Below are 69352 nucleotides of genomic sequence, written 5' to 3' on the forward strand. Positions count from 1 at the left end.
TAGCAGAGGATGGACTTGCAGTGGTAGAGATCATAGGTCTTGCCCTTGGTGATGCTCTAGAATGGGATGGTTAGCACTTGGAGTTTGAGGGTCGCACTCCTATTGAGGGTGCAGAGGGAGCAGCTTTCCGTGTCATCAGGGATATCATGAGCAGATTTCCTAGTGAGCTTGCAGTAGCTCTAGCTGGCACCTTTCCTAGGGATGATCCTCGTGATGCTATTTGGGTTCAGCCTCAGGGAAGTGCCTTGGTCAGAGGTCTAGCTGAGGGATAGGCTAGCGACAACCATGTTATGAGTGCTATGTTCGCCGCCATCAGCGCGTATGAGGGTCTTGAGAGTACCTACTAGACTTTGACTAGCTTACGTAGTCATGATAAGCTCAAGGTAAGAAAGCAGAAGAAGAAGCAGGCATGTGCTATAGCTAGTTTGCAGAAGCAGTTGGCTGATATGAGCTTACAGCAGGACTAGGCAGTAGAGAGAGGTGATAGAGCTATGCAGCGGGCGCATACGTTGACTCAGGCCAACAACAATACAGATCGCATGATTGGACAGTTGGTTTAGGAAAGGAATGAAGCCTAGAATGAGAGGGACCTTCTGCTGCAGAGGGTCGATGAGCTAGAGGAGTACAATGTCAACCTACACGAGGAGTTTCACGTGCTCTACAATGGGGTTGGCCCATATGCTCCTCTAGACGCCGCTGGTATGGACATCGACGACAACGACGAGGACGAGCCTATAGTTTCACCTAGGGGCGATGGTGACATCTCCGACCCCGACGACGGCCCCAAGGAGTAGGCTAGTTGCCTTGCGCTAGTGTTTAGGTCCTGTCGCGATGACCTTTCTTTTGTTGGCATGTAACCTAATGTATCTTGCTTCGAACTTATGAGACTTGGCATATGATTGGAACTTGGCTAGTAATGCAATTTCTGAACACATAAAAATCCAGTGTATGTATGCTGGCAATTTGGTTGTATGGACGTGATGTTTGCTTTTGAAGTAATTTAATTAGTGATGTTGTTTTAATTGGGATGCGATTATTGTGCCTCTATTTTATTGTATGAATTTATTCTCTCCAGTAAATTCAGTACGGCATAATTTTTCCTTCACTCACAATTATTACAGCTTCACTCAATCATTATTTGTTGCTGAAATATGCAGGTGACAAATACTCACCGTACCACTTATGAGGCCACTGAGACCGGTACTAATGGTGCTGGGACGGGTGGTGGTGGTGGAAACCACGGCAACAACAATGAGCCCCCCCATGAACCGCATTTGCCACCTCCTCCCCCGCTCACCCCAGAGGTGTTCCTCGCACAGTTGCTCGGGAGTCAGCGCAACACGGAACAGTCCCAAAAGAACATGGAGGATTTTCTACATACTATCACCAACAATGTTCAGCGCAATAACAATCAGGGTGGTGGCATTGGGGTGAATCAGTATAGCAGCTTTAAAGATTTTATGGACACCAGGCCGCCAATATTCAAGGAAGCAACAAAACCACTCGATGCTGAAGAATGGATCAACACTATGGAAGATAAATTCCATGTACTAAGGATGACTGAGGTATTGAAGACTGAGTATGCTGCACATCAGTTGCAAGGACCGGTGGGAATGTGGTGGAAGCACCATCGCACCACCTTCCCTCCAAATGTTCAGATTACGTGGAGAGAGTTCGCTGAGGCCTTCTGTGGAGTTTATATTCCACCTAGGCTGACCGAGATAAAGTTGGGAGAGTTCTTGGCATTGAATCAGGGACCAAGACTGTGACACAATATTTGCATGCTTTTAATAACTTGTGTCATTATGCTCCCAACATGGTTGACACTGATGCTAAGAGAATCACCAGTTTCAAGAGAGGACTCAATCCAAAGATGATGAAGCATGTGGGTACCAACACCCGTGCTAGATTCAATGACTTCATCAGTGATTGTCTAAAGCAGGAAAAGAACAACAACGTCAGCACCATAGCCAAGACTCGCAAGAGAGCCCTAGAAGGTGGTCCATCCCAAGCAAGAGCACCTACAGGAGGTCGTCCTCCCTATTGTCCATCTGCACCTAGCGCTAGGTTCAGGCCACCACAGCAGAGAGGTCAGAATTTTAGGGGACCACAGAAGCCTTACAAGATGGCAGTATAGTCTAACAAGGCAGCCGCAACTACGGTACAGGGCAATTCCAAGGGAGTTGTGGGATCTGCTGGTACAGTAAGGGGATCCTGCTACAATTGTGATCAACCCAGCCACTTCTCAAGGTTCTGTCCATATCCGCCCAAGAAGAAGCAGCAGACCTATCCTACTCGGGTGCATAGTATGACTGTGGATGAGATTCCTGAGAGAGAGCCCGTAACCGCTGGTAAGTTTCCTATCAACCAAAACCCTGCAGTTGTTCTATTTGATTCTGGATCATCGCATTCTTTTATGAGTCAAGCATTTGCATGGAAATATGAACAACTATGCATAGAATTGGGTTATGGTTACCGTATAAGTTCAGCAGGGGCTGATGTTTTGACCAATCGGATGGTTCGAGGGGCAACCCTTGAATTAGGTAGCAGAAAGTTTCGAGTGAACTTGATAGTTATGCCTGGACTAGTTCTAGATGTCATTATAGGGATGAATTGGATGAAGGATTGGGGAGCAGTTATAGATACCGGAAGTCGGGTACTTACCCTTAAGGATCCCCTGGGTGAGGGTACTTTCCAAGTACCATTGCCTCAGAGAACAGACCTTATAAGTGTGACATGTGCTACTGAAGTTATTCATATTCATCAGATTCTGGTAGTGTGTGAGTTTCTGGATGTATTCCCGGATGAGCTACCTGGTCTTCCGCTAGATAGGGATATTGAGTTTGGAATTGAGTTAATCCCCGGAACAGCTCCGATTTCAAGGAGACCCTATCAGATGCCTCCAGATGAATTAGTTGAGCTGAAGAAGCAACTAGAAGAGTTATCAAAAAGGGATTTATCCGGCCAAGCAAGTCTGAATGGGGATGTCCCGCCTTGTTTGTGAAGAAGAAGAAAGAGGGCACGTTGAGAATGTGTGTGGATTACATGCCACTTAACGTTGTAACCATTAAGAATAAGTATCACTTGCCTCATATTGATGTTTTGTTTGACCAATTAGCCAAGGCTAAGGTATTCTCAAAGATAGATTTGAGATCCGGTTATCATCAGATCAAGATTAGGCCACAAGATATACCGAAAACCGTATTTTCCACCAGATACGGTTTGTATGTGTATCTTGTCATGTCCTTTGGCTTGACAAATGCTCCTGCATACTTTATGTTTTTGATGAATACAGTTTTCATGCCAGAATTGGATAAGTTCATGGTTGTGTTCATTGATGACATTTTGGTGTACTCCGAGAACGAGAAGGATAATGAAGAGCATCTAAGAATTATCTTGACCAGACTTAGAGATCATAAGTTGTATGCTAAGTTTAGCAAATGCGAATTCTGGTTGAAGAAAGTTCCTTTCCTGGGTCACATTCTGTCAAAAATGGAGTTTTAATCGACCCAAGTAAGGTGCAAGAGGTTATGGATTGGAAGGCACCAACCACAGTTCCTAAGATTAGAAGTTTCTTAGGATTAGCCGGTTACTATCGTCGTTTTATACCGGACTTCTCGAAGATTGCCAAGCCGATGACAAGTCTGCTACAAAAAAGATCACAAGTTCGTGTGGACAGAGGAGTGTGAAGCAGCTTTCCACACCTTGTGGAAACTATTGACCACTGCTCCTGTTCTAGCACAACCGGACATTGAGAAACTATTTGATGTGTTTTGCGACGCATCAAAAACTGGATTGGGCTATGTTCTTATGCAAGAAGGAAGAGTCATTGCTTATGCCTCACGTCAATTGAGAAAGCACGAGGTCAACTATCTGACACATGATCTTGAACTTGTTGTAGTTGTGCATGCCCTAAAAATTTGGAGACATTATCTACTTGGTAATGTGTGCAATATTTTCACAGATCGCAAGAGTCCCAAGTACATCTTTACCCAACCCGAGCTGAATATGAGACAGCGAAGATGGTTGGAATTGATCAAAGATTACAACTTGAATGTGCAATATCATCCTGGAAAGGCCAATGTAGTGGCAGATGCTTTGAGCAGAAAGTCACATTGCTTGAATGTGCAGCCATTACTTGAAGATGGGTTCGATCTGATGCATCCTGCTGTGTTACATAGTATTCAGATTAGTTGCTCTTTGGAGAGTAAGATAATAGAAGGCCAGAAAATAGATAAGGGAATATTCCACATCAAAGAGAAAATAAAAGAAAAGCCATCTAAGCACTTTAAAGTGGATGAACAGGGCGTGTTATGGTTTGACAACCATCTTGTGGCTCTCAAGGATCAAGAGCTTAGGAATAAATTCATGAATGAAACTCACCTTTCTAAGCTATCTATCCATCTAGGAAGTAGTAAGATGTATCAAGAACTAAGACCTCGTTATTGGTGGACCAAGATAAAGAAAGAAGTTACAGCTTATGTTACCAGATGTGACACGTGTTGTAGAGTGAAAGCTATTCATATGAAACCTGTCAGTTTGTTGCAACCTTTGTTCGTACCTAGTTGGAAGTGGGATGATATAAGTATGGATTTTATCTTGGGTTTGCCCACTACTCAAAAGGGACATAATTCGATTTGGGTGATTGTGGATCATCTTACCAAGACCGCTCATTTCTTACCTGTCAAGACAACTTATCGACCACCTCAATATGCCGAGAAGTATATTGCAGAAATTGTGAGGTTGCATGGTATACCAAAGACTATATTATCTGATAGAGGGCCACAGTTCATGGCTCACTTTTGGGAACATTTGCACAAAGGCTTCGGAACTAGTTTGATTCGTAGTATCGCTTATTATCCTTAGACAGATGGTCAGACTGAATGAGTGAATGCTGTTCTAGAGGATATGTTAAGAGCATGTGTGTTGTCTTCTAGGGGTTCATGGGAGTCATGGTTACCATTAGCTGAGTTTGCTTACAATAATAGTTATCAAGAAAGCATCAAGATGGCTCCATTCGAAGCTTTGTATGGCAGAAAATGTAGAACACCACTGAATTGGGTCGAGCCAGGAGAAAGAAGGTATTATGGCATTGACTTTGTAGAAGAGGTCGAGAAGAAAGTTCATATTATCCAACAAAATATGAAGGCGGCCCAATCACGTCAGAAAAGTTATGCAGACAAAAGAAGGAGACCCCTTATGTTTGAAGTTGGTGACTATGTTTATCTGAAGGTCACGCCAATGAAGAAGAAACGGTTTGGAGTCCGAAGAAAGTTTGCCGCTAGATACATAGGGTCATACAAGATCTTGGAAAGAAGAGGTCCAGTAGCTTATAAGTTAGAGTTACCTGAGACAATGAGTACCGTCTTCTCAGTTTTCCACGTATCACATCTCAAGAAGTGTTTGCGTGTTCCGGAGGAAAAAATAGAACCTCGGGGTATCCAACTCAAATCAGATTTGGTGTATCATGAGCAAGCGGTCTGTTTGTTAGACACTAAAGAATATGCTACTCGGAATAGTGTGGTGAAAACATACAAGATACAGTGGAATCACCATGATGAGGGAGATGCAACTTGAGAAATGGGAGAATATCTACAAAAAGCTTATGAAGATTTTTATAACAAATGGTTCATAACCCAAATCTCAGGATGAGATTTTTATAAGAGGGGAGGGCTGTAACACCCTGGTGTTATACAAGCATTTAGGCACTTCAAATCATGCATATTGTGCATCATCAAGCATCCTAAGTATCCATGCCTAATCATGTAAATAATAACTGAAACCATGCTTCGAAACATATGAAACATGCTCGTGAAACATGAATGTTGCATACACTTGTTTAGAGTTATTTTGCCCTAATTATGCTTGCTATGTTAGTAAAACGTGTTTGGCTATAATTGTAAATCATCTAAAATTATTTAGCACCATTTTTTGGAGCAAAGTTTGTATTCAAACTTTTGACAAAATATGCATTTGAAATTTTTATTGAAAATGGTCAAAAATCCTCCCTATTTAGCTTTTACTTCCCAATTCAAAATCTATGCAAAATTTTTAGTTGGTCCCTAAAGCAAAGTTGTAGAGGATTAAGTTCTAAGCAACTTTTATTTTTGGGCCATTTTCAAAAGAAGTCATTTTCTTGCTCAAAAGGGTATTTGAAAACTGATATTTGAAAATTTATTGAAAATAGAATTTGAAAAATTGTTTCTCTCCTTTAATAGGTCGTCGCCTCACTTCTGGCCCACCAGCCGAAGCCGCCCCAACGATCCACCCTGCGCTGCGCCTTCGCCTCGGCCTAGCCCACCTTGCGCGCTGGCTTCCTTCTTCCCCCACGCGCGTGTACGCGTCCGATCGCGTCAAGCACGCCGCGCCGCGTGGCGAGCGCATGCCGGCGACGCCGGCCGGGTGGCGTCCCATGGCCCCCGCAAGCAAGCGTGCCTTGCTGTTTTCAAGCCACCGTAGCTCCGCTTCTCACAGCACTCCTCATTTCCTCTCCCGCGCTGCGTCTCTACCTCGCCCCGCACTGAGCTCTGCTCGCGCCGCCATCGCCACCGCAGCCCCACCGGCAAAATTGGTCACCGATGGTCCACCATTGCCCGCAATCGAGCACACGTCGCTCCGCCTCGCTCCCCGGCACCTGGTGCTCGGTGCAGGGACACCATTTGAGCAAGGTATAGCGGCCTTGCGTGTTTTCGCCGCCGTCGGTCATGGCGGCGCCGCGCTTGACCTCGCCGTGGAAGGGCTTCTTCCGTCCCTTCTCCATCCCCTTGGGTAACCCACTTGGGTTCACCATCTTCTTGCAGACCCAGTGCTCATGCCTGTTTGCCCGGTCGTGGTCGGCAACGGCCGCCGGCCCGCTTGCAGCGGCCGCACCGCCGTGGCGTCTGGAACGCCGGCGTGGCGTGGCGTCTCGCCTCGGCCGAGCTGGGCCAAGTCGGCCTTGGGCCAGAGCCCCAAGCCAGGCCAGAGCCCTTCCCCTCCGCTCGTTTGCGCAGGCCGAAAGCGATCGTGGGCCAGTCGTTCCCATGGGCCGGCCCAGTAGTAATAGGAAAAATTGTTTTCGGTTTTTCTTTTATTATTTGAGAAGAGAAATACTTTAGAAAATGTTTGTGTACTCATTTTGGCTCCAAATTTGTTGAAACAAATTTTGTTGTGTTGCTTGTCACTAGATCTACATGATAAAATTATTGCATGTCATTTTTTAGATACTTTTCTGTAGAGCTTTAATTAATTCTTGATATTGCTGATATCTTGTAAAATGTGTAGTAAAACCTATATGTATCAGAAAAATATGCTTCCAAGTTTGTTACTCTTCTTGTGTAATGTACTTCCTAGGAAAAATATATGCCATGCATGTCCTATAGAAAAATTGTGAGGTGTAGTTCAAGTGCCTTTAATGGCTGATTTTTGTTATTTTTGCTAGAGAGCAAAATTTGTATAAAATATGCATGTGATAATTTTTGTACAGTGGTTATTTACTGTATGGAACATAGGAAAAATATTACATCTGTTGTTTGACACTTTTCATAATACAAAGTATTTTCATGTTCATAATTATGCCATAGCTTGTTATTTTTGTGTAGGCTACTCCACTTATTCAAATGTCATAAAAATTTAATGGTAGACTACTTAGGGTAGTACTGTGCTATGGTAATTTTCTAAGATTGTTCTAAACTATAAAAATAGATGTTGCTATTCAAACCTATTATTAATTAGGGTTTAATCAAATGTTGCTTTATGTATAATTAAAACATTAGTGAAGCTTTGGTGTATCTTTGAAGCATTTAATGAGATGTGTTGACTTAGCATATTAGTAGTAGAAGAGAATGCAGTAGATGACATGTGCTTGTAGTACATGTTCTTGGATGATGTTGACTACCTTGCATTCAAGCATATCCATTGTGTTCATTTCATCCGATGCACTTTTTGCATAAGCACTTACGCACATGCATCATACAGGATCGCAAACCGAGAGCCCAGTCGTCATACCCGAGGAGCTCGAGGTGCAGCCACTGGAAGTGACCGAAGCAGACGAGGAGGACGTTGAGGAACTTCCGGAGTGCCCCGATCACCGCCCGAGCTCCTTCGAGAGAGGCAAGCCCCGGAGCATTTTTCTCCCCGATTTGCAATTATTAATTAAATGCTTTACTTTAATTGATGCATTACGTTCAAGAGTTGTTTGCAACCGTTGCTGCATTATACCTCGTCTACCTTTGTTATATTATATCCTTGTTACCCTGGTATCCATAGTCGAGTCAATGCTTAGCTCGCTTAGACCGGTAGAAGTCGGGTGATTTCCTGTCACCTGTGAGCTATAGGTGGTTACTTGGATCTGCTTGGATAACTATGTAGTCATGGTATAACTAAGTGTTAAATGAAGTTGAGACTGGACGGAGACTTACAGAGTTTTGGACTGTAGTGCTTTCCGTCTGTGTCGATTAAGGACCGACCGTTGTTGGGCCTCGAGTCATGTTGAACGCATGCCTTACATTTACCTGGCCGAATAAAGTACCTTTCGACCGTAAAGCTAGGAGATTATTCGGGCCGAGTAGATTGCCCGCAGCGCACTGTGCCGGAGCAGGTGTGGTAGGACACAGGGGCGCGATGATAAGACCAAAGGGCAGTCGGTCGGCCCCCGGGTACATATGGTTCCTAGCAAACTCGAGATTTTCCTGGATAGTTGACTCGGTGACCGATACCTCACTTTAGCGGGTGAGTGAGGTTTGTATAAGGAATAAATCACCAGCTGGTTAGGAATCGATTCGAATCGCCATCGCTCCTGGATAGTGAGCACTTGACTTGAGTGACTTCATCGTAGTAATGTTGATGGAACACTTGGACAGTTATAAGGAATATGACATTATAGAAGTTGTTAATGATCATTGGTTATCATTATTTGCTTAATCACATGCTTGCTCTAGTATAGGTGCAAATGTAGTCGACAGGTTAATAATAATTAACTTGACAATAATGCTTTTGAAAATGTTCTTAAAATGCTAAAAATGCTTCTTTTTGCAAATGAGTCAGCTACCCTACTATAAAGCCCTTCATAATCCTTGGTGTCACTTATTTTCGGTTATGTCGGGTAAGTCTAGCTGAGTACCTTCTCGTACTCAGGGTTTTATTCTCACTTGTTGCAGATGGACAGATGTATTACGGCTACTGTATCAACTGCCTTTATCCTGCGATGGGTGATGCTTAGGACCATGGGCATGGTCACTCCTTACGTTTCGTCTGATGCTTTTGTTGGAGATGATCATTAGCTAGCACTGTATTTGAACTCTGTGTGAGTGTGTATGGTTTTGAACAAATGGCTTCCGCTACTTCTATTTGAACTCATTTTGTAATAACTATGTTTAAACTCTGATGTATCTGAGATGCGAACTTTTATGTAATATGTGATGGTGACCGCTAAACTTATTACGATCTTGGCTGGTATGTGAGTTGGTTTGGAATCATTCGTGATTTCACAGACTACCGGGTTATACGGGCTTAAGTTTGCTAAATCGTCTGTTCTGGCGGATGATTTTCTTACTTAATTTCATATAATTGGTCGGTTCTGTTACAATATATTTCTAGGATTTTCACGGAATATTCAGAAACCTAAAGACATTCTTTGTGGTTTAAAAATCTTATTGGGTATTATTGGAATTTTTTAAACTAAAAGAGGATGAAACGACTTTGAAAACCACTTCTAACCAGAGTAGGGAGATAATTTATACAGTTTTGAAAGTCGATGGGATAAGATATCTAGTTTTGGAGTTTGACGATCACGATGATAAAAGGACTTTTTCGCATGTACTCCTTGTGCCCATTCCTTCGACAGGCCAATTTTATCCAATGCGTTGTGGTTTGCCCATTGTTGACAACCAAACTTGACATCTTTTTATAGCTTGAGCGTTCTAGTATGCTTAGGAAATTTATTTGGCCAGATTAATTAAATTCAAAAGCTTAATTCGGCTTAGTTATCAAATTTGGTTGTGATTGGTAAAGCTCTCATGATTTTTAAAATGATCAGTCGGCTAGCCAATATTGTTAATGGCCTGATTAATCTATTAGAAATTAACGACCACAGGTTTTAGGCATACTGATATGTTTAATTAACAAATGAAGCCGGTTAAATTTAATGTTAATCTTGGCTGGTGATTAGCAAAGCAAAGGGGAGATGAAGCAGGTTTAGTTTTAACCATGGCTGACATGTCAAGGCATTAATTGCTCCCTAATTGTTTAATATTGTCCAAGTGCAATAAACGGCAGCTACGTGTGCATGCATAGGAGCAACAAGCGCATACTGGTCATTTATACTCAAATGCAAGCAATACAGTAACGCGTGCATGCAGCGGTAGTCCAGCCGTCCAGGAAATGTGCGTCCTGAGGAAACGGGCAACAAGAAAACTGCGTCATCAGGAAACGGACAACAAGAAAGCTGTCGCGGGGATCGGATCAAGCACCAGATAACATTTTGCATGGAAATGCGGTGCGCGGCTCGTCGCTCGTTCAGGTGGATCACGACGGACAGGGTCAGGGCGTATATTCTGGTCATATGAAGGCGAGATGCAGCAACCGGTGCATGCGCAAGAATCCAGGAGACATGCAGGTGCAGGGACGGTGGCTAGTGATGACCGAGCACGTCCTGCGCATGGCGGGCGGACGCACTGTGCATGCCGTGCACCACGGAGATTCTGAGGAACTGAGCGGACAGAGGAAGGAGTCCACAGACTCGTGCGTGGAGATCAAAGTCTAGATCACCCTATATATATGTAGGGTTAAGGCCGGTAGAGGGGGATCCAACATCGTCCAAAAACAAATTATCACTATTCTATTCATTTATTTTCTTCGTCTACTTTTCGCATCTAGGTTAGTAGCTATATTTTGCTAGTTTCCCGCAAACAAGCCGCACGCTCCAGCGAATCGGAGTATCCTTTGCTGTTCTTGCCTGTGAAGCAGCCGGTTCTTCGCCGTAATCGAAAATCTCTTTACTAGTTTGCTCGAAAACTAGTCGTGGCGCTTCTACGAAAGTGAAGCAAATAGTCATTGGCGACTTCGCGTGTTGATTTTCGGCGTCAAACACCCATGCCTTCGACAAGCTAATTTTATCCTATGCATTCTGGTGGCCCATCAATTAATCTCAACAATCTGCCGTTTCCTTCTCTCCCAAAGGCAACACCTGCCGGCAAGCTTCCGGCGCGCATTTTCAACCCCAGACAGCCCCACGAGCGCCCCCAAAGAAGAGAGAGTCTTCCACCACACGAAGCCAAGTTCCGGGGACGAGTAAAGTGCCAACCACAGGCAGACAGAAAAAACTCATTCGGCGCCCGGTGGTCCGGCCGCCCTGCTTAGTTTTGTCGCTCCAAACGCTAGCCGAATTCATCCCTGACAAGCCTCGCAGACCACGGTGCTTCATCTGTTACTACTCCAAACGTCGCCATCCATGGGGTAGCTAGCTAGGAGCTTCTCACTCGCATGCTCGAGGTCCGTTGGGGCTTGCAAGAGAATCGAGCAGTTTGGTGAGGGAATGAGGGCGCTCACCTAACGACTTGCTCACGTTGATGCAGTACTCGTCAGTGGTATAAATACCTCAGTACTTGGCCTCTAACGCATGGCATCGCCTAGCTAGCTGACTAGCTGTTCCGTGACGAGTGGTAGCTAGCGTAGTAGGTACAGCCGCTTGCGCTCGAGAGCGAGCGAGCAGCATGGCCGGGGGCGGGTTCGCCGTGGCCGCCGGCCCGTCCGTCGACTACGGCGGGCGGGTGACGTTCTCCATCGTGGTGACCTGCCTCATGGCGGCCTCCGGCGGCCTCATCTTCGGCTACGACATCGGCATCTCGGGGGGCGTGACGGCGATGGAGTCGTTCCTGTCGCGCTTCTTCCCGGGGGTGCTGCGCCGGATGGCCGCGGCGCGCCGGGACGAGTACTGCCTCTACGACAGCCACGTCCTCACGGCGTTCACCTCGTCGCTGTACCTGGCCGGGCTGGCCGCCTCGCTCGTCGCCAGCCGCGTCACCCGGGCGATCGGCAGGCAGGCCGTCATGCTCGCGGGCGGGGCGCTCTTCTTCGCCGGCGCCGCCGTCAACGCCGCCGCTGTCAACATCGCCATGCTCATCGTCGGACGCATGCTGCTGGGCTTCGGCATCGGCTTTACCAACCAGGTGTTGCATGCCGGCAGGCACTCCATTCTTTTCTTTGTTAATAACACACAAATGACATAAGTACTAGTATTACACTAGATGACAGTTCAGCTTGTGCAGCCACTATCCGGGGCTGATTAACAAAACTACTACGAGTACTTCGTTAGTACTAGTATATATACTCCCTCCATCCACACACACACTATTTCTCCTGCACTATATTGTCAATTGCTACAAAATCAACATCGCCTCGAAATTCATTTGAATTTGAATCTATCGATCAACTCTTGTACTTTTTAAATTTAAAAAATATGACATAATTTGACTATTTTTGGATAAACAAACAATACAAAATTTAAGTTTTACAAGTAAAATTATGTCTTCGCAGCATGATGATATTTCAGGAGCAATCATCTTTCTAGCTACCTAGTCCGGAACTTGCAAAGAAATCAAATATTGTCATTCGCCAAAAAAAAAAAAATCAAATATTGTCAAATAGTCTTGTAGCAGGCAGCAGCTGTTATGCCCTTAAACTACAAAACTTAGTTCCCTTCCATGGTCTTAAACTGACCCTGTAACTTAGGTTCCTTTTTTTAGTTAAAAATTTGATAGGAGTACTTGGTTCCAATAATAATAAGCAAACTTTTTTAGATGATAGGCGACTTTTTGGCAGAGCATGTGTAGACGATGACACACAACCATAAGAGCCACTAGCACACCATTTGCATTTCGTTACACTGCTGAAATAGGATGGCCAAATAAAACCCATACACTTGCCCTTAATTAGTGTGCATTGTCAAACCAATACTCTTGCCCTAATAAAGTGGACTTTGTATTATCTTGATGATGTGCGTTGTTACGTTGTTGTCAACTTATATAGATGGATAGATAACCTACCCTACTCTAAAGCGGAGCCTACTTTATCGAGTACTCCCTCCATACTTAAAAATGAAGTCGTTTTGGACAGCGACATGGTCTCCAAAGCATAACTTTGACTACTTATTTTTTATAAAGATATTTATTAAAAAGTGATATATGTAAATTTTTTTGAAAGTATTTTTCAAGACAAATCTATACATATGGTTTTCATATTTCCAAACTCAACAACTTAAAAGTTATTTATGATTTATATTCCTAATGTTTGACCCAAGCCTTTTCCAAAACGACTTCATTTTTTAGAATGGACGAGGGAGTAGGGAGTATCCCCAATCAAACTCATGGTCCACAGCTCCAGTTGTGGTTATGTAATTATGTACTAGTCCCCAGCTGCCTATAAGATATTAGTAGTACGTACAAGTAGTTAGCGTTCTTCTTGACCGGAATTCAAATAGAAAAGTAAACATGTTGTTGCACACAAATGGTAAAAAAATTTGTCCCATTGTGGTTTTGACTTTTGACATGGTAAGTATTTATTTTTAGAACTGAAGTGATGCGAGTATATATATTTAGTATGTTTCGCAATAAAGGCTAGCTAAAGTGACTCGGGTAAAATGAATTCCTGCACAAGACATGAAGTGAGAGGTGCTGTCCACCTCCACCAAAGAAGAGTAGTTGGCGACAGACAAAAGAAGCAATTGACACTGTAGCACGAGGAGATGGGAAAGGTTGTTGCAACGTTCCGTCCTGCTTCGTTTGCTCATGCACTGTCCCTCGAGGTAGCTAGGGCTAGTGGTTGGTTTTGAGCCAGCACACGTCGCTCTCAGGCCCCGCGGCCTGCATTGCACCTCATGCAGGCATCCGGCTTTCTTGGAGTAGTTGGCTGTCCAGCTGGTTGACTTCAGACGCAATCGCAGGACCCATGTTATTAATCTTTTGCAAGTACTGTGTGTGAATTGTGATGATGCATCATGATGACACGTGCGTGACAAACGTACGGTGCTCACGTACGGTGTGTTACGACGCGCTAATGTTGCGTGACAACTGACAAATGCATGGCTGGCAGGCGGCGCCTGTGTACCTGGCGGAGACGGCGCCACCCAAGTGGCGGGGCGCCTTCACGACGGGGTTCCAGCTCTTCCTCAGCTTCGGCAACCTGGCGGCGAACCTGGTGAACTACGGCACCTCGCGTATCCCGACGTGGGGGTGGCGCCTGTCGCTGGGCCTGGCCGCGGCGCCCGCCGCCAGTCATCCTGGCGGGGGCGCTGCTCATCCCGGACACGCCCAGCAGCCTCCTGTTGCGCGGGCGCCCCGTGGAGGAGGCCCGTGCCGCACTCCGCCGCGTCAGGGGCAGCAAGGCGGACGTGGACGCGGAGCTGGAGGACGTGGCCCGAGCCGTGGAGGCCGCGCGGGGCCACGAGGAAGGCGCGTTCCGGCGGATCCTCAGGCGGGAGCACCGGCACCACCTGGCGATGGCCGTGGCTGTGCCGCTGTTCCAGCAGCTCACGGGGGTCATCGTCATCGCCTTCTTCTCGCCCGTGCTGTTCCAGACGGCCGGGTTCGGCAGCGACGCCGCGCTCATGGGCGCCGTCATCCTCGGCGCCGTCAACCTGGGCTCCACGCTCCTGTCCACCGTCACGGTCGACCGGTACGGCCGCCGGCCGCTACTCCTCACCGGCGGGTTCGTCATGATCATCTGCCAGGTCGCGGTCGCGTGGATCATGGGGTCCCAGATCGGGGCCCACGGCGAGTCCGCCATGGCCAGGCCCTACTCCCTGGCCGTGCTGGCGCTGACGTGCGTCTTCTCGGCGGCGTTCGGGTGGTCGTGGGGCCCGCTCTCCTGGGTGATCCCCGGCGAGATATTCCCCGTGGAGATCCGGTCCGCGGGGCAGGGCATCAGCGTGGCCGTCAACCTGGGCGGCACGTTCCTGCTCACGCAGACGTTCCTCTCCATGCTGTGCACGCTCAAGTACGCCACTTTCATCTACTACGCCGCCTGGGTCGCCGTCATGACCGCCTTCGTCGTGGCATTCCTGCCAGAGACCAAGGGGGTGCCGCTCGAGGCCATGGGCGCCATCTGGGAGCGCCACTGGTACTGGAGACGGTTCGTGCAGCCGCCGCCTGGCCAAGACGGCCGCCGAGGACCCCTGATGAGTGACAGAGTGGCGCTTCGGTTGTGGACGTAACACGCTTCCTCGGACGTTCTGTTTGTGAATGTGAATGGCTTCAGTTTGTCTGTTCTGTTCGTTTGTCTGAGCAAGAGCTGTGTGTGGACTAAAACTGAAACAGAAATGCTATATAACACACGTGTGTTTTAAGCACTAAAAAACACATAGATTTTTAGTCTACTGTATCGTTGCCTGCGTTCGTCTACCAAGCCGTGGTCGTGTCAGGTCTGCGTCCTAGTCTTGTCGGAGAAGCTTGCTGGTCCCTAGCGCGAGGCAGGTGGTGATAACGGCGGGCAAGCCGGTGGTTGTGTCATGTCTGCGTCCCAGTCTTGTCGGAGCAGATAACGGTGGTGCAGCTTCCTGGTCCCGAGCGCAAGGCAGGTGGTGATGACCTTGTCCTCTTGTCCTTGCATAAAAAAATTGTTTAGTGTGATATGTGGATTTGTAGATCTGTGATCTTATGATTGTCAGGCAGATGGAAGTTGTTGGATCTTAATTCTATGGTGTAAAAAAAATTATGTGTTGAAACTGTATAAGACACATAGTTGTTGGGTAGATAGACTCAACCGAAACTAGTGCGTATTCTTGTCCGTGTTTCCCGTGATACGTCTTCTTGTCCGTGTTTCCCGTGATACGTCATGCAAGATTTGAATATAATAAGAGGGCTGCTATTATTTCATAGTAATATAAAGTAACAATAACTGCAACAACAAAGACTCCGTGGCCCAATGGATAAGGCGCTGGTCTACGGAACCAGAGATTCTGGGTTCGATCCCCAGCGGAGTCGTTCGTGTTTTTTGAATTATATTTCACCCTTATTTTGACTTATACGGAGTATATACTGTTTCATTTATACTTAACATCACCCTTATTTTTGACATGTACACTCCTTATTTTTGACTTATACTTATACTTTTATACTATTTTACCCTTAAAATCACTGGGATGTCGGTTCTTGTTTTTTTGACTTACTATTTCACCCTTATTTTGAGTTATATACTATTTCACCCTTAGCATCAACTGGGGTGTTTACATTTTTTAGGCGTGGCGTGAAGCAGCTATAGAAAAACAACTCTGGATATTTAATCTTCGTTTCCAAGGGTTTTGTTACCAAATGATACAAAATCTGGTCCACAATTTGCAAACAAATGTTTAAGAGTGCAGATAGAAGACGAGTATGGACCTTTTGCGTCAAACATCAGCACAAGCAAAACATCCTATGATGCCATAAGCCCAGAAATGAGTCCAAAATAATTATTGCATAAGTTCCAGTTCGGGTGTACTAATAACATAATAATGTAGCAAGAATCAAAGTTGAGAGATCACACACCAGCGTATCAGATGACACGAGTGACCGAGTCAGATTCTGCTGACTCTACATTATATTAGACTAACGAGTACCCAACATAAATTATGATCCCCCACACGATTGGAGAACCAAGAGGTCAAGAAATGCACTCTCTGCAAGCTTCAGTGACGAGGGGAGCTGTAGCCAGTCCGGAACAATCAGATCAGGGCGATGCTGCTCTCGCCACCAGGGGGCTTGCGGATGCCGCCAAGGTATTCTCGGGGAGCTGGCGTTCCATCAGCAAAGATGTCACTGCCGCTCATCTCCTTCAGCTTCGCAGAGCTCAGAGACTTCTCAGCTGAGGCAGGGACGTCCTCCTTGAAGATGTTGTTACCTGTCAGCTCCTGGAACTTCTGGTTGTGGATTTTCTTTGCTGTCTTCACTACGGGCTCTTCACTGAATGAGATGTTGCTTGGACCTCCGGCAGGCTGCAGCATAAGTTTGCATAGAGTCAGAGGGGAAGATATTCATTCATGCTAACATGAAGAAAAACATATAACTTTTGTTCAAAGGGGTAAATACGATGGTTTCCCAAGAATATCAAGTCATATGAGAACGACATCAAGTAAAACATGAGGGATTGTTCTATGCACTGCTGTTAGCCTAGCTAGTGTATTTCATATGAAAGGCTTACAAACACATTCTTCGTAACATAAACACCAAAATTTTCCTTTTCATATTATCCTATAGAATTATGGTACAAATAACTATTAAGCATATCAAATTAGGACATTATCATGCTAGAGGAGAAGATTCAAGCAACAGTCTAAAAGCCCAGCTTTGAATTCTTGAATTCTAGGACAGACATTTTACCATAGACAGATTTGATTGTTAGTATAAAAAGCACCAGCATGCACTGGTATGCTAACTTAGTATTCAGCAAGTAGGTATGCAAAAGCACAGTACCCTATTCATGCAAACACATCAAATAGGGATCACTAGTTATACAGTACAAATAGCTAGCAACTCAAATATTTGTATCATTTGAACATAAAACAAATAAAATCCATACAAATAATTGTGCAAAAATGGAATACTAGCCTGCCAATGTTCAGCCATGTACAAACCATATTAAGTTGGAGCTGAAATCTGTTTCCATGACATATTCCATGACATGAAGAGCCAAATTTCCTACATTATGCTTATGCCTTTGGCTGGGTAGGGCATAGCCAAGAACTAAATGAAATATGCATCAAAACATCAGTAGGAAGGTCATCTTCTAATGTCACTTACATTAGATACTTTAACTGATGTGTGGACGCTTCGCTGGGGAAGTGAAAAGTCGACATTTCCTTGTAGCTCCATGTTACGAGCAGCCAATGGCCTGGCAGGAATCTCAGGAGGTGGACCAAAGATGTCACTGCCACTAAGCTCCTTGGTCTTGGCTTCAGAAAGCTGCTTATTTATTTTAGCATCAGCATCTTCCAGGGTACCACTAAGCTCTCGCTGCTTAGCCACCTCAGGTATCGACGATGGCTTCTTCGGTGAAACACTTCCATCGGCGCTAAATGAAATCTGGCTTATTCCAGTCACAGTTTGCTGTCATGAAAAGTCGACTCACATAGTAAGAAAACAATTCTTCTGTCAAATAGAATCAATCAATGCAAAATAATTAGAGATACAAAATCTATAGTCAAGCATAAAGTTACATAAACCTAAACTTAGCACAACGTGAGAAATATAAGTTCTGGAAGATGCAGTTCCTTTGAAATATCAGTTATAGTGCATTTCCTTAACAGAAATATATGCATCAACTTGGCATTCCATCCACATAAACATATAACATGTACTGGGATGGATCAGCACAGTAATGCTAAGGAGGGGAGAATAGGTTTCAGTAGAAGGATCTGAATAAGACCAGTACCTGGTACATCCTCAAGGAAGTCTTGTTAGAAGGATTTGAAGCCTCTGAATCACCATTTTCACTCTTCTCAGCGAAAATCCCACTCCCACTCATTTCTTTCAACTTTGAGCCAGAGCAAAATTTCCTTTCACTACAATAGGTCAACACGAAGGTTAGTGTTCACTGTTCAATATATTTTATCTCTCTGAAGAAACGGCCAGATAAATTTGGAAGCAATGCTGAAAATTACATAGACTAGAACATTCCCAGCAGTTTGTCTACCATCGTCCAATGCAGACACTGAATCACAGAACTGTCAGGTACACATTTTCATGTAAAACACGAATTTCTAAAAGAAACATGCACAAGGTTTGTCACTAGTTGCCTGAAATTTTGCAACACCCTCCAGTGTAAAACAGAAGTGTCGATACTTTCTAAAGAAACATGTTAAACAGGCAGTGACACCGCTACAGCCTACATCAAGGAGTCGGTGCACACAGCCTGCCATCACATCAACAATCTGGAAATGTCCACATTTCAAATTGGGCACTTGTGTTCTGCATCCTTGAAATCCCTTTCAGTCAGTACTAAAAAGAGTCTAGCGCCATCTACAATACACTACTGATACCATGACGTTGGACACTAGCAGTGTCACACACTTGCACCGTACCCCACCAGCACGGCCCAGCCTTCACATGAACCAACCGCCTGCAAGCGACTGCTCTCCAGCTACCACCATGGGAAGGTGTCACAAGCATTGAAACATGCAGCTGCCTCTCCTCGCTAAACCCCATCCACTGTAGAATGGCCTTCACGCCAAAACCAGAGCAACCAGGCTTGCTATGTTTGAATTGAGACATCGGCTAGATCGGCAGGAGCACACATCCGAACAGAGCACGCACGCACGCACACGTAGATACGCATCGCTAGATCAGATCGGAATCGGATTAATAACTAAAGTAGAATGCAGTAAACGACACAGATCGAGCGGATCAACACGGAATGCGGAAGGGGATGCCCCAGATCTCACCTCTTGCTCAGATCCTCGACCTCCTGCTCGGTGACCGGCGCGCCGAACATCGCCGGCGTAATCCCCGCGGCCGGCTGCTCACACATCATCACCCCCCAAGTCAGCCGCATAGCGCGGAAACAGATGAACAATCAATTCACAACACACCAACGCGGGTAGGGTATCAATAGGCAACGACAAACCTTTAGGCTGGGGCGGGAGGACGCGGCCGGCGAGGCGGATGCGTCAGGGCCCGTGGCCGACCAGGAGAGAAGGTCGGCCGTGTTGGTGTGCGGCTTCCGAACCGGCACCGCCCTCTCCATTGCTCTCCTTCCTTCCTACCGAGCGGCGGCAGCTACGAGATCGAGGATGCTTTCGCTCGGCCACTACCGCCTGCCTGCTCAGCTCGGCACGCTTCCCTCTCGCGATTTCTTCAGGGAGCGAAATGACACCTCACGATACCTCTCGTTTCGAAATTTTTTGCCGGTGACACCGCTGCCTGCCACTGGTTTGTACTGGTACCCATCCATGCCTGTTCCCCTCACGAAACAGTGACGCTGAACCGACTGACATGTGGGACCACTTGGTACTAGAGCCACCTGTCGGTGTGTCTTGGTTCCTAGGAGTAGGTTCGACTGGGGTCTTGTTTAGATTGCAATTTTTTTTAACCTAATAAATAGTATTATTTTTGTCTTATTTGGTAAATATTGTCCAATCATGAATCAACTAGGCTCAAAAGATTCATCTCGTGATTTCCAACTAAACTATGTAATTAGTTATTTTTTTTACTTACATTTAATACTCCATGCAAGCGGCTAAAAATTAATGTGATAGAGAGAGTGAAAAAACTTGGAACTTTGATGGGATCTAAACAAGGCCCGGGAAGGCGTCGGGCGGGGAGCAGTGGATCCCTTATCCGTGTGTTCGAAAGGTTTTAGCGTTTCTTTGGAGTCGTGGTCGATGATGAGTGGGTGTGATGGGACGAATAGATTCGGATGCTAATGCAGAGGATCCTGTCCGAGCGGGGTGCCGGTGGGCACGTTAGGCTCGCCGCTCCAGAACCAGACGGTGCGCTGCGGGCTGCGGCCATGCGCTCTCGCTTCGTACGGAAGCTACGCTCAACCATTGACAGCTTGGGCCCACGTGGGGCCAGGCTGTTAGCACAACACCTAGGAGCATTTTCAAAAGCCTGTTCTTAATTCACAAGAGTTGAGATTTTGTTTGAAAAAAAAATTCCAGCCTTGGATCTCTAAACATAGATATCATCTATTATGTATTACTCGTTAGCCAAAGATAGAAAGCGAAGATAATTATCTACAATGCGTACAAGATATAGAAAAAATGATCAAGGGTATAAAGATATAGAAAACTATTTTTACTTAAGTGACTCTGTAAATGATGATTTAGAGAGTAATTTTAGAAATACTCTCGGAGATGCTCTAAGGTTGTGTAAGAGCAACTCCAGGAGTCTCTTTATATGCCTTCTAATTAACAAAAATAGAGATTTTGATGATAAAATACCCTCCAACAACTCCAAATAAAAATATTGTCATCCTATATTCTGGATTTCTTGTTAGCCAAAGATAGAGAGCGGAATTGGCTCTGCATAGTTCGTACAAGATATAGAAAAGTTATTGGAGGGTAGAAAGATATACAGAGCGGTTTTATCCAAATGCCTCTGGAAACGAAGATTCAGAGAACGGTTTCATATTTGTTGAATATGAAAGCATGTCATGCTAGCCGTTCCCACCTTCATGTGCTCTACTCATCATTTGGCCATTGTCTTGAATTCATCATAAAGAAATATAGTGAAATTTCATATAGTAACTAGATATTAACATATAATTATGATCAACATATATAATTATTTATGAATCTGGCGTGAGCTAGATCATGCGGGTGTGAGCTAGATCATGATAAATGGCTCACCATCACAACTAGTACAGTTCATCGTCACGATTCACGGAACAAATTCAAACATAAATAGCTCATCAAATATAACCGGTTCATTGTCACAAATAATACTAAACATATCTAATTCATCAACTTCATATCATTTAATTATAGGCTCATCAAACTAACTACATAACTTAATTAGCCACCAGTCTCACTAGTGATCCATAAGGTAATTCATTCATCACATGCCATTGCTTTACCCTTCCAATGACCTGAAGGCACCTTGCCACTAGATCAAGCGACTAGCTTGCAGTGCCCTGGCATCTAGCGACTCCGAGCCCCCCCCCCCCCCCCCCCCCACCGCCGCCGCCATCGTCCACCGCCTCTACCACAGCTGTTTCACCTCCTTTCCCCCTCCGGCATATCGTCGGAGGCCGGGGAAAGTGGGGATCCATCGTTTTTTAATAAGTTTTTTTTTTCAATAGATCGAATCTTTAAGGTTAAGGTCTCTCCATGTCAAGTTTTTTGGTTTTGGAGATTTATTTCCTCCTCTTCCTCTCCGGCGACGGCAAGAGGGCATGGTGAAATCGTTTTCTCCATGACGGCTCTATTGAAGATAAGGGCTGACAACTACGACGTCAGCATCCTCACTGGTATGACAATATGAAAACTTTTATTTTCGGACGGCGACATCAAGGCGAAGATGGTGTTGTCGCTATGGATTAATTTTCTCCGGTCTCTTCTCCCTTTTATTGTGGTTAGATCTGGCCACGATGAAGGACTAGGGAGAATAAGTTTTAGATCGATCTTCCTCATTCTCGGTGGCAGAAAGAAGAAGAAGGAAGACACCAGAAAGAAGAAATTTCTCAACTCCGCCTACATGAATGTTGGACGTCGTTCGTTTGACATCAGGTCTTTTGCCGAGTGTTTGTCTGTGCGGCCATCCATACTGTGAAGCGTCATAAGGGTTTGGTTCTGAGATCTAGAGTTATTCACAGCGTGGGTATAATTTAGAAAAAAATCAGTTTCTAGATATTTGTGTAATTCAGAATACTTGTAACGTGTTTATGTACATAGCTATTATCTAATATAATTCATCTCTCGCAGGAAAAAAGACACCTCGCCACTGCACATGAGCAAGTTAGGCACAAAACGGGGACGAGGAGGCCGCCGAGTAGCACTACTTGCATGTCGACAACTGTCCGAGCTCCTATATCGCCGCCACCATTTGTTGGGACTGGAAAGGGCGTTCTCGATGTGGTAGCAATAGTGCATCTCATGCTCCGCCACTATATGATGTGGCCATCCTTCTTTTGTTGCTGATGTTCCCAACAGCTAATTATACTCGTTATAGATTGGATCCATCTATAGTGTAAAATAGGATATTGATTCATTAGAGTCCTAATAGACCCACCATTTCTAGCAAAACCATAGCCACTGCCGTCAATTTTTCTCACTTTCTTTCTATTTTGTCCTCTAATTTAGAGTTCGTTCATAAAATAGACATAACTTTCGCATACAAACTCCGTTCCCCCTACAATTTTCAGGTTCAGGGACCCAAAATTATTGGGTTCGGTTTTCCCTGGTGATGCCTAATGGAGACTCGAAATAAATTATTTTGAATAAAAACTCATGCATTTTATTAATAAATTGTTTTTGTAAGTTATTAAGTTTGTTCTTAGTTCAGTTATAGAATTTTGTGTTATTTGTTGCCTCTTTTTTATACATTTGAATATTTAGTATATATCATGCATGTGTTTCAAAAATTCCTTATTGCTTTTGTTGTATTGTCGGTGAGCTACAGGTTTCAGGTTTCAGGATCCACCAGGTTTGGAGGTGAATTTTCACCTAAGGCCTCGTTTAGATTGCGAAAAAAATGAAGTCGATGAATAGTACCACTTTCGTCTTATTTGGTAAATATTGTCCAATCGTGGACCAACTAGGCTCAAAAGATTCATCTCGTGATTTTTAACTAAACTATGTAATTAGTTATTTTTTTACATATATTTAATACTCTATGCAAGCGGTTAAAAATTGATGTGATGGAGAGAGAGTGAAAAAATTTGGAATTTGGATGGCATCTAAACAAGACCTAAATCGATGTTCGGTGCAGTTTCAAATTTTAAATTTGGGTTTCAGGTCTAGGTCCACGAAGACTCCACTCGACTTGAATCCTTGTTGCCATCCCTACCGAAAACATTAGATGCGCTACATTCTATCAATTTTGTTGATGTGGCATGACACATCACCACGAAAGTGGGGAAGAGAGGCGGTCTTGCACTCCACGTTGAAAACCTCGTTGTGATGATACTTGTTCGCTTGATCGTATTAACCATGCTTATCAGCCATGATATAGTATTTTTCTCTCACAATAAAACAACATCAGCCGGCTTATAAGCCACAGAAACGATCAAGCGAACATGGTGATAAATATCAGGTGTATATGTGTACACCCATATCCCTTAACTAGGAGGCGTTTGGTATAACTCTGCTTCACTAGGTAAAGGAGTTTTTTTAGCTTTGGCTAAAAAGCAGCTCCACTTGCGAGTCGAAGCTATTTTAGAAAAATATTTATAAAATAGCTTCTTGATAAAAATGATGAAAATGTCTAAAATACATTTTTATTTATTTTTCTCATTTCTATTTATTTTGGGTTTTTTTTGAGAATTTCCTGTGTGCCATTAAAAAAATCGCAATACCCTGTATGCTTCTGAAAAAGTTCAGCGGTCTTCAGCGTCACTGCTCCAACTTTTTTGTGCCCTCCATGCCACTGTCGTCAATTTTGGCTCTAACTCCGTCAAACTGCATGTGTGAAAAGTCGAAAATACCCTTAAGTCTAAATATGTCATTAATTTTTTTGAGCATCTTAACGACTTTAAATGAAAAAACTCAAAAATAGAAAGCTGTAGATCTCATCGAGATCTATAATTTTCATATAAAAATTATTTTCATTTAATTTCACAAAAAATATGATTTGATATGATTAATATATCTTAGAAAAATCATATTTGTTTTTTTGCGAAATTAAATGAAAATAATTTTCATATAAAAATTATAGATCTTGATGAGATCTACAACTTTCTAGTTTTGAGTTTTTTCATTTGAAGTCGTTAAGATGCTCAAAAAATTAATAACATATTTAGACTTAAGGGTATTTTTGATTTTTCACCCTGCTGTTTGACGGGTTAAAGCCCAAACTGACAGATAGTGGTATAGGATGGCACAAAAAAAATTAGAACAATGACGCTGAATACCACTGAATTTTTCCGGACGGTCATTGCGATTTTTTTTTGACACGAGTTTTTTTTTTTCGGTTAGAGGTGAAGTTCGTCCGTATCCGTATCTCTTTCTGCGTCACCCTTTTAATTTCCTCGGCTCGCCGTATCCTTTTTTTTCATCGCGTCCGATCCCGCCGCCGCGAATCCACTACCCGACGCCGCCACCCACGCGCCAGCGCCACGGCTCCCCCGGCCCCTCCGCCCGTCCGCGATCCGACGCCGCCACCCGCGTCCCCGCACCGCCGCGCCCCCGGCCCGCGCCACCACGCCCCCGGTAGAATCTCTACCAAACGCCCCCTAGATCCGCCTCTGGTCGTCGGAGAAGCAAATCCCATCCCATCCATGGCGTCGGCGTCGGAGCAGATCCCATCGCCACCCACCTACAGGTTCCGGCCTACGAAGCGCGAGCTCGTCGAGTTCTACCTCCTCCCGCGCGCCCGTGGCCAGGACCCATTCCCCGGCGTCATCTTCGAGGACGACGCGGCGGGGAGCACGCTGCCCTGGGACCTCTTCGAGCGCCACGGCGTGGGGAGCGAGGATGAGGCCTACTTCATCGTGCGCGGCAGCGAAGCCAAGAAACCCGGCGCCCGCCAGGACCGCGGCTGCGATGGCGGCGTCGGGACGTGGAAGATGCAGAGCAGCCTCGAGAAGTGCCTGCGCGTCCGCGGCAAGAGGATCAAAATCCACGTCAGCAACCTCAACCTGCACATGGGCAAAGGCAAGAACAGCGGCAGCGTGGGGTGGGTGATGCACGAGTACACCATCGCCGCGCCGCCCTGCCCGTCGCCCGTCAAGATCTGCCACATTGCCTTCAGCGGCCACGGCCGGAAGCGCATGCGCGTGCCGGATGGCCAATAAGTCCGGCAGAGCCCTCTTCTTGGCAGCAGCGACTTTCAGGGCTTCCCGTCCGCAGTGTCAGAGCAGCACACCGGGTTGGAGGCGCAGGTGCCGACAACAGAGCAGCAGGACACCGTGGCGCCGCAGTTGATGGTCCAACAATCTACCATGCCGATGGTGCAGCAGCTGTCTGAAGGAGAACTGGAGTTCTGGAGCTCGATAGGGGTTGATGTGCAGAGCAATAACAGTTTTGAGCAGGAGCACTCCACAGGGGTCCAGAGCAGCTGTGTGGTGTCCAACAACGGTGCCATGGCAACAGGGGTCCCGAGCAGCTGGGTGGTGCCCAACACCGGGGCCATGGCAACAGGGGTGCAGAGTAGCTGGGTGGCAGGAGACCTTGATGATTTCTGCAGGTCATTACTGGCTAATGTGCGGACCAACTGTGCGGCGCCGAGCTTCGGCAACATGGCCACCGGAGCGCTGGGCGGTGGCTGCTCGTTGATCTGTAAGTAGAAGAAGAGTACTTTCTGGTCAAGAACTAACTCAGGAATCAGTTCGGAGCCAAGGTGCATGAAGCAATTTTCTAGTCTCTGGTCAAGAAGCTGTTCGGAGATATGCTCGGGGGCTGTGCTAGGAGGCTGCACCACATTTTTTTTTTTTTAGTTAGGACTAGGATGTAAGGGTGTGTTTAGTTCACGAAATTTAGAAATTTGACTACGGTAGTACTTTTGTTTTTATTTGATAATTAGTGTTCAATCATGGACTAATTAGGCTCAAAACGTTCATCTCGTGATTTGCAATTAAACTGTGCAATTAGTTTTTTTTTTGTCTATATTTAATGCTTCATGCACGTATCGTAAGATTCGATGTGATGGATACTGTAGCATTTTTTGGGAAACCTTTTGAAAACTAAACACAGCCTAAAGCAGATTGCACTCTGCAGTGTCTTAGGCCTTGTTTAGTTGGCGAAATTTTATGGGAAATGGTACTGTAGCACTTTCGTTGTTATTTGATAATTAGTGTTCAATCATAGTCTAATTAGGCTTAAAAGATTCGTCACGTGAATTTCGTCTAAACTGTGTAATTAGTTTTATTTTTTATTTATATTTAATGCTTTGTGCATGCGTCCAAAGATTCGATGTGACGAAAAATTTTGTAAAATTTTACAAAATTTTGGAAACTAAACAGGCACTTATGAAGTTTATTATTTAGTAGTGGAAGGCCACCCACTAATGTAACCATTACTCATTTTGTAGCCCTATCCTTCTATCATTTTTTTAGCCAAGGAGCATGGGGCAACAGTCGCTATTATTTTGTAGCCACCCACTCATGTAACCATTATAGTACCTAAATCTATGGGTCCATATATGTAATGTTAAGTTCTTCCCTATAATCTTCAGTTCATAATTGCCCAGGAGTTTGTAGTAACTTTTAGAATGGCTTGAATTACAAATGAATAACGCCTTGTTCGGCTGGGGCAGGCTGGCTGGCTGGGCTGGCCAGGCTCCTCACATGGACACTGTTCTAATGAACCAGCCAGCAGTACTTCTCTCTCACATAAACGAACCAGCAACGATACGAATCAGCCAACCGAACAGACTGTAAGAGTCCATAGCAGTAGTGGTCTGCTACTCTATTTGCTAAAGCTTATTCATACCAAGGATCTTCCCTGATCACGTGAGCTAAGATCCCCAGCCCATGAATTATTTACTGCTGGCTGGTTTGGTATGAGAGAAAAACACTGTTCTCGACTGGAAATTTACGATCGTTTACGAGCAAGCCAACAGGTAGCTGTCAAAGATTGTGTTCAGTATATAGCTCTGCCACGAGAAGCCGAAGAATTGCATTCCGAAGTCCAATGAGCCTCTGGTACGAATCTTGTATTTCAGCAATGTTGTTCAATTCCCTCCGGCCTACCATTCAAAATGTTTCTCATCGAGGCAATGACTCAATATCACGAAGCAGAACGCAAAAAGAGACTGGAATATAATATGATTAATACAAGCCAAGTCAATAATTAAGCTTATCTTAGTTCCCTTCTAATTCAAAACTACTTTTTTCATAAATTAGAGCAATTCACCTGTTGCACGATTTTTACACCTATCAGCGGATAAGATAAATGATTCATAATTAAGGACATCGCAACTCCCAACTAAATTGTTGAACTGACAGAAAATTGACCATTCTGTTCAATTCACAGAAAATTGACGCAAATCATTCAATCAATTATTTCAATTCTCAAAATTTGGAGCAGGGGCTATACACTTAATAGTTTTGTACAAATATTTATCCTGACATGGGAGCGTCTGAACCAGTTGTTAATTTTGCTGTGAGAATTGACAGTTGAGAATGGCCTAGTACTGCTGACTGAACGTTGCTGCGAGGAACATATCCTCCTCGCTCCCAACCCACCCGCACTGGCCGCAGCGCTCGGCAGCACGGCAGCACTGGGTCATGCCGCCACCGGATGTCCTCTCCGTGCTAGCAACGGCGGCGTGGCGGACAGCCTTGACCTCGACCAGCAGCTTAGGCGCCTTGCACCCGCGCAGCTCGCGGCCCACCTGCGAGAGCGTGAGCCACCTCTCCGCCGGCTGCGCCGCCGCCGCCGACGACACGTCGGCCCACGGGAGCTCGGCCCGCGCCAGCACCCGCGACGACGGCCTCACCCGCGCTCCGCCGGCCCCCAGTAGCGCCGCCACCAGCCCGGACGAGGACGACGGCCGCGGCCTCCACCGCAGCTCGAACGCGATTCCCCCGGCCGCACCGCCACCACCCCAGCGCTGGAAGCGCGCGAGCTCGCCCCAGCGCAAGTCCCCGTCCCCGGCGCACGGGACCTCCCGCGTGTCCACGCGCAGCCGCCGCCGCCCGTCCCCGGCCGGCACGTAGTACCTCAGGAAGAGGCTGCCGCCGCCGCGCTCCTCCAGCTGCTCCTGCTCTAGGCCATCCACCCTGACGACCCTGACGCCGAGCTCGAGGCTCGGCGGCTGCACCCTCAGTAATCCTGCCATTAACGCACGCACTCGATCGCGCCTTGCGCTTCTTCTTGCAGCAAGTTAACTGCAGGAACGCAGCAGTACTACTAGTCGTCCTAGCTAGCTAGCTGACTCAGCTGCGGTGGTTCGTGTTGGCGCGCTGGGCTGAGCTCATGTGTACAGAGAGTTGCATGTGCAGGCTCCGATATATAGCTAGGCGGACCGCGGACGCCAGTGCTCTTGTGCTCGTGGAAACGGCCCTCGCTTTCCCGAGGGACCGACCGATCGAGCGAGCCAGCCGAGTCATCAACTTTCTAGTGGACCCTTGGGCGTGTCAAGGATGGTTTGGCCATAGAGGAGGCACAAGAGTGATTAGTTAGTGACCAACGCCGATCCGATCAGCCGATGATGGGCAGATAACTAGATAAGGATGCGTCGCGTCAAATGGCGAGGCTGATATGGTAGATTAGTGGGTTAGGCAGCAACCGGGGCGAAGGCGAACGCTTTTCCCCTCCTTCCACTTGAGCACATGCGGTTGCTTCTCACTTGATTGGTCGTCGTCCAGTTTGTTTAATGCTGGCGCGACCGCTTTTGATTTGCCCAAGGCGAAGGGAGGGAGGCGGCCATCGACGCACGGCGAAATTGGGAAAGCAAAGCATGCCCGTTGCGCACGCACGTCTGCACGGGATTTCGGATAGCCAGATGAGGACGACGGGCGGGTGCTAGTTGTATTACACCTCGGATCGATGCTCACGCGTGCCTAGTTTACTAGCCCGCGCCGGTTAATTAGATGCAGCCTGCCCATTTTTCCCCACTCTGGAGTCTGGAGGTATTGTTAAACGTGTTCTATCGGTGATTCGTGCTCAGATATCTCAGGTAGTGTGATGTGAGGGCGAGCGTAGTTTCTAGTGCTCGGTTGACCCAAATCCACTGCCTGCATCAGTGGCTGGAGAAAATGGTGGGGTGGTGCCTACACTACACACACCTTGAATGGGATGTGTCACAATCACTATTCCGCGTGTGCGCCGCTAACCGTAGCGGCGCACACGACGCCCCACACGCCGGAATCGAAGAAGGGGGCGGAGGCTGGGGGCGGCACGCGGAGTGGCCGGCGGCGAGGTCTCCGCCGGCCGGGGCGGTGGACAAGGAGGAGGAGGCGGCGGCGGAGGTGGCGGTTAGGGTTAGGGTTGGCCAGCCGGTGAAGTTTTGATAATCTCCCCGGCTATAGATTTCGGCCGGCCGGCCTGGCGGCGGCCGCGACACGGCAGTGAGCGAGGCGGCGGCGGCACCGCCGAGCCGGGCGGGGCAGGGCGGGGTAGGCTGCGGGGGCTAGCGGCCGGCGAAGTTAGGGGAGGGCGGGCTCGTCCGGCCGGAGTGGTTGGTGGGCGGGGAGGTCGCCGGCGGCCTGGGCAGTTGTCGAGGTGGGCAGCGAGGCAGTGGCTCGCTGGGGAAGATGAACAGTGACGCAGAGGAGAGGAAGCTGAGCGAGGGCGGGCGCGTGTGCAGCCGCTATTGGTGCTGGCGCGCGTGTTGAGGAAGAGTTCCGGGGATGTGTCGACAAGTTCAATTAGGAGCAACATCACATTTCACTACATACTCCTAGCATTATTGCAGCGCTGGTCAGCTCCTTCTCCACTGATGGGGACATCTGATGAATGATCAACCATAGTACTCCCAATCAATCAATCATGTACGAACCAGTGGCAGCAATACCCCGTTCGTTTGATCGTATGAGCCAGGCTTATCAATCATAATACATTATTTTTTTCTCACAACAAAGCAACATCAGCCAGCTTATTACTCACGGAAACTATCAAACGAACGTGGTGTTGCTTTGCCCTGAGTCGTTGACCACGCAAAAAGATGGTTAAGTTGGCTCCCACCCTCCCAGCCACAGCAGAGTGTTTCAGGATTTCCGCACTACTACCCGCAAGCTCCGTCTCTGTTATTTGATCCGCAGCAGATTGGGCCTACCAATGGCACAGAAAGTACAAGCCCTGCTGTATTCACATTCTGACTGTACGGGCAAAACAAAAAGGAGACGATCGCCTAAATATACTGTTATTACAACAAATAATTTTGATTTTTGAACTTGAGAGGGATGACGAAGCAAGGTTGAATGGGAGTGGCACCAAGGAGCCGGAATTATTCTATAACAAAAAATGAATGTGTGGATGGAATTATGACATAAATCAACGTGTCTCTCTGACTACAAAGCAGTGAGGAGCTTATTTGCAGCACAGCAAAGTTAAGGGATGGATGTACTGTCAATTATGCTTATGCACTTGAGTCTGCAGTGGTTGCCTTTGCTCGATCGGCTTCAATCATAGCCTTGATGTAGAATTCACCTGCTTTGTAGGAAGATCGAACCATTGGCCCAGATGCAACATAGCGGAACCCCTGCCATTTACAACGAAGACAAGGCAATTTTGTCAGCACCCCAGCTAACTATGAGCAATGCGGAAAATGACTGTGCTTGAAGATCGTTAACAATGAGAGAGATTCTGGGAACTAATAAGAACAATGACAGTAATCAAGTCCGCAAATGAATCGATGCTGCAGCATAGGTGAAATTGCAAGTTTCTAGAGCCTTATTTCGCTAGCACAACTAAGTTTGGATTACCAAGATAGAATCACAGAAGGAATGAACATTCTATTGACGATTCTTCCTTTTGCAGCATTCCAAATTGCCAAACAATGGTGTTTAATAATCAGCAAAGAGGCATCAGAGTCGATAAACATATTTATTTTGTATATACTGTGAAATTTAGTATTATGGTTGATAATAGGCTTGCCATGTATAGGATGACCAAAGGAATGTGGCTGCCTCCAAATGCCTCATACAATGTGAAAAGCTAAAGACACATCCGAGAAAGATAGGCATACCATTTCAACACCAAGCGCCCGGTACTTCTCGAAAGCTTCAGGCGTAACATACTCAGAGACAGGCATGTGGCGTTTTGATGGCCTCATGTACTGGCCAAATGTTATAACATCAACACCAGCAGCCCGCACTTTTTCCATGGTGCTAATAACCTGATCTGGAGTCTCTCCGCAACCCAGCATTATTGATGTCTTTGTAAGGGTACCAGGAGGAGCATACTCTTTTGCCATTTTCAGAACATCTATAGACTGTTTGAAATTTGCACGATAGTCTCGGACATTTCTTTGAAGCTCTTCCACTGTTTCAATATTGTGTGCAAAAACATGCAATCCAGAAGTTGCAACCTTCTCTACACTGCTTGGATCTCCACGGAAATCAGGTACTGCAAAATTAGTAGTAAGGGTACTGAATATGGAATGGTTAATGCAATAATTTGACAGGGCCGATGATCAACTCCACGCTAATATGCAAGTAACCAAGCATACGGTGAGGAACATGTCTCTTACCAAGTGCTTCAATAAGCATTTCTGGCTTCAAAGCCTTTAACTTCTGTACTGTTTCAGCAAAGTGACCACTGCCCTGATCAGGTAAATCGTCCCGGTCAACACTCGTGATAACTATATATTCAAGGCCCCATGAGGCAATAGCTTGAGCAACATTGGAAGGTTCATCAGGATCCGGTGGAGGGGGTGTTCGAGATGTCTTGACGTTACAGAATCTGCAAATTAGTGATTTCTCAAATTCGTAAGCAACTATGGGCCTTATGTTTATTTCTTCAAAAGGTAAATTTCACATCACAAACAACAAACATCCTTGCTATCCAGGCTTACGCAAAACAAAACTATTGATGAAGCGGCTAAAACTATGTGGTCTAAACAACAAACCTGCAGGTACCCCAAAAATGGACATCAATCACACACAATAGAATAAGTATATTTTATATAGAATTGCTTCATACAGAAAAAACATCCATCTTATCGCCCCATCGCTAGATAGAACTACACAGTGGTCAGTGGTGTCTATGCATTTGTAAATTTAGATATCGAGAACATTCTTGCAACGCAACAGCTAGAGCAGTATAAAAGTGCCTAAAAAATCCAGAAGAAACATCTGAGCATATGAGGATGCAAAGTTCGATCATATGAATTCTAACAGTTCATGAATCAAGATAGAGCACACTGCAGCATGTTAGTCTAAATGTCTACCATACAGAAGCAAGTGAATAGCACATTCCAGTTACTAATTACTAATATATTGAATCCAAACATAATGCAATAAGGTCTCAGATCGCACAGCCTAAACATCTAAGCATCCGTCCACGGTACCACAAACAAAGCAGAAAAATGAGCACGACGAATCTCTTACCTGCAGCCGCGCGTGCAGGTGTCCCCAAGGATCATAATTGTGGCGGTGGCAGTGCCGGTCTCGCCGCCGGACCAGCACTCGCCGAGGTTGGGGCACCGGGCCTCCTCGCAGACGGTGTGCAGCTTCAGCTCCCGCAGCTTGGCCTTGATGGCCGCGTACTTGGCGCCGCCAGGCACGGTCTCCTTCATCCACTTGGGCTTGGGCAGCGGGCGCTGCCGCGTCCCGACCTCCACCGAGTACGCGAAGTCGCCCAGCGACGGCGCGTCCGCCTGCAGCCGCCGCCGCAGCTCCACGAGCCGCCCTGGTTCCGCGGCGGGAGGAGGCGATGGCACTGAGGGGTCGAGGGTTTGGAGGAGAGACGGGGTGGAGGAGATGGAGCGGGTGGGCGCCTGGGTCAGGGCCCGGGTTAGGGACGCCGCGAGGTGCTGGCGGCCGTGCATGGCTGCGGCGGCGGCGGCGGCGGCGGCAGCGGTTGGTGGGGCGTGGCCGCGTGGGGACTGCGGACGGGAGCGGTGGGGGGATAGTCAGGCGAGATGGAGTTTGTTGGTTGTTTGGTGAAGATGGGGATTCGCGGAAAACGTAACCACAATGAGGCGTCTTAGGTGATAGGAAGGCGTATTCGTGTGCCGTTCTGGAGAACTGGCCATCGTAAATCGATACCTCATATATCGGCTTTTTTTTTTAAGGTTGAAACTGTGTTTTTCTCTCGCAACAATTTAGCCGGAATAATATTTTTAGTGAGTTTCAGTTAAGTTTTAGACCAGTGAACGGGTCACATGATGAGCCATATTTAGATTCATTTACTCATTTGGAGATGGATCAGCGCTGATAGTAGGAGTGTGCTTAAAATTTGGAAAAACTGCAGCCATAGTAATATTTACAAAACCTCAGATAAGTGTTATTTTCTTAAAGGGACCAACGTTCCACTATAAGTGGCGGAGCTCGACCAAACGGCAATGGAATATCAAAGTCTAGCAACCTCAAAGTCACAAAAGCACAAGATTAATGGTGAATCACTTTGAGACAGAGGGACCACGGGGAATCAGACGTCCCGTAAGCGTCGGACGCCCCTGTTGATGGACCCGACGTCCAGAAGCATATCCGTTCCTATCCGCTCCTCTCCGGTCTCCGTAGATAAAAAAAACAGGCATTACTGTGACTGTGCTCCGCGACCGGCTCCGCCGCAGCTCCCACACACCTCCCTCTCTATCGCGCCTCCTGTCGGCCTTCCTCTCCACCGTCGCCGCGCCCGCATCGCCACGGCATGCTCACCGCGCAAGGCCGCACCACCCGACTGCTATTGTCGCCTCCACCGTGGGCACCGCGTGCACCCTATCGCCGGGGCAGCGATGTCGCTCACTGAGGCCGCACTGCTCCTTGCCCACTGCCATCCTCCTTCTCCACCGCGACCGCACAACCAGCTGTGTCGTGCTTCGCCCGCCTGGCTGCCATGTTTTGCTAAAAGCACATGTTGCAAACGCATGTTTCGAGTGTACACGTGTGTTGCATATGTTACAAAGGTTGTACACGTATGTTGCAAATGTCTGTTACCAATGTTTCGTCTGTGTTTTTCGGACGTATGTTGCAAGTATATTTATCTGGATGTTGTATATGTTTCGCACATACGTTGCATGTGTATTATCTGGATATTGCGTATGTTTACAATGGTTTTTCAGGTGTTTTCACGTGTTTTTTCCAAGTGTTTCATAAGCATGTTTAAGTGTTCAATCTATCTTTAGACGTACTCTCTCCGTCCATGAAAGAATACAATTCTAATACAGTGTTATGGTTTTGTGTCTTAAGTTCGATCAATTATAAATAAAAAATATTAATATTTATGATATTAAATAAATATCATTATATTAATTATAAAATGTCTTTTTATAATAAATTATTTTGGAGCTATAAATATAAATAGTATTTACTATAAATTTGATCAAACGTGAGCTATTTTTGCTAGCACGCAACCCGTAATTGTATTCTTTTCTAGACGGAGGGAGTATGTTACAACTGTTGTATATGAATGTTTCAAAATCAGATCAGGTATGGCATCGCTCCTTCTCGCCTTCTGCTGTATCGTCTCGGTGTGTCTTCTCCGGACGCCGGCAGGGCATCCATAGGACGCTACGGTCGGATCCTTCCGAATCGGAGGCGCCGCCTCCTTTGATCCTTTCCCTCTTGTCGCTCGGACGACGCGGGCCCCGCGTGGAGCGCGCGAAACAAAGTGCAACGCGCGAGCGCCCGGACGTGCTAGCCTACGCTACCGTCCAGGCCAACGATTGCGATTAAAGTCTACAAAGGGCAAGTGGACGAGATGAAAATTCAAAAAAGGTGCTTTTCTGACCCAAGCTGATCTGCAATTCACTCGTACTTTAACTCTTGTTCTAGAACTGAGGATTAGAGCCTTTAAAAAAAATCGACACTGGTACAAAGAGCTGATGGGCATACTTTTTTGGTATCCTAATGTCATCCATGTCACTACCTACCCAAATCAGCTTGACTATGGTGCATTCTCAAGCATTTTGTAGAAATTCTCCAAGAACACATGTTGTTCCGTTGATGGGAGAATCCTTACCAAACGGTTTTAGGATTCAGAATCAGAACCAAAAAATATATATATTTTAGTTTCTTAAAAAAATATTTCAGGGTTCTCCAAAAACCTGAAAAAGCCTAGTTTCATGAGAATCAAAATCAGTCTCTTCAGGAACCTTTTTATAAAACTGAAAGCTGCCAAACGGGGCTCTATAACAAATATAACCCTCCATTTGTTTTTACAAGGAGCATCCATTTCTTTTATAAGGGGCACACGCATTTTTGGATTCAGAGTTCATAATCGTCAGCTAAGAATCAGCCTATGCAAACCTTTTTTTGTGCAAAAGTCATATCTTGGATCCGTATTTGAAAGCACTCTCTTATATTTATGATTTGTTGCTAGAAACATTATATTATAAGAGAAAATTATAGATCAAAGCATACCAGGTCAAATCACACCTGATATTTTGAATTGGAGGGAGCACAATGCTCGTGGACCTGGTTGCCTCTAGTCTTAGCTTAACTCGGTATGAGTTCAGAAAGAAAATCCTGGGATTACAATGATAAGCTTGCATTCATTAAAAAATGGTTTTTCTTATATATTTTTCAATCTTTACCTGTCGAAGCTACAAATGTCTCAGAAAAAACAACCCTGGTACAGACACATAATTGTAAAAAAAAAAAACTACAGATAGGCTCCCCCTACCACAAATTTACAACAGTACACGAACACCTGCAGCTCACGGAAGTAAAATGTTTTCTTGTTAGACTAGAGTGTACAAAAATGGAGCGCTTCTGAATTGTTCCATTTGCTTGTGTGAAATAACATATCGAAGTGTACACGATGGCCATCTTGCTCGCTGGTATCTTTGCCGGAAGCAAGTTGGCAAGCTCACCAAGAGTTATCTGATGAGCAATTGTTTGTAAACTACACAAGTGTGCCAAGAGTTCCAGAGCAAAAGCCACAGTGCATTGATTCACCTATTTCTGGAACTTGGAGATGCAACAGGAGCTACTCAATTGCAGCAATAGGAAAGCAACATCAGTTGAATTTGCCGATTTCCATCTTCTTCTTGATTGCTCTTTGGCTATGGTATACAAATGAATCTATGATTCCAGAAACAGTGAACACACCTGCACATCAAGAACAATAATTCTTAGGTAATAGGTGCAACTGCTCCAAGGATGTAGAAGACTTGGTTTAATGCTCGAAATTCCTACTTTAGATACCTTGAAGACATAACTAAACCAGGAATGGTCTAAATCAGTCAACAACCAGAGAGAGAAGAATCAGCAACCACAGTTGCAATTCAGCTCTCACTGATGGTCTACCAGCTTTACCTCTACCATTGGCTATATTTTACACAGAAACACAGCTTTTACGTTGTTCATGGTCAAGCTGGCAAAGGGGGCAAATGCATGTTCAACAGGTCAAATGTTCAACTGAATTACAAGTGTGTACAACAAATATACTTGTTGTAAACAGAAAAGGTGCATGACAGAGAGATTAGTTAGCATAAACAAAAATGGACAGATGGAATCATTACCTCCAACAATAGCGCAAACATTAGTTAAAAAGTGTAAAAATGACACATGTTGTTCCGTGAATGTGACCTGTAAAAGCCATTGATGAAAAATTACACTCCTGTACTGCAAAACGCATGTCAAGCAACTACAGATACAATGATTTCCAGCAAATCCAAATTTTACCATTACTGAAGGAGAATAAGCAAATCTCACATAAAAAAAACAAAAGCAAATGAGTAAAGTAGGCTACCCTTGCATTATCTATCTGCAATACAGTATCAAATGTAAAGTACATCGAGATGGTACCTTGATTGGAGAAAGGTCATAAAAGAAGAACACGCCAGGAAGAGCCTGCATCCGACCACTCTCACCACTTCTAAAATGTTCCGTTACAGAGAACTGTGGCAATGAATTACAAGGAATGCTTAAAATCACAATAGATACCGATATGTGCATCAGCAGCATGGTGTTTGCCCACAAAAAGAAAAAAGAAAGAAAGAAACAAAGAAATTACCTGATTAGAGAGAATAATGTGTTCATTTATGTCAGTGTAGACTGTAGGAACAACCTGGAAGACCAGAGAAAAGAATAGTTTCAGATATTTTGAATTAAGTCATTGGTGTAACAGTAAGTGTAAGAATATATAGAAAACAAGAAAAAACACAGGAGCAATCTAACTAGAAAGAGAACATATCGTTTGATACTTCTTTTAATTAGGTCTCAAAGGATAGGACAAACCTTGATGAAGTATTGATACATTCCATATGATGAATGCTGCACCCAATTTGCCCTGCATGTTTAACAAGTAAAGAATCTTAGATTCTCACTTAGATGCACCCTAGTAACAAACCCAGAAAACAAATATATGAAATAAAAATAACATTATAGGAACAGGAAACTACCCGTTGAGTGGATTAACAACACCAGGAAAGTATTCTCCAAAACTTAGTCTGTTTATCTTATGGCTGACCTGGCATTGTAAAGAATAAAATGGTTAATGTTAATGCAATGATGCTAGTGAGAAAATGACAAATCTTCCTGTCAGTATGCACAGCTATAAAAATCATTTACATATTTTCTCAAGTATGATTACATTGAAGCTGTCCTTCTGGAACGGAAGCAAGTCATGGACGTGCACATTTGACTGCTGGAAACTTTTCCCTGGAGCAAAATGGAAATTCCCAGCAACCTTATTAACTTCAATGAAGCCATAAATATTGCATCCTTCACCTTCTTCATCCTTTATACTTTGAAGAAAGCCCTCCCTTTTGCACTACAGAACACCACACATCTGACATAATAATTGTCTTGAAGGTAAAGGGGACATTGACTACATAAAGTGATATTTTCTTTTTGGTAGTTACAACAGATGTTCTTTTCTGGTAATTACATCAAATGGTTCTACCTGGTCAAGCGAATCTGGATTTGATACACCCCAACCTTTTTTCCTATAGGCTTCGCGAACATCTTCACACGAGTTACAACATTGACCATCAGACTACATCGAATAAGGAAAGATGTTAGCTCAAAAATTCATAAGAAAACAGCAGATGAACTATATATCTGTAGGAGTATTATACAAGGACAACAGATTCTAAAGCAATCATGTAATTTCTTGCACAGTAAGATAAATGAAGACGTGTTAACAGAAAGATATATGCTAAAGAAACTAAAAATGGCCTGACTCACACAGATATATTCGATAGCCCCATTAGGTCTGACTTTTGCTCTGTAGTTCATAGGTGTATACAGGACTCAAATTAGGGGTGTTATTGAAAACTTCGCCGAAAAGAGTTTAACATGGCCCAGCTATTGACATGAGCTGACATTATGTATTATGAACTTACGATGTCATCTTTCGCAAGAGCTAGAACTAATGAAAATGTTAATTTAAAGAAAGGCAACCTTACTGAGACCTGGCCAAAAGCGAACAGTAGACTAATAAAATCACAATTCATAGCGTGGCTGGGGATATCAAAGTGATTGCGGGTGATACTATGCTTTCAGCTGACCAAGTTTTTTATAAGGTACATAGCATGGCTGGGGAATGGGGATATCATTAATAAGGAGGCAAATGTCACTAGGAAAAATGGCAGAGTCAGCAGATGGTCTCCAAGTCCAAGGATGCCAGAGATAATCAAAATAAATATTGATGGTCCTTTTCTTGCCAATTAGAAGAAGGGCAGTTGGGGTTTTATTGCTCGTGATCATGAAGGCTCAGCGGGGTCATGGCTGGCGCTGGATCAATAGATGTTGTCCATGATGCCCAGTGTGCGGAGATGGTGACTTGGAGGATGGCTCTGGAGGCAGCATCAGTTAATGGTATGATGACGATCGTCATTGAAACAGATTGTTCTTGCCTTGTCAGTGCCCTGAAGTCCACAGCTTTTGATCAAGCTCCTGCCAGTTTCTGGTTTATGGACACTAGAATTTTTATGAGTCTCAATTTCATATTTGCTGATGTGGTGTTTGTACCCCGTGATTGTAATTGGTGTGCTCATGAGATGGCACACCAGTATCTGTACAGGGACCTGGGTGAGCATGTTTGGCTTGACCCCCTCTCGAACTTTGTAACAGCACTTGCACTACGTGGTGTGATGGATCAGTGGTGATTGATCAATAGACAAAGGAGGTGAATTTCAAACAACAACAACAACAACAGGATTCGTTTAGTCTAAAGTAGTCTATGCAACACAAAAGGTAGTAATACAATTGCGTATTTTGTGGGCCAGGGATAGATATTATCTCACAAGAGATAGAAGCATACTTCTTGTGCACCATAACATGAGCCACAATAGGTTTCATTGTGTTCAAGCCTTCCACCATGATGTTGTAGAGGTGCTTCCATCTGTTGAAAAGGCAAAGGATATGTGCATCTTTAGGTATAACAAAACATGTATGGATTTGAGCAATACAAAACACCTAAAGACAATTCACTTGTGAAGCCAATAAGTGTTATGTAATGCATCAAGAAATAAGTCAGATATTATGTGCAGAACAAATCACATGCTAAGAAACTAGGACTGTACAAAAGGAAATGTCATAATAATACTCCATATTTGGATTGTTTCAAAGAACCTGACTTTGAGGCAGTGTTGTTATACATTCTACATGCTATAGGTGTGACTTTTAACACCACAAGAGATGATCTCACCTTCATCCCACCAACTGCATCTTGTCTAGTCGCAATAACATTGCCATGGGCATCAATTCGCTGCTTGAATATATCATGTTTCTACATAAGAGCATTAAACTGGAACAAGTTAGTTACCACAAGTCTGCAACCATCAGTTATTGAACATAACCTGTAACAGCTAAAAAGCTGAATACACAAATGCATACCACATCTAGGTGCTCCTGTCCACTGATGTCCATTGCATCCAGGCTAATTATAGAACATTGAAGGGCTGGAAAGGTGACATCAAACTGCATTTTAAGCATCAGAAAAGGTAGATGTCAACAAGTGTCTGAACATAAATTAGTATAAATTAGAATGCCAAAGTTATCATGTACGAAATAAGTTCTGGTAAGCCAAGGTCCAGTGTTAGAAAATATACAAGAATGAAGGAACAACTAGCAGGCAAAAAGAGCTTAAAAAGAAATGAGTGTTTGCGAACAGTTGGTAAAGGGTGACAATGAAATGGTGCAAGAATATAAAAGCTGTACATTACATTTATGCGAAGTGTTTCTCCCCTTGAAGTATCAACCCTTAGCGTTGTCTCAGTAACTGCATGGAGATATAATCCTGCATAGAGAGACATTAACTGGTAAATAAGGACAAATCATGAATAGCAAAAGAATATAAAGTTGTTGATCGGTAGAATGATTTCTTTGGTTAACCTTCTTGTTGGTAGGCTATTCATCCAGTAAAGAAAGCAAACCCAAAGTTTCAAATATCCACACACTAGAAACCTGATATCTAAAACAATGAGAGCAAAAGGGCTCCTCATTTACTTCAGCAAAACATGTGGGTACTAGGTAAACTTAAATCTCATTTTTCCTGCCACAGTGAGTAAATCTGCTTCTGAATTTCTGATGAAAATGGCCCTTACATTCGGCAACAAAGCAACCAAGCACAAAGAGAAACAGCCTTTTATCTCAAATTTTGCACGGAACCAATAATTACGTATGCAAAATTGCGATTTCTAGTTGATATTCTCTACAAGCTAATATAACATGACAGGTCAATGCCTTATTCACTAACCAAAAGAGAACGAAAGTTAACAGCAGAATCTCCCGAGCTTCGTAGCTTGAGTTGAATCCTGGTATAATACAAAGCACAGTAAAATAACATCTTGCGCGGTCGAAATAGGCACTCAATTCCACTCTCGGCAACCCAATTACGCGTGATCAATTCCACCCGCTCCAACAAATCCCGTAACCACGACACCAGATCTCGACGCATCCTGGGGAGAACGCCAGAATCGTAATGCGACAGGGGTCATCATACCCTCATCCATCTAGCACCACCCACGCGGTCAAACCTAACCAGCCGATCTCAGAAACAGGTACAAGGGAAAGGGATCGAGGCGCAGCGGGGAGAACAAGGAAAAAGCGAGACGCGTACGGAGCTCGGAGACGAAGAGGAGGAGCATGACAACGGAGGAGGCGAGCGTGATGATGCCGCCGGAGAGGGTGCTGCTGTAGAAGTCCTCGTTCACCTTGGGGTACGCGTCCAGGCTGCGGAGCTTCGACAGGAGCCCGTCCATGGCGGCTGACGGGATCTCGGAGTCGGAGGCGGAATCGGGCGGAGAGGCCGAGCTCGTCCCTTCCTCGCTATTTCAGTTTTCTTTGGGGGCGCTGAATTAGCGAATTGTCCTCGTCATGAATCATTAGCGAATTGTGTCCTGCGCCTTTGTATAGCGGTATTGGTTTTTTCGCCCTTTTTGGAAAGGTGCAAAAACGTCCACGAATGCTCCCGTTTGACTTTCTTGTTTTCACGCCTGAAACTGCTTGACTGGCCGTTTTCCACCGTCAGATTAACCATTCTTCCTAATTCAGCATGGTACGGTACAATATATACTTCTAAAGCATACCTTCTAGCTTGATTTACATTTTTGCTCTTTGCTCAATAATTTTGATTCAATATCATTTGTAGTGTTACTGTAGTTGAATCCACATCAAAGTACTTTGTCAGCCACAACGGTCTGAGCATAGAACTCGAAACTGTAGAGGGCATAGAGCAAACTCCAAACTCCGATCCATTTTAGGGCTTCATTTTGGCTTGATAAGCATTCAAGCTTATACAAATTAGCTAACCATTCTAACTGAAGATCGTTCGAGCCCGAAGGAACCGAACGAGTCCTTAGTGTGAGCATCACATGGCTGACTCTAGACTCTTTAATTTACGAGAAAATTCTTTCATTGTCATTGAAAACTATAACAATTTCTTTGTTGCCATTCAAAATTACATGTTCTCTTCATTGCCATTAGTTTTAGATTTACCGTTCCCTCGTTGCCATTGCTGTCACATAGGAGTCACGGCGTGACTTCGCTCCCATACCAGGTGTTTATTGATCTCGCCGTCGCCCTTCAGTGCCTGCCCTCTCGCCGGAGTTTATTGATCTCTGCCTTCACGTGTGCATGGCCTGCTGCCTGCACGTGTGCTCACCACCGCCTGGCCGGAAGGCATGGAGCTGGGAGAGCTTCGCCGGCCGTACGCAGTTGGCCGAGCCGAACTGGTTGGGGTAAGGCTGGCGGCGGTGAGCCCCTCGCGAAAAAAATGAAGAGTAGTACGATAAGGCTGGCGGCCTGCTGCGTCGTGCCGGTCCACCGCCCGTCCTTGTCACTCACATCAACCATCCACACGAACGTACCCATTTCTTTCTTGCTTGCTCTGGTCTGGTAGCGTCGCGGAAACAAATACTCCAGCTACCGATTTCTTTCTCCGTTCATCCATCGTTGTTCCACCCACCTACAGCTGCGACCCTGCGACGGCAACCAGATGACGACGGCAGCACGGCCACGGCCACGCCGCCTCCTGCAGCCTGGATTCCTCCAGATGACGACGGCGGCACGGCCACGGTCACGCCGCCTCCTGCAGCCTGGATTCCTCCGCTTGCTCGGACACGGCCTCTGCTCCCACTGTCTCTTCCTGCTCTGCTTCCTGGTGGTCGCCTTCGCCTCCGGCTCCTCCGCCGGGCGCGTGGTCACCAGCTTGCCTGGCTTTGACGGGGACCTCCCTTTCCACCTCGAAACAGGGTGCGTGCCTACGTGGTTACCTTCCGTGGACTAGTAGTAGTATTCTTCTTCTTCCTCATCATCCTGGTGTACTACTAGCTCACGGCACATTTAGGATTTAATTTGGCTGCTGTTGCTCTGAAACTGGAAACTGAATTTGGTGCGTGGTAAATCAAAGGTACGTGGAGGTGAACGAGGACGCCGGCGTGGAGCTCTTCTACTACTTCATCCAGTCCAAGTCCGAGTCCGAGTCCGGCGCTGCTAGCGATGCCCCTTTCCTCTTCTGGCTCACCGGCGGCGACCGCTGCTCCGTCTTCAGCGGCCTCACCTACGAGATTGGTAAGATACGAGATTGGCAGCAACGGCAGCAGCAGTGCAGCAGCAGTAGCAGCACCTTGGCCGCGCCCTCGCCGCACACCGTGCACCGTGCACGTCCTCCCGTACGCCGGCAGCGACGATGTCCCGGCCTCCTCCCCGTGCTCCCCCGCGCCTACTGCTCTGGCTCCGGCGGCAACATTCTCCCCGCAGCAGCACGACTCATCGTCGTCGGTGCTGCCGGTGCCAGCGCCAGCGGCGCCTGCAAGTTCGCCTGCTGGGCATCGAGCGCCTGCTGCATCTCGCCGCGGAGCGCGTTGGCCGCGGCCTCGTTGGACTGCGCCAGGTCGCGCCACACCTGCGCCTCGACGTAGAGGCTCTTCACCCGCTCCTCGAACGCCGAGTTGTTGAGGCGGCCCATCCGCTGGATCTCCTCCTCGGCGCGCAGCCACTTCGCCGCCGCGGCCTCCACGGTGGCCACAACCTCCAGGGCTCCTCGCAGCGCCGGGAACTCCACCGTCGCCGCGTGCTGGCAGCCTCGCAGCGCACGTGGACAGCCGCCTTCGCGTCTTCTCTGCGCCAACCAACCACGCCGGTCGACGCTAGCTGAGCACCTAGAACTCCCCTTCCCGCCCCCAGGCCGCGCCCGCGGTCCCCTCGCCAGAACGCACAGCGCCGCCGCCGCCGCTGCCGGCTGGTGCAGAGCCGCGCCGCCGCTGCAACCGCGCTGCACACGCGACGCGCGCACTGGATGTAGGCCTCCGGCCGGTCAGCGCCACCGCCCGAATGCACGACCGCTCAAGGACGCCGTGGAGAGAGAGACGGCGTGACGTGCAGTGTGCAGCGGAGCGGGAGGGAAGTGATGACGCGTGGGAGCGAAGTCACGCCGTGACTCCTATGTAACAGCAGTGGCAACGACGGAACGAAAAATCTAAAACTAATGGTAACGAAGGGAACATGTAATTTTGAATGGCAATGGAGAGATTGTTATAGTTTTTTATGGCAATGAAGGAATTTTCTCTTAATTTACCCCGTGCACTTGTGCTTCATGTACTTGCTCAGAGAGGCCAATGCATATTTAACGGCCTGATCGCTGGGCTGGGGCTGGCTGGGCTGGCTGGCCAGCCTCCTCAGATGGCTAAGCTAAGCATGGGCGCTCGTTGTCTAGTCTGGCATAGATCCCCGTTCTCTGTGTGCACGGTACACCACATGGTCGACGGTCACCTGCTTCGGTTCTGATCCGATCCAAACTTGATGACTTTCCCGCATCTTGCCTGCCACTTAGTAATATTTTTCCAGCAGAATACATGTACACTGAATGCCTTTCCAAGCTCTTCTGACTACATATATCACCCTCATTAGCTATAGCCTCTTCAACTCTTGGATCTTGAGTTGTTCAGCATGGCCGTCAATGCAGTCTCCTTCGCCGTCCTCCTTTCCTTCGTGATCTTGGTACGTCTCACTCTCTTGCATTGTCCTGATAATGTCATGCTTGGCCGTCTTTTTTCTCATCGGCATCCATTTTGCCCGCCGGATCAAGACCACCGTCGCCGGGCGACCAGGTAGTGGTGCCCCTGCAGAGCTCTGACGACGCGGCCGGGAGCTACGACTACAGGTGCGTGTACACGATCTACGTGGAGACCGGGTCGATCTGGAAGGCCGGGACGGACGCCGTGATCAGCCTGGCTCTCCGTGCCGCCGACGGCGCCGGCTTCACCATCCTGGACCTGGCCCGGTGGGGCGGGCTCATGGGCGCCGGCCACGACTACTACGAGCGCGGCAACGTGGACATCTTCAGCGGCCGGGCGCCCTGCCTGCCGTCGCCGCCGTGCCGGATGAACCTCACCTCCGACGGCTACGGCCCGCACCACGGCTGGTACTGCAAGTCCGTGGACGTCACCGCCACGGGGCGCCACGACGCCACGTGCGCCAAGGCCGGGTTCGGCGTCGAGCAGTGGCTCGCGAGCGACGCGCCGCCGTACCAGCTCTACGCCGAGCGTAGCTTCTGCGCGAAGAGTGACACGGATGAGTGATGCTGTCGGAACCGGATGCCACTGTAGTGGGCTTCCAGTCTTCGTGTCATTTCTGTCGTTTTCTTGCGTCGTTTGCTCTTGTTCATGGAGATGTTTGAACTCGTTGGTGGTGTAGCAGGCTAGTAAGAGCATCTCTGACAATTATTACTATTCCATTCCCCATAATACAGAAGATTGTGGTTGCTTCAACAGATGAGTCAGATTACTCATCGTATCCCTAATGCTTAAAAGGAAACAAGGAGAATTCAAGTACCATCACTGAATGCAGTGCATAACAACATGAGAAAATCACAGTCCTACAAGCACAAGTAGGAAAAAGAACAAGACTTATAAATTCAACCAAACAACCTACTTCAAGATGAGAAGAATAAGATAAGGAAACCCGCTTTGTTTTGTGGCAATCTTGGTTATTAAGCTAGTGAGTGTGAGGATCGCAATTCACAAAACCAAGCAGATCAAAGGAGCAAGGTGGCCTTGGCATTATCCAATAGAAAGGGCTCATGCACTGTTCTTGCCTGGGAGGTGGCATGCAGACCAAAGAGCAAGATGGACTTAGCATTATCAAACTTAAAACCCCAGAATAATGTCCTGCTCAAATTGCTCGACAAATTTTGCAATCATGCAGACTTTCCTTGGGTGCAACTCGCTTGAAAATGTCTATACAAATTGAATGCTACTACTCCACATGCTAGAAGCCCAGCTGGCTCCTTCTGGTGGAGGGACATAGAGTGTAAGCTTGCTGCACTCCAGGCAAAGGATACTCCTTGCTGTTTTGAAAAGACCTTAGGAGCACTGGACCTGCACTTTAGCTTCCCTTAGTTGTTCTCTTTTGCCAAAAAGCCAAACTGCTCAGTGAGATTTTTTCTAGATAATCATTTCAACAGGAACTTCTTCTTGTCACTGTCTCCACAAGCTTCTGATCAACTATTACAGTTCCAATCACCTCTCCAAGGCAAAGCCTGGGACCCTGTTCTCATGACAGCTGGTAATACATTTGTGGTTCACTCCTTCGGCTAAAAAAACATATTTACTATTGTTAGGAACCTTGCTAGTTTCACCTCTTTTCAAATGGTTTTAGAGTTCGACCATCGTTGGCAAACATAAATTCTGGTTTTGGCTTCTTTTAAGGGACATACTATGCACCAGAAACTTGCTCAAGAGAAAAAAAAAATCTCTCGATGACTATAATTGTGTTTTGTGCAATTTAGGAGTTGAGGAAACAATCTTTTCTTTGAATGTCCCCTTAAGTCAGTCTTCTTGGACCCCTCTGCTCATTGTCTAGAACTTGTCACTCCAACCGCTGGATATGATCATTGAAGCAAGAAACCAGTTTGGAAGCTGCATTTTCAGGGAGCTAGCCATCACTGCCAGTTGGACCATTATATCTGATAATGGTCATCTGTCACTCCCGATGGAAATCACATCTTAGGCCTTGTTTGGCTGCACTTGTATCTCGCTCCATCTCAAAATATAGAACCACAGAGCAATGTATGCACCCAATGCTTGATGCTTAGTGTGCCCTTTTTGTTCACTCTTGCAATTTTGCATGACAAAATCAGAAGAATACTGTATATTACATGTCCCGCAAAATGTTGAGAACTTAAATTTGAGGCATTATCTTCTCTGCTGGAGGGCATATGTCATCTATATTTACCAAACTGGAACATATATAATACAACACAAAACAATCAGATGGATCCTATGGCTGATAGGTACATCTCTTCTGAGTACGCAATGCTGTCCTCAAATCCTCAAATTAGACGGTGATGTTACATCTTTGACATACTACCAAAGATGGTAATAAAGCCTTCATCAGTCGTCATCCTTGAACTCCCTGATTAGCCAATCCAAAGCAAATAACCATTAGATATCTCCTTCTGACCAATTTTTATCTTGCTTACATTTATTTGGAACGTCGTTCAGGCCAAAAAATGAACTTATGAAGGAAAACATATAGGACCCTTCTCTTCTCATGGAGAAGCATCATAGGGAAAAGTCCCCACATGACAGGTTCCTAAATCATTCACTTCAACAATATGGACCATCTGTGTTAAGCAAATTAGCCTCTCCACAAAGGGCCTCATGTATGAATATCAAATTTTGCGACAACCTACATCTATGCACTATGGATGTGCATAGTTTCATTTTTTTTTAAAACTCCTAAGTCTGTTTTCTAAAGGGTTTTCACGATTCCACCAAGCAGAGTGTTTGCAATGAATATTTTCCCTAGTTCCATTTTGGGAAATTCAATAATATAGATAATGTTGCTCTGAAGTTGTTAATGTATATAAGGCTAGCAGTGATCAAAGGGGAACACGGGTGCTTACATGCAACAGTTTTAGATAAAAGCATATTACCTGCGGTCAAGATAGCGCGGTTGGATCCCAGTGCCTTGGCATGTAGTGCATGTCAAAGAGCCGATACCCTCGCAGTTGACACACTGTGATTCTTCAGTCTCTCCTGCACCAAGTACTACAGTAACAATGCCCTTTCCACTGCAAAACCTGCATACCTCTGGAAAATCAACAAATTCCATTTAATATTCAGAACCGTTGGATACTGTTTTGTAAAGGAAAAGAGAAGATGCATAGTTACATGGTAGTTATGTATGCATTGTGTGCAACATACCACCATGCCAAGTCCATTATCTATTTCCATCCTGACTAGTTGTCTAATTCACTGAAGCTCATAAAGGGAACTTGCAAGTCCTTTTGGTTCAAGGCTCTCATTGATATTGCAGTTTCAAAAAGGTGAATGTTTGTCATTTCCCGGGATACTCAATAACAGCTTTGCTACCAGAGTACAAACTTAATTGGTGCAGAATAAGTGAACAAGAGATAATATGTTTGTATTTCTTAATGCCATCATATTTAAGTATAGATATGGTCATGAAAGGTAGAGGTACAGGGACACATTCGTATTCGAGAAAGATGAAAGTTGCAGTAATAAACATTACTAAAACTTTGGTTCCGATTTTCTGACTCTGCAGTCTGCAGATGACAAAGCATTTTTCACCCTAGTCCTCTCTTCCTACTATTTTGTAAAACATTAAAAGGTCAGCCAAATAAAATACTAGTGCATAGGAAGAACTAAGATGCATCTTTTCTTTGATTAAAAGGAGAGCCTGGATGTAACCATGATATTTTCATTTTAACAAGGCAATCCTGTGACCAGATTTTGTGTGTTTCATCCAGCCACGTGGTTGTCCCAACAATGTTTAATTACACAACCTGCGCAATCTAAAGTGTCCCAACAATGCTTCACTCAGACATGTTAGAAATGCAAATTGGAATAAAGGAGCTAAGGCAATCTAAGGAGAAGAATCATCACATACGCGCGCCAGAACCACTGCAGGGGAAGCACGGCTGTGTATTCTCCCTCTTTGCCTGCATGAAAAAAAAGGGATCATTGTATTATTGCAACCGTTTTATGACTTGAAATAATAATAAATACTCGTACAGAACAGTGGCAAATACAATTAAGCTTGGATCTTTCAGTTTCAGTTAGCTGCTACTAACTCCCACTCCCAGCCCAATCAACGTTACTCCCAGTCCAATTAGACAGCAACAGCCTGTGAAGAGCGAACAGGTCGCAAGGAACTTAAAAAATTGGCGAATACTCACGGCATTGTCGATTTGAGTCTCGTAGAACACAGGGACACCTATTCCCACGGCGATGCTGACGACGCCCACCGATATGGCCACAATCTAGAGGCACCGAGAAATCAAGCTACGCGAGAATCAAGGGCATGGTTAATTTGGGTGGGCATCCGCAGCGTACCGTGTTCTGGTCGAGGTCAATGGCCCGGATGCGAGGGTACCGCGCTCCCGCCCTTCGCCGTCGGGGCAGCGCCGCCATGTAGGGCGAGGAAGGAGTGGAAGAGAGGAAACAGCAGGAGTGGAGCGTTGTGAGCGACGACGTGGAGGAAGCGGCCATGGCTGCGTCGTCCCCCCTACGTCACGCGTTGGCTGCGGACCGGGTCTCCGGAGGGCGGGCGGGCGCGGCGGTGGCCGTGACCCGGTGACCGGCTCCACCTCGCGTCGTGAGGAGGGCGAGCGGGGGAGGACTGGAGGAGGTAGAGAGACAGCCGGGGGCTCGTGCCGTCGTGGACCATGTGGATGTGGTATTACGCGGAGACGTGGCAGGCCCAGCCGCCCAGGTGCCAGAGTTCGGATGTGTGGGTGCTCGTGACTGGGGCCGGCCGGGCCTCGGGACGAAGAAAACAGCGTGGATGCATCGATGGAATTGAGCACCGGAATTTGAGAGGCTGCGGAACTCCCAGATCGGATAATATCCATCCGAAAGGATCAAGGCTGGCCACGAATGCCTGCTCTCCCGATCTCCTACCCTTCGTCTTTTCTTATCCGCAGTAGTAGCCAAAAAAAATCTCGGCTTCAGTGCGACAAGAGAGAAGCTGATCGTTAACTGTGCTGTTAATCTGACAACCATTGTCGCCATTTTGCTTTGACTGAATACCAACGGGTTGACGGCCATACATAATCATTTGGTTTATAATAAATAATAGATTAACGAGATTAATCCACTCGCCATTTGCACCGCCATGTCATTTCCGGTCGACAGTGTACAATGGCATGTGTCTATATGTGAAATTGCCAAGATTATTTTTACTTTCCAGCGAGTCCAAGCAGCCGAAAATGACGCGCATGCTTTCAGATTCAGAATATACAATACAAAGTGAAGCTCATTTTTTGAGGCCCATTACATTGCGCCATCCCCTGCAGCCCCGCTCATAGTCATCGTAAGAAAGTGAAGCTCATTTTACTCAAGGCTTCGCAGCGGCAGATGGGAATGGGAGAGCCTGGCATGGCATGGGACTGGCCGATCGGACTCGGGAGCGTCCTCGCTCCTGCCTCCGATCTCCATGCATGCTGCCGTTTCGGCGCACGATTATTGATGTGCCGCAACGGATCGGATCGGAGGAGCTCCTCTAAGATAGCATCATCATCGTCATCAGATATTTATAGTCGGCAGTGGGCCACCGGGTGCCTGCCGCTGCCGGTGCCGCACCACCACCTGCAGGGCCGTCTTTGTAATTTTAGAGGCCCTTGGCAAGCACGAGCATAAGGGCAAATTAAATTAAGAGATCTTTTAGAATGGTTAGAGATGCTTTTTAACGTCTCCCGATACCTACGCAAAATAGTCATTTTTATTGATTTTATTCGTCGAAGAGCAATATAGTCATTGTGAACAACCCTCTCACTCCCCACCCCGCCGCGCCCCACCCCACGCTGAACTCGCCTGGCTCCCAATCGCACGCACCTCGCTCTCTCCCTCGCCCTAGCCGCCGCCGCCCTACTCTCTCTGTAACACCTCTGGTGTTATGAGCTCGTTTAGCACCGTGATTTAGATCTAAGTAAAAATTTCAAAAACAGGTTTCTCGGATTTTTGATTTAAAACGTACTTGATGCGATGAGTGAATCCGGTGACTCAGTTTTGTGGACTTGAATCAACGCCCAAGTTAAATTACTCGGTGCGTAAAGATATTTAGGAATGTCGGACAATAATTCTAGCCGATAGATAGCGAACGATTTGTTCTATTAGATTAAACACGGAAAACGACTTTTATAAATAAAATAAAATCCATTAATAAATAGAACGATATATGTATATAGTTTTTGAATCTAATTTAAATTTGAACCTTGTTGAAAAGCCTTGATCTAGTGATATGTTTTTACGTATAGACTCATTTCAATCTCTATGATAATTGGTAACGTACCCACGACAGCTGGCCGTCTGGCCGCCTCATAAATTCAACGTGATTAGTGTGAAAGCACGAACTGACAAGAGAGAGAGAGAGAGCGCAGCAGCTTCATTTATTTTTCCTGGCTTACAACGTACTCGTTGCATGATAATTATTCACCGTCTCGTTCATGCCACTATTGTCCTGCGCCCGACGCCTTGTGCGAGCATCTTTGCTGCTGCTACGCTACCACTGTCTTTTGCCTTTAAGAAAGATGGCCGGCCTGCTGCTCGCATCGTCCCGTCGCTCTACAGAGCTGCCGAAGCACGCCGCGCTGTCCCTGCGTTAATAAAGTTGGACGAACCCTCGCGTTATTTTCCTCCTCCTTTTTCTATTTCTGTTTGCCTCTCTCTGATTGTCCTTGCCCTACCACTACTGTCTGCCTCTGTGCCGAGCTGAGCAACCGACGTGCCTATGCCTGCACGTGTATCACTGTTGCTCAGTCACATCGTAGATCAATCCGTGCCAAACCTATCTCTCCCTCCCTCCCTTTTTCCTTTGCTGCACCGAGCCTTCGCAGCATCGCCGCCAAGCCTCATACTCCTCCCTTTTCTTCTGGCTACATTGCTCTTCTCTGAGCCGTGCCATCGCCGCGCCTCCCGCGCCATTCCCGTCGCCGCGCGGGCACTGCTAGAACACCTTCGTGGACGAGCGCTTGCCCCTTGGCTTCGCACGGACCTGCTGCTCCTCGGCGCCCAGGCCGTAGTGCCCCACCGTTTGCTGCGCCTTTGGCCATCGACCGGCCACCACGCGCGAGCGCTGCCCTCTTTCCCCGTGACCCGGTCCAGTGTCTACACCTCGTCAAGCCACCTCGCTCCCATGGGCTCTGTCGCCCCAGCCTCCAGCGCCACCCGCACGCACGTCGTCGTGCCGCATCTCTTGCCGCCGTTGCTAATTTTTCCTCCATCTCGTGAGGGTGCGCATGTGCGCCGAGTCCACGCACCTCCCCGCGCTGCTCCACCTATGGCCGTAGCCCCACTACGTTGCCCATGTCGTGCCCTGCGCCGTCCTTTCGAGCGCCTTCCTCGTTGCCGCGATCGAGCAGGGCACCCATCCACCGTAGCTGCTCCTGCTGCCCGGCCACCATGTGCGCAGGCACGCCCCAGCCCTGCGTGCTCTGCACCCCCACCTCACCGTGGCCCGTAAGCCGCTCAAGAACACCGTCGCGCCAAGCTGCGACCGCAGCGCTCCCGCTGTTGTCTGCTGCCGCCGGTCGCCAGCGCTTGTGGCTGGACCACCTCGGTCCACGCCGTGGGCAGGCGAGCCGGTCCTAGCCGCGTACCTCCCCGCGAGGGTGCTCGTGCAACTCCCCGGCGGGACTCCCACCGCCGTCGTGCCTTCCCGGCCGAGATTGGTCATCGACCGAAGCTCCTCTGCTCGGTGCTCTGTTCGTGGAAGATGAAGAGTAGGGTAAGAAATGAGAATAGAATTAATACAGGGTCCTTATTGCTAAATACGTGACTCATACGAATAGCACATGCTGGACTGTGGATCAGTTTAAGGTAATCGCAAGGTCATTTTTGCAAAACTGCTAGGCCGGTTTGGGCAGGCCGTTCGTGGGCCGGCTTGCTGGGCCATTCGCGCCCGCGCGCTGGCCAGCCGGTGGCCGACGCACCTAGGCCGCTGCGCCATGCGTGCGCCTCACCCCTCTAGGCCTTGGTCGCGTGGGCTGCAGCCAGCCATGGGCCGCTGCCCGCGTGCACGCTGGTGGGCCGCCTGCTTGGCTGACTGGGCTATGGGTGCCTAGGCCTCTTGGCCGCTCGCATGGGCCGCGCTGGCCGAGGCCGGCCCAAGTGCCCATCTCTTTTTCTAGTTTGTGTTTAAAATGGCTGAAACTTGCAAAATCAATATAAAATTATGTAAGTGTCCAAAAATGATGAAACTAATTTTGTTAAGTTCCTAAAATCATAATTTATCTAATAGTATATTTTGTTCACATAGTTTGATAATATTCTTGGAAGCTATATAATTAAATGGAGATCCTTAATATTGTAAAAATATAAATTTGTAGGAATTTTCGTGATAAATCGGTGATAGTGTTGACTCTAAAAATCTTATAGTAAATTACTAATATTATTAGCTGCTCACTGTAATTTTTGTAGCTCTAGAGTAATTAGTTTGCTAGATAGATAATGATGCCCTATTTCGAATAAAGATTAAATCGATAGAATGAAATAACGAAACAACAGAGTTTGTATAACTGAAATACTATTTGGGAAATGACGCCTTTCTTGACAATGTTGATACGTAGATTAGTACATTAGTCATTAGAGCTAGCTTGTTAGTTCGCAATATGTACTCTATGTTAAGAGTTGTTGTTGTCGTGTTAATTAAATATTGCATCATCTCTGCATCGCATTGCATATCATAATAGGAACAACGACGGTGGATCGATGGTATCAACTGAAGTAGCTGAAACGATGGTGCCAAGGATCGTGCCGCAAAAATGGAATGCTAACTTTTGGTTATATTTTACCCAGACAAGCCCCGGTACATAACCCCTACTTTTCTGCACTTTAAATTATATTTGTGCATTAAGTTTTCAGAAGTTGAATGAAACCCACTTGCATATATATATATCTTCATCCCATGAGTCTTACTAGTATGATAGGATCGTGTAGATTGTTATGCTACATGACTCTGATAGAAGTCGAGTGATTGTCTATCACTCGCGAGAGATAGGAATTATATTACTATATTATTATCACTTGGAAAAATATAAATGGTGGAAAGAAAAAATGGTGACTGAGCAGGGATATGGTTTAGGTTTTGGTGGGTGTAAGAGATTATGTCCTGCAGCCAATGGGACATAGCTTGGTTACACTGTTTTTCCCTGTCTGTGTCGGTTAAGGACCGGTCGTTGCATAAGTCACGGAGGCAAGTCACATATTTATTATCTCGAGCACATACTTGTGTATGGACGCTTGGAAGACTTATTACTTTCTTGTCATGGGGTTTGGCTCTTTTCGGACGGACTGTCATGGTGGTTTTTGGATTAGGAGGTCCTTGCACCGCACTGAGTTCGGGACTCAGGGGCGGGGGCTTGGAGTCCTAGTTTGGACGGAGACCTGGACCCCGTGACAGGAGAATAGTGGGTTGGTCCTGCTTGTGCCCGGGGTACAAGCGAGGCATGTGTTTTCGGGGTACCCAGCTGGGGGTATTGATTCACGAATCGCTGGGTAATCTGGTACGACTTGTTTTGTGTCTTGCACCGTAGTAAGAACTGGAAGATAAAAGATGGAAAAAGAAACTCTAATTGCTTACCACCTGCTTAAAAGTAGCACAGGTGCTTACATAGAATGGTTGGTTAATGAACTAATGCGACTGTTAATAAAAATCGAATATAAGGACGCACGCTTAGTATGCTTCCTGCAAACGCAATAAACTCACAAGCCAGATAGCCTTGCATGTCCTTAGAGTCTTTTTCTTTCCTCCTGTCGGGTAAGTTTTGCTGAATACAATTGCGTACTCAGAATTTTATTTTCCCCTATTGCAGGTGACAGGTGGATGCTAGAGCTGACTCTTGTGTGTGGATTTCTCCTGGTGGACTCAGAGAGGATTTCCTTTACGCTGCGATCATAGTTTTTATTTATAACTCTCATCAAATGTTTTTATTAATAAAAGTTTTATAACCTGTTATCCTAGTTTATTTATCAATCTTCATCATGTCATGAATAGATAATTATTTTCGCTGTAACTCCGTTCACGTGTTTATATTACGCTGTTACATTTAATTGTTCATAACTCTGATAATATGATTATATTTCGCTATTATAATAATAAATAGTATACTCTAATATTGTATTAAAAGTGATGTAAGAAATGGTTAAGAATGATGTAAGATTTATTCTCTCATTTGTGATCCTGATGGAAAAATATGGATTTTTTGTTCTCCCTTGGGGTGTGCCCGACGGGATCGCGTAATTTAGTGTTCTCCTTCAAGTGCTTAGTGTTTAATGGAAGACGAGCACTCCTGGGAGGCATTAGATTAGGTGGCTCTACCACACTCTCCCTCCCTCTAGCCATCGCCCTCGCATGGCGTTGTGTCGGTGGCCCTGCCCCGCCGCCGCCCCCGCCCCCAGCGCGAGGGCCGCGGTGGTCGCCTCCGTCGCCGCCTTCCTTGAGTCTGCTGGGTTCCCGCGCACCCTCACCGCCCTCCAGTCCGAGTCCGGCCTCGATGTACCCTCTCCCCTATACGCTTGTGGTGTTGCCATTTTGGTGCACTGTCGCTGAGGCGCCGGATTGGGGAATTTCTTGTTCCAGGCCGGTGGCTGTTGTGCCCTCGGCCTCGCCGCCAGACGCTGACTCCCTACCCTCGGCCCCGCTACCGCCGTCGCCCTGCCCTCAGCCCAGCCACCGCCACTGCCGTCGGGAACGACTGTGAGGAGTCCAAGATCCGGAAGGCGCGTCCCTAGCTTCGTTGACGACGCGTACGCCCACCTTCCTTCCTGTGATTCCCTCGCCGACGACAGCTAGGTAGGCCTTCTCTAGCCCTAGATTCTCTCAGTTCTGTCAGTGTTAATTCATAATTCTTATTAGAGTCCAATTGAAGTGCTGCTGCTGTAGTTATTTTTTTCAATTAATAATTTGATATCAATGAGACTATGGGTCTGCAACCTGAGAAAATTAGAGAGAGAGAGAGAGAGAGAGAGAGAGAGAGAGAGAGAGAGAGAGAGAGAGAGGTAGGATTATCAGTAGTGTGTAATCCACTTGAAGTGCTGGACTTTCAGTAGTGTGTAATCTTCTACTCATGAAGATGCTTATTGTTCCTTAGATGTAAATCTGTGTGTGACATTTAGTTATGTGAGCAGTCAAACTTAGAAATTGCAAACTGGATGTATTTTTTTAATGAAAAAATGAATTACTTCAGCATGAATTCCTTGTCTTTCCGGCTGCTGTCACCAATGTCCACGTATATATTTTGGTATTTAGGATAATCAACTGGCTCATGGAAAGCTGTAGCCTGCACAACAGTCACAATTCAGTTTTCTATGTCTCATTATATCCCTTAGAAATAAATCTGTGTGACAGTTAGTTATGTGAGCAGTGAAACTTAGAAATTGCAAACTGCATGTATTTTTTAATGAAAAAATGAATTACTTTCCACATAGAACCAATGTGAGGATAAGAAGTTAAACTACAGTTCCGGGAGTAGTAAGTAAAAAATTGCTATCTTTGGCATACCGTAGTTTTCCGCTTTTCCGCCGGCGTCGACATCCTGGAGAGAAATCTAATTCGGATCTCAAACAGTGCGCCAAATGTGTGTGCTAGCTTTTTATGTGATGTGCAGTCCAATGAAAGGTTTTTTGCAATGTCGTCGATGTGTGCTAGCTTAGCAGCTGTGATGCTCCTCCATGCTTTTTTTTTTCATTTGTACTGAATCATCCTGTGTCATTTGCAGCTGTGTAAGCCTTAATTTGTCTTGTGATTTGATATCTTGTATGAATTCATCTTCCATAACTAGTTATTGTCTCCACTGTTTTACATGTTTGAAAACTTACTCTATAGCGAGCATTTTTCAATTGCTATATATGTTGATTTGTGGCTTCAAAATTCAGACATGTATAAATGATGCATTGTATTCTTGATATTATTCTTTCTGGACATAATTTATTTCATTTCAAAAGAATGGTTATCCTTTTATCTTAGTGTACTATCTTTCATGATATACATTGTCTCTCTTTATTTATAAAGATCATGACAGGACCTCCTGCGTCGCATCAAGATGACTGACCTCAACACGCTCCACCACTTCCTCGACATCTCCATCACACGCTCCTCCATTAGGTTGTTCCTCTCGCAGCGCCAATATGTTGAACTTCTCTAGCATGCTGGCATGTCCAAGTGTGAAAGTTATAATTTGGTTTTGGATAATTGATGAAACCTATTTGGACTAATCCTTGCATCTAAGTGTGTGACTAGATAGGATGGTCCAATCCAAATGGTGGAGCAAGATGAAGTCCATGGTGACGTTGGTGGACATGTAATGATGGTGATCAAGCTCCAGACTTGGAAAATAAGAAAGAGAAAAACAAAATGTGCTTAAGGCAAAGGTAAATTTGATATGACCATTTTGTTTTATCACTCAAGACACCAAGTGGGTGTGAGTGGATTTAGGATAGATAGCCGTACTATTAAGAGGGGAGAATCTTGGTTGAAACGGTTGTCATGTGCCACTAGGTGTAGTGTGCATATGCATTAGGACCTAGTGAGCTAACAAATTAACCCTTGAAAATTGTTTGAAAAAACGCTAACACACGTACACTACAATGAGACACTTTGTTGTTAGCAATTTAGAATCAAGGGTGACGTAGTTGAGTCATTAAAAAATTATAAGAGGAAGAAAAAGGAAGACCGGACTGTGACACCCCAAAAATTTTGACCTAATTTAAAAATCACTAAAAATTTGAACCTTTTAAAATTTTGCATAATAACCTAACCACCTAAATAAATAACTTAGAAATATAGGCCAACCTTAAAATAAAACCTAGTGTAGGAATGTGTGCTTGAGTGTTTGTTTGTTTGCTTGAGCATATGGTGGCATACCTTGCATGCATACATGTTTAAATTTAAATTCAAAATGCATTTAAACTTAGCATAGGAAAGCTAGGAAAAAGAAAAAGGAAAAGGAAATAAGAAATGAGCATTGGGCTCATTTCCTCCCCTCGGCCCAAGACGGCAGCAACAGCAGCCCGCTCCCTCTCCCTTCTCCCTCTCCCCTTCGCGCTGGGCCAGCCCGTCACCGCGCCCTGGCCCAAGTCACGCCCGCGTTCACCCTCTCCCTCTCTCGCTCGCTGACATGTGGGGACAAGCCATCAGGCCTGTCGTCTACCTCGGGCCAGCGACGCGAATACTGCGTCACCGCCCGAGCTAGTCGGTCCCTCCGCCACCGCCTCACCCTGGTGAAGCGACAAGGCTCGCGAAGATTTTTTTCGTGACCCCACACCACCTCTCCTCCCTCTCCTCTCTCTCTCCTCACTGCTCCTCCCTCGACACACGGCGACAAGCTCACCTCGCCGTACGCCATGGATGAGCCCGAGCTCTCCCAGCCGCACGCGTGGGCAAGCCTACACTATGGCGAACCGACCTAGCGCTATAGGCACGTGTTGCGCGCCATGGTGAGCTCGGCGGGCGAGAAAATATCTTGCCGCCGGAACCGACATGGCCGGCCTATAAATAGGCCCGACCAAGGCCGCTCCGACCTCACGCACACTTCCACCAGCTCCGCCTTGAGCTGGAACATTTCATCTCCCCCTCCTTTTCCCCTTTCCTCTCCTCCTCCTCCTTCTATTGTGGTTTCCCCAAATCGGGAGCCACCGGCACCATTGATGCCGCCTTCCTCCTTCTCCCTCTCTGCTGCTCCGTTGTCCGATTAGGATCGTAGGTGAGCCACCACCGCCACCTCGGGCACCCTCTATCGCCGGGAGGGCCACCACCGGGCATGGCGTGGCCACCCAAGCACCGTCCACCCTTCACCCGTCTCCACCAAGGCTCGATGTCGCCGGCGTGGCCAACTTCGGCGAGCTCGACACCTCCCTCCATTGTTCCATCACCGGCGTGGCCGTACCAACCTCCGTCGTCTCCCCTCACCCCTTCCCTCTCTCTCTATCGTGTGGGGCCAGACGGCAACGGCGTGCCATCATCGTCCCGTCCCGTCCCGTCCCGCTCCGTCTCTCCCTCTCCCTTTCTCTCTCTGTCACGTGGGCCTGCGGCCATTGCGTCGCTGGCGTCATCAACGTTGATGTGGTGCCCTAGCCCACCTATCACACACACACGTTGCGCGCACACACACAGTCTGGGTACAGTTAGGAAAATGCTAGGTACATCCGATTAGTGTACACAGGAAGCTAAAAACACTTTCCAAGCTTAGAAATATTCCCAAAAAAATTTGTAAATAAACTAGATGCATTAGAGAGTTTTATCATATAGTTTGCACCCTTTTTCATGCACCAGAAAATACATATAAAATTCCAACTAGATAATTAGCTATAGAATAAACTTGTAAAATGCATATCTTTTGCATCCTAGCTCCTTTTTAGGTGAAACCACTTCTAAAATTCACCTAAAATCTAGCTCTATGCATTCATCCTAGTGCCACCATATTATTCTATGTTTGCTTTTCCTCTTTTCTTTTGCGTTGGCGGTAGTCTTATGCGATAGCTACGCCGACAGACGACGGTGACTACCGGAAAAGCGAAGACCCCAACTACAAGATCGTGTCAGAGGAAGTCAACAGTGAAGGCAAGTCCTAGCTCCCCTCTCCCCCTACCATCTTGCTTAACCATTAATTAGTAAATAACTTGCTTAAGTAATATCATGAAATATGAGTTCGAATATTGAGAAATGTTGAATTAAGATAAATGTTAATCCTGTTAGTTTTGAGCTACATGGCACTGAAGAACTTAAGGATAAAAATAACTAGAACTTAAAACTTGGCAAACCTAAAACTAAACACCGATAGGGGCGAACGGGGATAGCTTATGCGGGATAAGTTATCTTGGCGGGAATGCCTGGATAGGGTTCCCGGGGAGATGCTTGTCTCGATCACGTAAGGACCGGTTCGTAGTCCCTCTCGTCTAGTGAGATGTTACGTACAACCACATGTCTATATGGGTAGACTAGATCTCACACCCCGTTGGGCGGAAGTATAATACCTATTAGGAGGCTGATGTAGGCAATGGAATATCAAGAGCTGACATGGATGCTATGTGATCTTCCATGGCCTGGTTGGCATGGATGCTAGGTGATCTTCCACGTTAAGCCCCTTGATTTTGGCCGTGTTCGAGCCCATGACTATTGTTGATTCTATGGTGACTTGGTATCACCATGTCGGATGATTAGGTATCATCCAGGTTTTGTGTTTTTCAACCCCTGAGAAGTCATGGTAGGGTTATATGGAAGTTTAGGGTAGCACCCGAGCGGGTACGGAGTCTTGTTAGGTCTATTTTAACCACTGATCATGGAAGGGATAGTGCCTATCATATGGGGAAATTTGTACACCTCTGTAGAGTCACTTAAATATATTCGAATAGCCACGTCCTTGGAATGGGCAAATGCTGGATTGGGATACTATGATTAGATTTACTTTTATGTGTAAAGAAACTGGTGGCTAATAGGAGATAACATTAACCCATGAACTAGCTAGGATGGTAATGCCCCACTAGGACCCAACCCTTAATTATAACCACCACCACACCTCTATTCCTACCCTATGGTTAAGGCTTGCTGAGTACGTAAGTACTCACTCGTTGTTGACACACACAAACTTCGGTACTCAGGAAGACCAAGGCTACGACAAGGAAGCTCGTCATGAAGACTAGGTTATGCGAAGAGTCCAAACGTAGGAGATGACATCGAAGCTAGGGTTTTGGCCGCGCTCGAGCTTGCCTGTGGTTTAGGTTATCGCTACACTATAGATATCGACGTATCAGAGACCACCATGAATAAGTGCCGCCCTGCAGCAATAGCTTTCCGCTAGCTCTGTAAGCCTACAACTATGCCACTTAGGCTATGGTTGTAAGACTCCCTTTTTAGATATAAATAAAGCCCAGAATCCTTTCTTTTAGCGGTGTACCAATTCTGTTGATTTTGTGCGTACTTATGCGTGATCCTGGCGTAAGTACAGATGCACCTAGGACTCTTAGAAATGAGGGTCCGACATACTGGTATTAGAGCCGAGCTTGACCGTAGGACGAAGCCCTAGGTTTAAACTACATTTTATAATGGTAGTTCTAGTAGGAATGATATCACACCTTTTCGGTAATGCTATAACAACAAACTTTTCGTACAGTCGCTTCAATTTCTGTTGCAAAATATTTCTAACCCATGTGGTGAAATTTTGCAGCCATGGAGGACGATGAATGGGAACGTTCGGACTGCTTGACCGTTGTTGGATTTCCCCCACTCCTATGGGAGACACTCCAGCATTTGGGTTACACAGAACCTCCCAGTACTACTTGTTAAGAATAGAATGTATTCTCTCGGTTGTACTAATTATAGTATAGAGGCTATGTATAGTAGGGAGGTTTGTTGTAATCCTTGTAATCCCTATAATTATGTACATGCCACCATGGGGGCCGTTCCCATGCCTATAACATGCAACCGAGGAGGACCCTAGGGGTAACCTTGTTCACCCATTCTCGTTCACATGGTATCAAGAGCCTAACACATCCACACGGATTAGATCGGTCCCATGGCGACCTCCTCTGAATCCGCCGCAGCCGCTGCCGTCTTCTCCTTCGGCTTCCTTCCGCCGGTGACGGAGAAGTTGACCCGGGGCAACTACAGCATGTGGCTCGCCCAGGTCACGGCCACCCTTCAGGGTGCCCAACTCTGGGGGTTCACCAAGCCCACCTCCACGCCCCCTTCTGAGTTCCTGCCGGTGGATCCGACTGATGCTGCTGCAGGGAAGAAATCTGCTCCTGTGGCTAACCCAGAGTATGACAGATGGTTTGCCAAGGATAGTCAAGTCCGCAGCTACCTATTCTCGTCTCTCTCCAAGGATGTTTTTTCTCAGGTGGCAACCTCCACCACGGCGACCGATCTCTAGGCCGCGATCCAGGCGCTGCAGGCCTCCCAGTCCCACGCGCGGATCATGTCCACCCGGATGGCGCTGGCCACGGCAACAAAAGGCGCGTCCACTGTGGCAGAATACTTCACCAAGATGAAGGGGTTGGCCAACGAGATGGCGTCGGCCGGCAAGAAGCTAGAGGACGACGAGATCGTCTCCTACATCCTGATGGGCCTTGGCGAGGAGTATGATTCGGTTGTGACTGCTGTGTCCAATTGGGTCGATCCAATCTCGCTCCAAGATCTGCAGGCTCAATTAGTGAGCCATGCACAGCGCCGTGAGATCCGTGATGGGGGGTCTCAATCCTCTGTCAATCTCGCCGCCAAGGGAGGTCGTGGTGGCGGTTTCTACAACAACAATCGCAGCAACAACCGCGGTGGCGGCCGGGGTGGTTCTGGTCGCGATGGTGGCAGGAACGCATCCGGCGGCCAGAACGCATCCGGTGGCCGCGGCTATGGCGAGTGTGGCCGGAATTTTCTCTCGGGCGTTTTTTGCCAGATTTGTGGCAAGGAGGGGCATCTTGCCCATCGCTGCTTCAAGCGGTTTGATACATCTATGTCTGGCCCACCGCAGAAGAGTGCAAGCATGGCCACGGCATCCTATGGGGTCGACACCAATTGGTATGTTGACTCCGGTGCCACCGACCACGTAACCAGCGAGCTGGAGAAGCTCACAGTGCGCGACAAGTACGGCGGTCACGATCAAGTTCATTCCGCCAGCGGCACAGGTATGAGGATTAATCACATTGGGTCTAGCACCTTGCATACTCCAGATAGCGATATCATTCTAAATCAAATTCTTCATGTACCTCATGCCAACAAAAGCTTACTTTCTGTTCATCGCCTTGCATGTGACAATAACGCTTTCCTTGAATTTCATCCGGATAAATTTTTCATTAAGGAACAGGGCTCGAAGAGGACACTCCTCAGAGGCACATGTGAGGGAGGCCTCTACCCTCTGAAGCCAAGTTCATCTAAGTTGAATTCCACTAGCCAAGCTCTTGGGGTCACCAAGGCGTCTACCACCCTGTGGCATCATAGACTAGGTCATGCATCTACTCCTATAGTTCAGCAAGTCCTAAGTCGCCATAGGCTTCCTTTTGTCAAAGAGTCCAATAAGAACACTGTGTGTGATGCATGTCAAATGGGTAAGAGTCATCAGCTACCTTATCCACAGTCGACTAGTGTATCTACTAGTCCGTTAGAATTGATTTTCTCAGATGTATGGGGTCCTGCACCCTCTTCTATTGGACGCAAATCCTATTATGTGAGTTTTATCGATGATTTCGGCAAATTCACTTGGGTGTATTTTTTGTGTCACAAGTCTGAGGCCTTTCAATGTTTTTGCGACTTTCAGCAACTTGTTGAACGCCAATTTGATAAAAAAATTTTAGCCCTGCAAACCGATTGGGGTGGTGAATACCAAACCCTGAATTCCTTCTTCAAGCATGTTGGTATAGTACATCACGTTTCATGTCCACATTCTCATCAACAGAATGGATCAGCTGAGCGAAAACACCGTCACATTGTTGAGGTAGGTTTGTCGCTCTTAGCGCATGCATCAATGCCACTCAAATTTTGGGATGAAGCCTTCTCCACTGCCGTATTTCTTATCAATAGACTTCCATCAAAAGTGATAGACAATCAAACACCCTATGAGCACCTTCAAAAACAATCACCTGACTACTCTTTTTTCCGCACTTTTGGCTGTGCCTGTTGGCCGAATTTGAGACCATACAACAACAGAAAATTATCCTTTCGATCCAAACAATGTGTCTTTCTTGGCTATAGTGATCTTCATAAAGGATTCAAATGCTTAGATCCCTCTGTTGGCCGAGTCTATATCTCATGCGATGTGGTCTTCGATGAGCAAGTGTATCCCTTCTCTCGCCTTCATCCAAACGCTGGGGCCCTGCTTCGGTCCGAGCTCTCCGTTCTTCCTGATGTTCTTCTTAATCCTTCATCACAATTTGGGGATGCAATTTTGCTTGACCACAATGCTGATACTTCTCTGTCTAACCGTGGTCCAAGTGCCACTAGTGCTGATGATAATGCAGGTAAAAACGACGCCCAACATGGTGGTCATTTGGAGGCAAACGGGCGCTATTTCATGCTCCCGCAACCGGACAACGCCGGCGCTGACTCCCATGATGAGCTGCCTGTGGCGCCCAGCGCAACAGCGTCTTCTGGCCCCGGATCATCTTCGGGATCGAGGCCAGACTCCTCAGACGCACGCGCCGCACGCGCCTCGCGAACCGACGGCCCAGGAGCGGGATCCTCTGCGACTCCACCCGTGCTCTCTCCGCCTGCGGCCACACCGTCTTCACCACAGACGGATCCCAGCGCGGGGGGACAGCCTAACAACGCGGCTCCTGAGGGATCCTTCCCGGGATCTACTTCGGGATCCTCTGTGGCCACAACGACAGCACCCACTCGCCCATCTACACGGCTCCAACACGGTATTCGCAAACCAAAAATACACACTGATGGAACCGTAAAGTGGGGTATGCTTGCAGCTCAATTAGGTGAAGAACCAACCTCTGTCGATGTTGCCATGCGTGATCCCAAGTGGATAGAAGCCATGCATAATGAGCATACTGCATTACTGCGCAACAAGACATGGCGCCTTGTCCCTCCTCCGAAAGGGAAAAACATCATCGATTGCAAATGGGTTTACAAAGTTAAGAAGAAAGCATATGGCACCATTGACAGATACAAAGCACGATTGGTAGCTAAGGGCTACAAACAGAGGTATGGAATAGACTACGAGGACACCTTTAGTCCTGTAGTCAAAGCTGCCACCATATGACTTATTTTGTCTATTGCAGTCTCCAAAGGTTGGTCACTAAGGCAACTAGATGTGCAAAATGCCTTTCTACATGGAGTGTTGGAAGAAGAGGTATACATGAAGCAACCCCCTGGCTATGTTGATTATGCTCATCCAAATTTTGTATGCAAGTTGGACAAGGCTCTATATGGTCTAAAGCAAGCACCTCGCGCATGGTATGCTCGTTTATGCCATAAACTTATCACTCTTAGCTTTACACCCTCCAAAGCAGATACCTCTTTATTCTATTACAATAAAGGGACACATGTGATGTTTGTGTTGGTCTATGTTGATGATATTATTGTGGCAAGCTCATCACAGAAGGCCACCAATGCCTTACTAAAGGATCTAGAAAAGGAATTTGCATTGAAAGATCTTGGAGATCTACACTACTTTCTCGGGATCGAGGTAACAAGGAATGCAAATGGCCTAGTGTTGAGTCAAAAGAAATATGCTGAAGAAATTGTTAAGAGAGCAGGAATGCACTATAGCAAATCCGTGAGTACTCCATTGTCCACCGGTGACAAGCTTAGTGCATATGAAGGGGATAATCTTGGACCAGATGATGCAACGAAATTTAGAAGTGTTGTTGGGGCAATGCAATATCTAACACTTACTCGTCCAGACATTTCTTTTGCAGTAAATTAAGTATGTCAATTTCTTCATGCTCCCACTACGCTTCACTGGACTGCAGTTAAGAGAATACTCAGATATATTAGTGGGACTTTGAAGCTCGGATTGCAAGTCAGGCATTCCAACTCAATGATGATTAGTGCATTCTCTGACGCAGACTGGGCCGGGTGTGTTGACGATCGACGTTCCACTGGAGGTTTCGCTATATTCCTTGGTCCAAATCTGATCTCATGGTGTGCAAGAAAACAACCCACAGTCTCACGTTCAAGCACTGAAGCCGAGTACAAATCTCTTGCCAATGCAACAACAGAGTTAATGTGGGTACAGAAATTGTTAGCCGAATTGAGAATTGATCATCCTCCTGCAGCAAGGTTATGGTGTGACAATCTAGGGGCCACTTATCTTTCTGCCAACCCGGTGTTCCATGCAAGAACTAAACACATAGAGATCGATTTTCACTTTGTCAGAGAAAGAGTAGCTCAGAAGCTATTGGACATAAGGTTCATCAACACAGAAGACCAACTTGCAGATGGGTTTACTAAACCTTTGTCAGAGGCAAAGTTACTTCAATTTAGAACCAATCTAAACCTTGTGGCCGGTTAAGATTGAGGAGGGGTGTTAAGAATAGAATGTAATCTCTCGGTTGTACTAATTATAGTATAGAGGCTATGTATAGTAGGGAGGTTTGTTGTAATCCTTGTAATCCCTATAATTATGTACATGCCACCATGGGGGCCGTTCCCATGCCTATAACATGCAACCGAGGAGGACCCTAGGGGTAACCTTGTTCACCCATTCTCGTTCACACTACTGCCATGAGTACGATGAGGAGGGTACTCAAGTGTGAAGTACACCTGCATATTCCAAGGCATCCATCATGTCCCGCATTCCAGCCCAAGTACATCAAGGTTCATGGAAGAGAATCCTATGATACAACACATAAAGCAGCACGTCAGGCACTTGTAGAGTTTTGTCAGATCTTTGAGGAAGATATTGAGCACACTCCGGCCAGATTCTTTTCGATACCAAACCAGACCACTCCCACGAGCGTGAGAAGGTTCGGGACTTGGAAAAAATCAGTCCCCAGGCACCAGAATATACGAAAGTATTCAGCGTCAGATACATGCATGCATTGGACGCTATCTTTGAAGACCAACAGCAGGAGCTATGAGGATGGATCACCAGAGTCCAGGGGATTAAGAACGAGTTACGCAACACCACCATGGAATTATACCTGGCAAGACAGGAAGGAGCAAGACTAAGGCGAAAGTTAGCTGAAAAGTACTAGGAGATAGACGCACTTCTACAAGACCCGCATATTTGGAAGCGTGCCAAGAAGATAATGAAGACAGGAAGAAACCTGACCATGCACACTGCAGCAATAGACACCAGGAATGGAGTACCGGTCTATGACCCACAGCACCCGCAGTATGAACCAGATGGGCACACCTGGCAAGAATCAGATTCAGGCCAGGAAACAGCTGAGACAAAGGAATCTTTTGCCGATAACTTCACCGAGCAGAAAGTCGCTGGACATGCCGGACCTTCACCAACTTCACCTAAGCAGGACGATGCCGATGGATATGCACGGGAACTTTACAAGTTGCGAGATGAGCAGATGGCCCAGGAAAAGGGAAAGACTGCACTCAAGGGTTTCCCCGAGATAAGGTTCAAGTAGAACCTCCGTTGAGTTGTTGCAACTCTTGTAGCATAAATAATCTGGGCTGTAGCAGCTGGTAGTAGTTATGCCTAGTAACCAAATAGAAGTAGTAATAGTAGTAGGCTTAGTAGTGCTTCGATGTCACTAGAGTATGAGTCGTCGCAAAGCTCCATCCTAGCAATTAGTGTCTATGATGCACCCTTGTGTCATATATATATATGTAACTGTTTTGTGGTGTAGTATATCGTGTGTTTGTTTATGCTTGTTTGTTTTGCTTGTTTGTTTTGTTTTTCCTTCCCTAACGAAAACCTAGAGGATGTCTTCTCATCCTTGCTGTTCGTAGCAACAGATGGAAAGAAGATCCGACATAATTCGTGAACCTCGTGAAAGGGCCGTCGAAAGACAAGTTCAAGAAACAGAGGAACAAGCTATACCACCTAGAGGCAGGCAATCATGGGCATTGTTGGTATAAATTAATGTACAAAGAATAATCCATAAGCGCATATATATTATACCGCTGTAGCATTTTACCGAGAGTAAGAAAAATCCAATTCTAACTTAACTCAACTTTATAATCATGACTAGATAATAGAAGTGTAATGGAGATTGCTAGGATCTTCTAGTTTTAACTTCAATAAATTTTTGTCGTTCATTGTTCAATTCTAAGAATATTACATGAGGGGAAAAAAGAGCAGAGTAGCGCGCGCCGCGCAGCGGCCTCTTCGGACCCGGGTCCGGTCCTGGCACATCGTCGAGCGAAGCAGAGTAGCGCGCAGCGGCCTCGGTCTTCGGTCCTGGTAGGGCAGAGCGGGTCCGACGCGGTTCCCCTCGGTCCAGTTTGGCCAGGTGGCGCAACGGCTGTCGCGGGCCGACGCGAGGCTTTAACGGGCGCGCGAGTTCGACGGCAAGACGGCAGGCGCGGCATCAGCGTTTCGGACCGTGGGGGTCCTAGCGGGTCCGCTCCCGGTCCCGTGAGTCTGAAGGCACGATGCAGGTGCTGCAGAGCACGGCATCAGAGCGCGCAGCAGCAGGAAGCAGGCCCACGCGGGCGTGTCTGCGGACCGAAGGAAGGCGCAGGCACCGGTCTCGCAGGGCAGCGGCAGAGGACGCAGTCTCGCGCGTGTAACTTCGACCGCGGACTACGCGAGTCCGTCCTGGCGGCACGACTACCACGGCTAAGCGCTCGCGCGGGATCGCGGCAGCGGGGGCTCGGCCCTGTCCTCGGACCCTGGCGTGCGTGCGGGTCCGGCAATGAAGCCGCGCGGGTCCGACGAAGGAGCATGCAGCGTTGGCGGCCTCGGACTCAGGTGCAGCACGGCGTCGGACTCATGTTGCTGGGTACTGTTTCTTCTCGGTGTGCTGCAGCGCGCGTGCGTATCCTCCAGACCGAGGGAACTCGCGGCTCCGATCCTATTCCCCGCGGGTCCGACTACGCGTGTGCGCAGGTGAAGGGCAACGTGGAGGCCTCCGGTTGGCGCGTGATTTCTTCGGACTCGTCCAGATCCGTTTTACCTCTCTGGATCCATCTGGACCCTGAAGGGAGATGGTTCGGTTCTTGATCTGGAGCTTGGGTCCGGTTCTACGCAGACAACATGGTTATTTAGTATCCGTTGGGATCTAACGGGCGTGATTAAACGTGGGACACGTGGCGCGATCCTTGGGCCTAGATCTTCATTGTAGATGGTCCGAAACCTAGGTCCGAACCCTGGGTCCGGACCTTCCTAAGGACATAATGGCTATAACTTTTTGTGGGCTCTATAAATGGAGCTTTGGTGTGTTTGGCTCACTCTCTTGGTCATTCTTACATGTGATAGCATCCTTTGAGCTGAGCAAACACCCTCCCACTCATCTCCTTGCTTGATAGTGCAAATTAAAGTGAGATTAAGTGATTACAAGTGCATTTGCTTGAGTGATTGCATTTAGTGGCACTTAGGGATCATTTTTTGCGGTTTTCTTATTACTCTTGGCGTTTGCCGACGCCTAGACGGCTTGGAGCAGCAGAGGAGTTGTGGCAAGAGTTGATGATTGTTCTTAGCCACCTCCCGGTAATTTGTGAGGGGTTCTTGTGCCTTCCCCGACGGAGCGCCAAAGACAACTCTAGTGGATTGCGCATGGCTTGTGTGATCCCCATCTTGTGTTGGTTGTGCGGCACCCGATTGCGGGTTAGGCATGTGATGCCTATTAGCGCGTGAACCTCCAAGTGGGTAAATCGCCACAATGGGGGCTTGCCGGCAAGCAAGTGAACATCGGGAGAAAAATCATTGTGTCATCTTGTCTCTGAGGATTTCTTTGGTGTTCATTGATATATTGTGCTTGATCACTTGCCATGGCGATATAACCCTCCTACCTCTCTTGCATTTACATTCCTAGCGTAGCTAAGCTCTTTAGTGTAACTAGTTTTGAGAGCTAGATTGTGTCTTGTCTAGTTTGGTTAGTGAGGCTCTTTAGTTAGTCTTTGAGAGCTCACTAACTTAGTGTGGTAGTGACCTAACCTTATATGTGACATAGAGACTATAGTAACTAGAATTGTGGATAGGTGGCTTGTATTTTTAGTAGACTAGCGCAACACTCGCTTCGCTACCTAATTATCTAATCACTTGGCTTAAGTGTTGTTGTAGAAATTTTTATTAGCTATTCACCCTCTCTAGCCATTTAGGACCTTTCAGAGTGTCATCCCACCATGGCGCCTGTGGACTCTAAGTCCAATCTCTTAG

At 46.6% G+C, this 69352-nt stretch overlaps 7 protein-coding genes, 1 non-coding gene and 2 pseudogenes across 9 annotated transcripts; 5 read left to right on the top strand and 5 right to left on the bottom strand.

The window, feature by feature from the left end:
• Positions 1–10839: 10839 nt before the first annotated feature.
• LOC136490694 (sugar transport protein MST1-like) lies at positions 10840–15237 on the top strand (annotated as a pseudogene).
• Positions 15238–15883: 646 nt separating this feature from the next.
• TRNAR-ACG (transfer RNA arginine (anticodon ACG)) lies at positions 15884–15956 on the top strand. The gene has a single exon. It is a non-coding gene; the product is annotated as a tRNA-Arg (tRNA).
• A 453-nt stretch (positions 15957–16409) lies between these two features.
• Positions 16410–19853, bottom strand: LOC136493080 (uncharacterized). Its single transcript, XM_066489122.1, has 5 exons — positions 19573–19853; positions 19391–19464; positions 18382–18511; positions 17751–18056; positions 16410–16945 (listed from the first exon to the last, which is right to left on the bottom strand). Exons 1-5 carry the CDS (start codon positions 19690–19692, stop codon positions 16676–16678), a joined length of 900 nt encoding a protein of 299 aa, XP_066345219.1. The 5' UTR covers positions 19693–19853; the 3' UTR covers positions 16410–16675.
• Positions 19854–24885: 5032 nt separating this feature from the next.
• Positions 24886–25401, top strand: LOC136491930 (NAC domain-containing protein 2-like). The gene has a single exon (XM_066488127.1). The coding sequence runs from the start codon at positions 24886–24888 to the stop codon at positions 25399–25401; it is 516 nt and encodes a 171-aa protein (XP_066344224.1).
• A 2196-nt stretch (positions 25402–27597) lies between these two features.
• LOC136494604 (uncharacterized) lies at positions 27598–29183 on the bottom strand. The gene has a single exon (XM_066490765.1). The coding sequence runs from the start codon at positions 28386–28388 to the stop codon at positions 27735–27737; it is 654 nt and encodes a 217-aa protein (XP_066346862.1). The 5' UTR covers positions 28389–29183; the 3' UTR covers positions 27598–27734.
• A 1093-nt stretch (positions 29184–30276) lies between these two features.
• LOC136493082 (lipoyl synthase, mitochondrial) lies at positions 30277–33178 on the bottom strand. Its single transcript, XM_066489125.1, has 4 exons — positions 32602–33178; positions 31743–31954; positions 31239–31618; positions 30277–30752 (listed from the first exon to the last, which is right to left on the bottom strand). Exons 1-4 carry the CDS (start codon positions 33039–33041, stop codon positions 30630–30632), a joined length of 1155 nt encoding a protein of 384 aa, XP_066345222.1. The 5' UTR covers positions 33042–33178; the 3' UTR covers positions 30277–30629.
• Positions 33179–35671: 2493 nt separating this feature from the next.
• On the bottom strand, positions 35672–41937 carry LOC136490695 (uncharacterized). 2 transcript variants are annotated; one of them, XM_066486897.1, is made up of 13 exons: positions 41228–41937; positions 40332–40405; positions 40003–40086; positions 39815–39895; positions 39428–39508; positions 38066–38158; positions 37754–37933; positions 37563–37630; positions 37399–37450; positions 37175–37228; positions 36967–37059; positions 36681–36747; positions 35673–36267 (listed from the first exon to the last, which is right to left on the bottom strand). In XM_066486897.1, the coding sequence occupies exons 1-13, from the start codon at positions 41367–41369 to the stop codon at positions 36176–36178; spliced, it is 1161 nt and encodes a 386-aa protein (XP_066342994.1). In that variant the 5' UTR covers positions 41370–41937; the 3' UTR covers positions 35673–36175. The 2 variants fall into 2 exon arrangements, with proteins under 2 accessions (XP_066342995.1, XP_066342994.1); XM_066486898.1 differs by lacking the exon at positions 36681–36747 and having other exon boundaries at positions 35672–36267.
• Positions 41938–44556: 2619 nt separating this feature from the next.
• LOC136491931 (PLAT domain-containing protein 3-like) lies at positions 44557–46525 on the top strand. The gene is made up of 2 exons (XM_066488128.1): positions 44557–44607; positions 44682–46525. Exons 1-2 carry the CDS (start codon positions 44557–44559, stop codon positions 45186–45188), a joined length of 558 nt encoding a protein of 185 aa, XP_066344225.1. The 3' UTR covers positions 45189–46525.
• A 154-nt stretch (positions 46526–46679) lies between these two features.
• On the bottom strand, positions 46680–49381 carry LOC136490696 (protein SPA, chloroplastic-like). Its single transcript, XM_066486899.1, has 5 exons — positions 48969–49381; positions 48812–48895; positions 48523–48574; positions 47546–47702; positions 46680–47022 (listed from the first exon to the last, which is right to left on the bottom strand). Exons 1-5 carry the CDS (start codon positions 49122–49124, stop codon positions 47001–47003), a joined length of 471 nt encoding a protein of 156 aa, XP_066342996.1. The 5' UTR covers positions 49125–49381; the 3' UTR covers positions 46680–47000.
• A 14691-nt stretch (positions 49382–64072) lies between these two features.
• On the top strand, positions 64073–65581 carry LOC136493808 (uncharacterized mitochondrial protein AtMg00810-like; annotated as a pseudogene).
• Positions 65582–69352: the final 3771 nt, after the last annotated feature.

This window comes from Miscanthus floridulus, chromosome 11 (assembly GCF_019320115.1).
Source record: "Miscanthus floridulus cultivar M001 chromosome 11, ASM1932011v1, whole genome shotgun sequence".
NCBI lineage: Eukaryota > Viridiplantae > Streptophyta > Magnoliopsida > Poales > Poaceae > Miscanthus > Miscanthus floridulus.

What these genes read in the sequence shown, in the direction of transcription:
- LOC136491931 (XM_066488128.1), top strand. Translation starts at nt 44,557, where the DNA reads ATGGCCGTCAATGCAGTCTCCTTCGCCGTCCTCCTTTCCTTCGTGATC. An exon ending in TCCTTTCCTTCGTGATCTTG is followed by an intron (nt 44,608 to 44,681) that starts GTACGTCTCACT and finishes GCATCCATTTTG; the next exon opens with CCCGCCGGATCAAGACCACC.
- LOC136493080 (XM_066489122.1), bottom strand. Translation starts at nt 19,692, where the DNA reads ATGGAGAGGGCGGTGCCGGTTCGGAAGCCGCACACCAACACGGCCGAC. An exon ending in CCTCCCGCCCCAGCCTAAAG is followed by an intron (nt 19,465 to 19,572) that starts GTTTGTCGTTGC and finishes ATGTGTGAGCAG; the next exon opens with CCGGCCGCGGGGATTACGCC. An exon ending in CTTCCTTGAGGATGTACCAG is followed by an intron (nt 18,057 to 18,381) that starts GTACTGGTCTTA and finishes TTTTCATGACAG; the next exon opens with CAAACTGTGACTGGAATAAG.
- LOC136494604 (XM_066490765.1), bottom strand. Translation starts at nt 28,388, where the DNA reads ATGGCAGGATTACTGAGGGTGCAGCCGCCGAGCCTCGAGCTCGGCGTC.
- LOC136490696 (XM_066486899.1), bottom strand. Translation starts at nt 49,124, where the DNA reads ATGGCCGCTTCCTCCACGTCGTCGCTCACAACGCTCCACTCCTGCTGT. An exon ending in TTGACCTCGACCAGAACACG is followed by an intron (nt 48,896 to 48,968) that starts GTACGCTGCGGA and finishes CGGTGCCTCTAG; the next exon opens with ATTGTGGCCATATCGGTGGG. An exon ending in CCGCGCTATCTTGACCGCAG is followed by an intron (nt 47,023 to 47,545) that starts GTAATATGCTTT and finishes TTGGCTAATCAG; the next exon opens with GGAGTTCAAGGATGACGACT.
- LOC136491930 (XM_066488127.1), top strand. Translation starts at nt 24,886, where the DNA reads ATGGCGTCGGCGTCGGAGCAGATCCCATCGCCACCCACCTACAGGTTC.
- LOC136490695 (XM_066486897.1), bottom strand. Translation starts at nt 41,369, where the DNA reads ATGGACGGGCTCCTGTCGAAGCTCCGCAGCCTGGACGCGTACCCCAAG. An exon ending in CCTCTTCGTCTCCGAGCTCC is followed by an intron (nt 40,406 to 41,227) that starts GTACGCGTCTCG and finishes CTCTCTATGCAG; the next exon opens with GATTATATCTCCATGCAGTT. An exon ending in ATCCAGATTCGCTTGACCAG is followed by an intron (nt 37,934 to 38,065) that starts GTAGAACCATTT and finishes GGTGTTCTGTAG; the next exon opens with TGCAAAAGGGAGGGCTTTCT.
- LOC136493082 (XM_066489125.1), bottom strand. Translation starts at nt 33,041, where the DNA reads ATGCACGGCCGCCAGCACCTCGCGGCGTCCCTAACCCGGGCCCTGACC. An exon ending in ACCTGCACGCGCGGCTGCAG is followed by an intron (nt 31,955 to 32,601) that starts GTAAGAGATTCG and finishes ACTAATTTGCAG; the next exon opens with ATTCTGTAACGTCAAGACAT. An exon ending in AATGCTTATTGAAGCACTTG is followed by an intron (nt 31,619 to 31,742) that starts GTAAGAGACATG and finishes CTAATTTTGCAG; the next exon opens with TACCTGATTTCCGTGGAGAT.